The following is a 72,089-nucleotide window of genomic DNA, read 5'->3' as shown; positions in this document are numbered from 1 at the left end:
AGACCAGCCAAGTAATGTTGAAGGGAAGAAGGAAATGTTTTTCCTCCCCAATAATATGTTCTTATGAAATATTACAGGAAAAGAATAATATCTTAAAGGCCTTCCAAAGAGAAAAATAATTATCAGCAAAGGAGCAGAACCTGATTTGTATTAGATTTTATTATAGCTATACTGTACAAGAAGTCAATAAAGCAAATTTCCAAAGTAGCAAATGAAAATAATTTTGAATCTGATTTAAATTTGAATCTAAACAACTAAAATACCCACCAATAACAGGATGATCAGATGAGACACATTATAGTCATATTACATGCTATTATTCAGCAGTTAAATATAATGCCATCTCTAAGACATTTTATTAGTGAAAAAGCAAGTTACAGAAATATATATGTATATTTATATATATATAAATATATATAAATATATATATATATAAATATAAATAAATATATATATATACAGAAACAGAATCAGTAAGAAATATATAATAAGAGATTTATTGCAAGGACTTGGCTTATGCAATTATCAGGGCTGGCTAGGCAAGCCGGAAAATCATAGGGCAGGCCATCAGGAAGGGAACTGTCTGCAACTGTCAGGCACAAACTGAAACTGCTTCCTCTAGACAGAATTTCTTCTTCAGGGAAGATGCAGGTCTTCTGTTCTCATGACCTTTCAAATAACTGAATCAGGTCCACCCAGATTATCTAGGATAATCTTCCTTCCTTAAAATCAACTGGTTATGGACTTTAATCACATCTACAAAACACCCTCAAAGCAACACCTAGGTAAGTGTTGATGGAATAACTTGGAACTATATAGCCTAGCCAAATTAATACATAGAACTGACTATCACAATCACATATATATGAATGTGTATTTACATTCGTATTATTATATAGATGCACTGTTACACTGTGTGTGTGTGTGTGTGTGTGTGTAGATAGAGAGTTCAGGAAGGATGCACACCAAACCGATAACAATAAAACAGAGTGAAAACTGGCAAGTTGAAAAGGGGAATGGTGTAGGGAAAAGAGGAGATTCACTTTTTACTCTTTATAGTTCTAGTGGGGAGGGTATTGATAATGAGGGAGACATGTGTATAGGGGCAGGAGGCATATGAGAAATTGCTGTACATTCTGTTTAATTTTTCTGTGGACCCAAAATTACTCTAAAAAATAAATTCTATTCTTTCTAAGATTTTATTTTTAATCAATCTCTATACCCACATTGGGCTCAAACTTACAGCCCTGAGATCAAGAGTCACATGCTCCACCGACTGAGCCAGCCAGATGCCCCTCTACTTTTTTTTTTTAAATGGCAGATTACCTACAAAAAACAAAAAAACAAAAAAAAACAACCAGCAATCAGCTTAGTAGCAGAGATCTCATCAGCAAAAATAAATGCCAAAAGGTAGTGGGAAAATATCTCTTATGTACCTAAAGAACTCATAACCTAGAATTCTATACATAATAAAGTATCATTCAAGAAGAAAGAAAATTCAACATGTATTCAATTATGAAAAAATAAGAGTTTACTCCTCACTGATATTTGTGAAGAAATGTCACTACTGAAGAATATACATCAGCCATAAAACTAAAATTCAAAGAAGGAAGGAAGGAAATTCACATTTGAAAAACACAGTTAAACTAAATGAAGTACTGAGTGTGAAAAAAATAACCACAATAATTTCCATGGATGTATTTAGAAAAATCAGAATTAAAATTCTAGATAATAATACGAGGAAAGCTGATGGCAAGGTGTTTCAACTTGAAATAAAAAATTATTTGGGGCAACTGGTTGACTCAGTCTGTTAAGCATCTGACTCTGGGTTTTGGCTCAGGTCATGATCTTGCAATTTGTGAGATCAACCCACTTTGGGCTCTGTGTTGACAGAGAGGAGCCTGCTTGGGATTCTCTCTCTCCCTCCCTGTCTGCCCCTCCCTAACTCATGCTCACTCGTGTTCTCTCTCTCTCTCTCTCTCTCTCTCTCTCTGTCTCTCTCTCTCTCTCAAAATAAATACACTTTAAAAATTATAAATATTTTTGTTGCTTTTGGAAGAGAACAGAATTAATAACCTTAGAACTCGATGGAGAAATGTAAAACTAAGTTACATGTTAAAAATTGAAGAGCATCTTTTAAAGGAAACCATGAGAATTAAGAAAAACAAAAGGAGCAAAGAATAAAAGTAGAAAAAGCAAGTGGGGATAAAAGCCTGGTAAACAGATAATGTAAGGGGCACCTGGGTGGCTCAGTCAGTTAAGCCTCCGACTTCGATTCAGGTCATGATCTCGCGGTTTGTGGGTTGGAGCCCTGCATCGGGCTCTGAGCTGACAGCGCAGAGCCTGGAGCCTGCTTCGGATTCTGTGTCTTCGGATTCTGTGTCTTCTCTCTCTGTCCCTCCTCCACTTGTGCTCTGTCTCTCTCTATCAAAAATAAATGTATATAAAATTTTTTTAAAAAAACAGATGACATAAAATAGGATAAGTTCTAAGGAAATTAATAAACTTTTGAAAATTTATCTTTAGAACACTATCAAAACCTATAGAGTCATTAATCAAGTACTTAAGTGAAAACTCATAGTTTCAAATGCATTTATTATAAAACAAAAAGCAGTCAACTTAAGAAGTCAGAAAAAGAATTTAAAAAGCTGGAAGAAGGAAATAAAGGCAATGGAGGAATTAAATAAACAATGATCAAAGAATTTTAAAATAGAGTTAAACTGAAAAATCAAAACCTGCTTCTCTTAAAAGAGTGGCAAATAGAAAAAAGCTTCAAAAGCCTTCCTAAGGAAAAAAGAGAGTAGGCACAAATTAATATTAGGAATGGAAAAGGGCCATAAGTACAGATAAAGAACAGATTTTTTTAATTTAAAAAAACACATGAAAATGTTATGACATTTTAAAAATTAATAATATAAACATATTTTTAGAAAAATTTTCAAGTTGGCTGAAGAAGAAATTTAAAACCTGATTCACCTGATAGTATCAATAAAATTGAACTGGTTGTTAAACATGTCAATCTCTTAAAGGCACTAGGACCCAGATAAGTCACAGGAGAGATTCAGCAATCTTTCATGAAACAGGTTATTTTTGGTTGGTTGTGAAGAGGGAGTAGGAAGACCCTAAGCTTGCCTCCCCCCATGGATACAACTAGACAATACTCACAGCAGGGCAACTAACCCGGATAATGACCTGAAGACTGGCAGAAAAACTCCACAACTACAGGTAGAGAAGAGGCCACACTGAAGAAGGTTGGAAGAGTGAAGACATGGTCTAGGAGCAAAACAGACCAAAGCCATCCTTGGTGGAGAGGAAGCTGGTGGTGCAGAGAAGGGTGTAAAACAGACTCTCACACTGGGGAGCCAACCGACGAGGAGGACAAATCCCCATAACATTGCCTTTGAAAGAGAGAGGGGCCGAATTTCATGAGTTCTTACAACCAGGAGGGTCTTAAAACCTGGAATTTTAAAAATTAGCAGGCTCCTGGCTTGGGCTCAGGGAGAGACAACACAATAAACAGCCCATGCAGATACAGCATAGAACCAGCAGTTTGAAAAACGTAGGGTGCAGACAGGAGGAAGAGTGATTTGCTCATATCAGAGTGTGGCCCAGAGAGACAAGGATCATGGAAAGACCCCTCCAAGAACAAAGGAGCAGGCAGGTGCCATTTCCCTCCCCTGCCCCCAGCATAAACAACAGCCATCTGTGGGGAACAGTGCTATGCATATACTACATAACTTGTCTGCACCAAGCCCCCAACCCCTCAGTTCTCCAGATCTTCCCTTCCCAGTCATGCAGGGCCCCTCCCCTAGAAGACCGGCCCAAACCCTGTCTACCCCATCTCTGGACCCACAGGTTTTGCAGGGCCTCGGTTCCTGCAGCAGCAGGGGCACGTCTCATTTTGCAAGGAGACAACTGCACACCTTGTTAAAAATGCATCCCACTCCTGCTGGGGACCAAATACTGCCCACAATAGGCAAAGACAGACTTTGCAGACAACTGGACTGAAGAAAAAAAGAGGCCAAGACCCAACAGAAGAGCACATAGGCAACACACATAGGAGGCATTCCCTGAAGCCCCAGGCCCTAGGGAAGAAGGGACACTGCACTGCAGGGCACTTCAGTACCTCTTCTTCATAAAGCTATTATTGTTAAGAGTAAGAGAAGTCACTGATTTTCCTAACACAGAAGAACAGACACAATGAGGAGGAAAAAAATGAGAAGGCAAAGAAATATCTCCCAAATGAAAGGACAGAACAAAACCACAGTAAGATATCTAAGCAAACCAGATATAAATAATATGTCTGATAGAGAATTTAATGATTGTAAAGATATTCCCTGGACTTGAGAAAAAAGCATAGGACATCAGTAAGACCCCTTAACACAGAGATAAACAGCCAATCAGAAGGCAAGAACACAATAAATGAAAATAAAAATACACTTGGTAGAATAAATAGCAGGGTAGGTGAAGCAGAGGAATTAATTAATGACCTAGAAGGCAGAAGTAATGGAAAGTAACGAGCGAAGGAGAGGAAAGAAAATTATGCAAATTGAGGACAGTCTTAGGGAAGTCAGCGATTCCATTAAGCATAAAAACATTTGCATTATAGTGTTCTCAGAAGAGGAAAAGGGGGCAGAATTTTACTTGAAGAAATGATAGCTGAAAACTTCCCTAATCTGGGTAAGGAAATAGATATCCAGATTCAGAAGGCATAAAGATCCTCCCCACAAATTCAACCCAAGGATGTCCACACCAAGACACATAGTAATTAAAATGTCAACAATCTGGGTCACCTGGGTGGTTCAGTCAGTTAAGCATCTAACTTCAGCTCAGGTCATAATCTCATGGTTTGTGAGTTCAAGCCCCATATTGGGCTCTGTGTTGACAGCTCAGAGCCTGGAGCCTGCTTCAGATTCTGTATCTCCCTCTCTCTGCCCCTCCCCCACCCATGCTCGCTCGCTCGCTCTCTCTCTCTCTCTCTCTCTCTCTGTGAAAAATAAGTAAACTTAAAAAAAATTAAACATAAATAATCAGTAAAAAAATTTTAATAAAAAATCCTAAAACAGAATGAAATTTCCCCATATGCAACAATGCGGATACATGGATGAAGCTAGAGTGTATTATGCTAAGCAAATCAAATCAGAGAAAAACAAATATTGTATGATATCACTCATATGTGGAAGTTAAGAAACAAAAACGCTGAACATAGGGGAAGGGGGTGGGGAAAGAGGCAAACCATAAGAGACTCTCAACTATAGAGAAAAAATTGAAGGTTGATGGAGGGAGGTGGGTGGCAGATAGGCTAAATGGGTGATGGGTATTAAGGAGGGCACCTGTGATGAGTACTGGATATTGTATGTAAGTGATGAATCACTAAATTCTACCCCTGGGGGGAAAAAAAAGAATGGGTTTAAACTTTAGTGACCATCAACTTAATATAGACTGCTATATACAGAAGATGTTATATACAAACCAAGAATCAAAACCCAGTAATAGATATGCAAATAAAGAGAAAGGAATCCAAATATATCACTAAAGAAAGCCAACAAACCATGAAAGAGAGCAAGAGAAGAAAAGATCGGAGAAAATCTATGGAAACAACCACAAAACACTTAACAAAATGGCAATCAATACATATCCATCAATAATTACATTGAATGTAAATGGACTAAATGGTCCAATCAAACGACATAGGGTGACAGAGAACCATCTATATGCTGCCTACAAGAGACTCATTTCAGACCAAAGGGCATCTGCAGATCCAAAGTGAGGGGATGGAGAAACATTTGTCATGCAAACGGAGGTCAAAAGAAAGCTGGAGTAGTAATACTTACATCAGACAAAATTGACTTTAAAATAAAAACTGTAACAAGAGACAAAAACACTGTATAATAAAGGGGACAATCCAACAAGAGGATATAACAATTGTAAGTATTTATGCATTCAAATACATACATCAGCTAATAAAAAACATAAAGGAAATAATTGATAGTAATACAGTAATTGTAAGGAACTTTAACACCCCCCACTTACATCGATGGACGGATAATCCAAACAGAAAATCAACAAGGAAACAGTGGCTTTGAATGACACACTGGACCAGATGGATTTAACAGACATATTCAGAACATTCCATCCTAAAACAGCAGAATACACATACTTTTCAAGTGCACACAGAACATTCTCCAGTATAGAACACATATTAGGCCACAAAACAAGCCTCAACAAATTCAAAAATATCAGGCATCTTTTCTGACTACAACGCTATAAAACTAGAAATCAACCACAAGAAAAAATCCGGAAAGAGCACAAATACATGGAGGTTAAATAACATGCTACTAAATAAGAAATGGGTCTACCAAGAAATCAAAGAGGAAATAAAACATGACATAGAAACAAATGAAAATCAAAATGCAATGGTCCGATATCTTTGGAATACAGCAAAAATGGCTTTAAAAGGGAAGTTTACAGCAATATAGGTCTATATCAAGAAGCAAGAAATATCTCAAATAAACAGCCTAAACTTGCACCTAAAGGGGCTACAAAAAGAAGAACAAACAAAACCCAAAGCCAGGTAAAGGAAGGGAATAATAAAGATTAGAGCAGAAATAAATATTAAAGTGGTGCCTCGCTGGCTGAGTCAGAAAAGTGTGTGACTCTTGATCTTAGGGTTGTGAGTTCAAGCCCCAAGATGGGTATAGAGATTACTTAAAATATAAAATCTTTAAAAAAAATTTTTTTAAGAAATAAATGATAAAGAAACTAAAAAAAAAAAAAACAGAAGTGATCAATGAAACCAGGAGCTGTTTTTTTTTAAAGATCAACAAAATCGATATACCTCTAGCCAGACTCATAAAAAAAGAATAAAATAAAATTTTAAAAAAGTGAGGACCCAAATAAACAAAATCATTAATGAAAGAGGAGAAGTAACAACCAACACCACAGGAATATAAATAATTGTAACAAAATATTATGAAAACCTATATGCCAACAAATTGGACAACCTAGAAGAAATGGATAAATTCCTAAAAACATATAAATTACTAAAACTGAAACAAGAAGAAATAGATAATTTGAACAGACCAATTACCAGCAATGAAACTGAATCAGTAATCAAAAAAAAAAAAAAAATCCCCCAAAACAAAAGTCCAGGACCAGACAGCTTCAGAGGTGAATTCTATCAAACATGTAAAGAAGGTCAATACCTATTCTTCTCAAACTATTCCAAAAAATAGAAAAGGAAGGAAAACTTCCAAATTCATTTTGATGAGGCCAGTATCACTCTGATACAAAACAAGATAAAGACACTACAGAAAAAGAGAACTACAGGCCAGTATCTCTCATGAATATGGATGTAAAAACCCTCAACAAAATATTAGCAAACCAAATACAACAATACATTTAAATAAATCATACACCATGATCAAAGAGATTTTATTCCCAGGATAAAAGGAACAATCAATGTGGTATGTCAGATCAGCAAGAGAAAAGATAAAAACCATATGATCATTTCAATAGATGCAGAAAAAACATTCAAAAAAGTATAGTATCCATTCATGATAAAAATCTTTTGCAAAGCAAGTCTACAGGGAACATACCTTAACATAATAAAGCCCTGATCTGAAATCTCCACAGCCAAAATCATACTCAATGGTCAAACACTGAAAGCTTTTCTCCTAAGGTCAGGAACAAGACAAGGAAGTCCACTCTCACTACTTCTATTCAAAATAGTACTGGAAGTTCGAGCATAGCAATTAGACAACACAGAGAAATAAAAGGCATCCCAACTGGTAAGGAAGAAGTAAAACTCTCACTATTTATAGATGACATGGTAATATATATAGAAAACCCTAAAGACTACACGAAAAAACTTACTAAAACTGATAAATGAATTCAGTAAATTTGCAGGATTCAAAATCAATGTACAGAAATCCATTGCATTCCTATACACTAATAATGGAGCGGGAGAAAGTGAAATTAAGAAACAATCCCAGGGGCGCCTGGGTAGCTCAGTCAGTTGAGCGTCCGACTTCAGCTCAGGTCATGATCTCACAGTCCGTGTGCTGACAGCTCAGAGCCTGGAGCCTGCTTCGGACTCTGTGTCTCCCTCTCTCTCTGCCCCTAACCCACTCACATCCTGTCTCTGTCTCTCTAAAAAGTAAATAAACATTTTAAAAATTTTTTTAAAAATAAACAATCCCATTTACATTTGTACCAAAAATAATACCTAAGAATAAACCTAACCAAACAGGTGAAAAGCCTGTATTCTGAAAACTATAAAACACCGATGAAAGAAATTCAAGATGACACAAAGAAATGGAAAGACATTCCATGCTTATGTGTTGGAAGAAAAAAAATATTGTTAAAATGTCTAAACTACCTGAAGAAATCTACAGATTTAATGCAATCCCTATCAAAATACCAATAGCATTTTTCACAGAACTACATCAAACAATCCTAAAATTTGTAAGGAACCACAAAGACCCCAAATAGTCAAAGCAATCTTGAAAAAGAAAAACAAGACTAGAGGTATCACAATTCCAGATTTACAGTTATATTCCAAAGTGGTAGTAATTAAAAAGTATGGTTCTGTCATATAAAGAGACATGGAGATCAATGGAGTAGAATAGAAAATTCAAAAATAAATCCACAATTATATGGTCAATCAATCTTCGACAAAGGAGGAATGACTAGATAATGGGGAAAAGACAGTATCTTCAATAAATAGTGCTGGGGAAACTGGACACCTACATACAAAAAAATGAAACTGGACTATTTAATACACAAAAATAAACCCAAAATGGATTAAAGATCTAAATGTGATGAAAAAAATGCTCAACATCATTCATTATCAGGAAAATACAAACCAAACCCACAATGAGATACTACCTCACACCTGTCAGAATGACTAACATTAACAACTCAGGCAACAACAGAGGCTGGCGAGGATGCAGAGAGAGAAGATTTCTTTTGCACTGCACACAAATGCAAACTGGTGCAGCCGCTCTGGAAAACAGTATGGAGGTTCCTCAAAAAATTAAAAATAGAACTACCCTACGACCCAGCAGTTGCACTACTATGTATTTATTCAAGGGATACAGGTATGCTGTTTCAAAGGGGCACATGCACCCCAATGTTTATAGCAGCACTATCGACAATAGCCAAAGTACGGAAAGAGCCCAAATGTCCATCAACAGATGAGTGGATAAAGGAGATGTGGTATATATATGTACAACGGAGTATTACTCGTCAATCAAAAAGAGTAAAATCTTGCCATTTGCAACAATGTGGATGGAACTAGAAGGTATTATGCTAAGTGAAATTAGTCAGCTGGAGAAAGACAAAAATCATATGACTTCACTCATATGAGGACTTTAAGAGACAAAACAGATGAACACAAGGGAAGGGAAGCAAAAGTAATATAAAAACAGGGAGGAGGACAATACAGAAGAGACTCTTAAATATGGAGAACAAATAGAGGGTTACTGGAGGGGTTGTGGGGGGGGGGATGTGCTAAAAGGGTAAGGGGCATTAAGGAATCTACTCCTGAAATCATTGTTGCACTGTATGCTAACTAACTTGGATGTAAATTAAAAAAAAAAAAAAAAGCTTTCCAGAATACTTAAAATACCTCTAATGGTTCTAATAAATTAAACCTAGAAATAAAATTAAATATAAATAAATAAATAAATAAATAAATAAATAAATAAAACCTACATACGAGACCCAAAATCATAAAAATCCTTGGAAAGATCTGAAAGGCAGTACTTTCTCTGACATTAGCTGTAGCAACATTTTTCTAGGTATGTCTCCTGAGGCAAGGAAACTAAAAGTAAAAATAAACTACTGGGACTACATCAACATAAAAAAGTTTCTGCACGATGAAGGAAACAATCAACAAAACTAAAAGGCAACCTATGGAATGAGAGAAGATATTTGCAAATGACATATCTGATAAAGGGTTAGTATCCAAAATGTATAAGGAACTGATACAACTCAATACCCCAAAAATGAATAATCCAACTTAAAAATGGACAGAAGACATGAACAGACATTTCTCCAAAGAAGGCATCCAGATGGCCAACAGGCACAGGAAAAGATGCCAATATCACTCATTATCAGGAAAATGCAAATCAAAACCACAATGAGATATCACACCACACACCTGTCAGAATGGCTAAAATCCCAAACACAAGTAACAACAAGTGTTGGTGATGATGTGGAGAAAAAGGAACACTCTTGTATGGCTGGTGAGAATGCAAACTGGTGCAGCCACTGTGCAAAACAGTATGGAGCTTCCTCAACAAACTAAAAATAGAACTACCATATGATCCAGTAATTGTACTGCTGGGTATTTACCCCAAAAATATAAAACACTAATTCAAAGGGATGCATGCATCCAAATGTCTATTGTAGCATTATTTACAATAGCCAAACTATGGACGCAGCCCAAGTGTCCATCAATAGATTAATAGATAAAGAAGATGTGGTGTGTGTGTGTGAAATATTATTCAGTTATAAAAAAATGAAATCTTGCCATTTGCAATGACATAGATGAAGCTAGAGAGTATAATGCTAAGCAAAATAAGTAAGTCAGAGAAAGATAAATACCATATGATTTAATTCATATGTGGAATTTTAGACACAAAATAAACCAGCAAAGGAAAAAAAGAGAGAGAGAAACCAAGAAACAGACTCTTAACTAGAGAGAACAAACTAATGGTTACTAAAGGGGAGGTGGCTGGATGAGGGATGGCAGGAATGGGTGATGGGAATCAAAGAGTACACTTATCATGATGGGAAAATATAATAAAATAAAGAAAAGGAGAAAAAAGAAAAGATCATTTCTATCTTACATAAACTCTTGCAGAGAAGAGAAAAAGAAAGCTACCCTTATAAGGCTGGTATAACATTGTTATCCAGATCAGACAATATAAGAAAATTATAGGCCAATCTCACCTATAAACATGAATGCAACCATGCTATATATAAACTTTAGTTAATTGAATCCACATTATATTCTTTTTTTTTTTTTACAGAGCAACCATTCACTCTATTCATTACTGAAAAATCTTTTTACCATGTGGCTTAATTACACTTTACTTAAAGCAACTTTAATTAATTATGAGAAACCATTTTACACATATGTGAAATATCTACACAATCCTCATCAACTAGAACACTGGGTGACATAGACAATTAGATGTTAATGTTGAAAAGAAGGTAAAATATTCGCAGGAGACAAAGCCATTTTAAGGAAGAGAGTATTTTATATTTCATAATTATTTGCAGCATCCAGGAAAGCGAGGCTTCTTTTTTTCCGTAAGTATGTATGGGCCTCTTCCTTTGCTTGGCAATATTCTCGATATTCTTCCTGACTGAGGTTTACTCTGGCTTCTTGGGCAAGCTGACCTTCTGCCACAGATCTAATTACTTCTTTCACTAACTCACTCTAGCAGGAGAGAATTCAGATGAAAAAGTTCTGTATTTGGTGTATGTATGCTTTACTGCTTCTTATTTCAAGCCTGATTGTATTAGAATGGCAACATGTCTGTGCCAATAGTCTTACTATTATGAATCCACATTATATTCTGACACTTAGGGTTTTAAAGCATTTTTTAGGATTAAAGAATAATAATACTATTTGCCACATACATAAAGGAAGGAGAGACTCCACATGATCTTCCCAATAGATTAACACACATGATTTGATAAAAAAAAAAAAAATTAACTCATTGGGGCACCTGGGTGGCTCAGTCGGTTGAGAGTCTAACTTCAGCTCAGGTCATGATCTCACAGCTCGTGGGTTCGAGCCCCACGTTGGGCTCTGTGCTGACAGCTCAGAGCCTGGAGCGTGCTTCGGATTCTGTGTCTCCTCCCTCTCTCTCTGCCCCTAACCCACTCGCATTCTGTCTCTCTGTCTCTCTCAAAAATAAATAAACATTAAAAAAGTTTTTAAAAAATTTTAACTCATTCATGATAAAAATTTAAAAAACCCACTTGATAGCAAACTCTCCTTACCTTCATAAAGGTATAAAACTAAAACAAACAAATAAAAAATCCCACTCGGGGTGCCTGGGTGGCTCAGTCGGTTAAGCGTCTGACTTCAGCTCAGGTCATGATCTCATGGTTCGTGGGTTTAAGCCCCACATAGGGCTCTTTGCTGACAGCTCAGAATCTGGAGCCTGCTTTGGATTCTGTGTCCCCCCACCCCACCTCTGCTTCTCACCCACAAACGCTTTGTCTCTCTCTCTCTCAAAAGTAAACAAAAAAAATTTTTTTAATCTAACAGAGGAAACTAGAGTAATGTTCCCAGAGGGAGCAAAAGCCCAGGAGATAACTGAGTAACTGCAGGTGCTCTTGGAGATATTCCCTTTAAGGACAGGAAAGCTAGTCAAAGTGGTTACAGAAAAACTGAATAGACTTTTAAGTCAAGAACTTGGGCAATTAGAATAGATGCCTTCACGTATTATTAAGTCAGTGTCCAGGTAAAGATTTTTGTATCTTCTGAGCCCTAGGGAACCAAGAGTTTCTAGAGTTAAATCTCAGAAGACAAGCACAGAAAAAGGAGAAACACTAAAATGAATGAGGGAGGACCAAAGTGATTGACCCTGGTCCCTAAGTCCATGTGGGGTAATGGGAGAGAATGAATTCATCCAATGGAGGTGAAGGTGGACCTCACCTCCATTAGGTGAACAGTTGGTGGTTTGATAATTCAATAACTCCTTGGCTTCATATTTCTGCCTGTGGGAGCCTTCCCAAAATAAAAATAGAGTCTGTCAGGGAAAAAGCCAATGTCTGAGCCCTAAATCAAGGGGAAGTAATAAAGAGAGAGCAGTCAGTCCCACCAAACAGGGCTGCTTACAGGTTTTTGAGAAGGAAAGGAATCACTGTGAGGGTCAGGATAGGATTTATAAAACTAAGGGAACCTTCCTGAAAAGAGTAGAAGAAATGTAGCCTGGAAGAGTGGGTAGTTTTGCCATGATCTCCACCACAGAAATCGGTGTGACAGAGGAAAGATTTCCATCCCATTCACGTGAAGTAAGTTCTTAGAGTATAGAAAATCCAAAAGCTGAAAAGGGTTAGTTTTTTGCGAGAAAGAACATGGCAGTAGGATTGGTCCTCACTAGGCCCAAGGGGTAAAGACTTCAGTAGTCTTTACTGAGTATCAGAATAATAGATTCTGTTCAGAAATCTGTTGAGGATGATTCTACAACTGAAACGGATGTGGGGGCCTCAGGGTAAAGCATCCCTAGGACGTAGGTTCTAGGGCCTACACAGATTCTGCTCAAATAGGACTAGACAGAATCCACACTCAATCCAGGAGTACATGGTCTACACAGGCAATGGAAATTCAGCAGTATTGGATATTTTTCAAGGCATTATGGCATGCTAGTTAAAAGTATGGACTTTGAGGCATTGTGCCTGGGTTCCTATCCCAGCTCTACCTCTTACTACCTGTGTGATTTGGGGCAAGTTACTTAGCTTCTCTCTGTCACATTTTCCACTTCTCAAAGGGAGAAGATAGTACTTCGCTCGTGGAGTTCTTAGGATTAAATTATTTAATACGTGTGAAATTATTTAAAACACGTTGAAATTCAATAAGGGCTATTATTATTAGAAATATTTTCATCATTGAATGGGACTTAAAAAATGTTTTTAATGTTTACTTATGTTTATTTAATGTTTTTTTTTATGTTTATCATGACCTGAGCTAAAGTCAGATGCTTAACCAGCTGAGCCACCCAGGCACCCCACCTGTTAGATTGTTTTTAAGACTCTAGTCACTCTCTCCAGCCAATTAGTTACTAAATTATTTCCCACCTTTTAAAGTCCTACTCCATAAGCTGTCCAGTCTGGTTGTTGTTGCTGTTTTATCCTTTCCATATGTTGAGCCTGGAGAAGTGACATTCAAGATCTCCTTTTTCCTCTTCTGTTTAATGTGTTCTCCCAAATTCCAACACTTCCATTAAGGAAATCTCTATTTTTCTTTTCTCAAGCATTTTCCAACTTGTCTTCTGTTGTTTCCTGAGCCATCTCTTTAGGTATTGCTATACTACAGAAAAGGAGAAATTCACCTTATAATATAAAAAGGAATTTAGGGGCACCTGAATGGCTCAGTCCAGTGAGCATCTAACTCTTGATTTCTGCTCAGGTCATGATCCCAGGGTCGTGGGATTGAGCTCCACATCAGGCTCCACACTGAGCAAAGAGACTGCTTAAGATTCTCTCTCTCTCTCTCTCTCTCTCTCTCTCTCTCTCTCTCTCTCTCTTCCTCTGCCCCCTCCCCTGTGCTTTCTCTCTCTCTAAAATAAAATTAAAATTTTGTTAGAAACTTAATGAAAGCCAATGATAAAGTAACTACTTCAAAGAGTTTTACCATCAGCATTATGAACCCCAAGTCCATAAAAACCTGAGCTTTCTTGCTTCCAAGCCAATCCCAATGTACAAGAACTTATCAACCTTCAGGTGTGCCACAGTTGCTAATGTCCCATTAGACCAAGTAAGTCACACAGCCAAACCCAGAGTCAATGTGGGAGGGAACCATGACAAATCATAAATTCTGGAAGCCATGATTCATTGGAGACCATCAATATAAGAGCCTACCACCCTACCATAATATGTACATGCATCTTAACAATATGTTTCTTCTGCAACACTATATTCATGGTCAGTTCTTTCTGCTGCCCTTTCTTCAGTTTCTTTCTTAGTTACTCGTGTTTCAGTTTTAGAGCTTCTTCTCAATGACCAATCAATTTATTAAATCTTTACATTTCAGTTTAGAAAAGGAAAACTGAGTGACTCTATAATGCTCTGTGACAGATTATTATACAAGTTAGGAGAAACAGCTATACTGTGTTAATTTTAACAAGGAAAAAAGGAAATGGGAAAAAGCTTAATATAGGGCAGGGGAAAAGATGCAAAAAGATACCTCATGTCTCAGTGAGAACGCAGGCATCTGAGCAGACCCTATGGGATCTACAGAATACATTTCAGCCATGATGTCTGCCATATTTAAATTAGATAATTTCTAGAGCTATGGAAAGATAAACAGGACCACCTAAGTTATGACTAACATTTGAGTGTCCTCTGAGTACCTCTGAGTAGGCAGTGATGAATGAGACAGAGCTTCTCTGAGGAGCTCATGGTCAAGTGTAGGAAACAGATTATCATGTAACTAAAATACACAGTTAAAACAGAAACATCTTATAAATATTAATGGGCAAATTTTTTTAATAAAAAAATAAAATTCCCTTTATTAATATCAAACTCAGTTTGGCTAATGTGAGAGAATAGGTATTAGAAAAGGAGAAGGGGTGGTTGGGCACCGGGGTGGGGGCGGGAAGCAAAAGAGAAGGGAAGAGAAGAGAAAAAAAATGGAGCACAGGGGCTGCTTGAGAAGGACTGGGGAACAGAAGGAAATGGAATCTACATGATGATAGAAGATAAAAGGAATGCTTTGTCTGCTTCATTTTATCTAGACTGAAGGTGGATAAGAAATAGACTAGATAAAATTTTAAGTTCTAAACTATATTCTTGAATTCCCAATTCCCGTCCCCTCCTCATACAAAAGGCATTTTCTGAAGTATGGAGAATCCTATCCTGACACAGTAGACACCATTCTCAAATTGAAGGCCAGAGGGTCTTCCTGAATTGAAAGGAAGAGCCTTTAGAGTCTTCCTTAATTAGAAGCCATGTCACTTCTAGGCCATGTTACAGCTTTGCCTGGAGAAGTGTAGAGTTCTGAAACCAATCTTTCAGAGCCTTTCAGGCTTTTATAACTCAAAAACAGGCGATGAGCTCATTTTGGAAATGCTACACTCCTTTTATGAAATGATACAGAAAAACTGGTGGAAAATAACTAATAGTGGTATTTTTGATTGACATTCTAGACCCGCACAAACATTAGTAATCTAGATAACGAGATTAATAAAATAATCTGGGATCAATAATCTATAATGAAGAAACTAGATAAAATCAAATCCCAGGGTACATATTTTTACTATAGAATTTATTTGCACTTCACAGTGCCTGATTTAGGAGCAATTGTAGAAATTTACTTGTGTTTTGAGATGAAAAACACACCTTGATGTTGTGCTAGAGAAATACTTTATAAAGATGGGCAGGAAGAGGCCCTGTGTTTGGATGTGTACATTATAGAGTACTTGTGAACACCTTCACCCTACCATTTCCTCTTAAATGTTTAGAACAGCTGAGCCATTCTCACCAGAATGTAGACATGGTTCAACAAATGGAATTCTCAGATCAGTTCCTCTATCTACAGACATTAAATGTGATACAGAAGCCACTAGGTTTATAGCACACCAGCGATGAACTCAAGATGTAGCTATAATTAGGACTTGGAAACACAGATGAAAGAGAGAAGGAATCTTCAGTTTCCTTTACCATAACTTTTAAAATAGAAAACGGGTGCCATCTTGTGGTTATTTTAATAAGGTCGCTCAAACAATGACTTTCTGGAGACGCAACTTAACAAAATCTCCTATTTCTTTCTCCTTGAAAATACTGTTAAACATATCTTTCTTAAACTCTTGGACTTCGTACTCTTACAATCTGGAGATTTCATTAAAATGCTAGACCTACCCACATAAAAACACAATCACAATAATATTAGGTGACTACCAACCATGAAAAACATGGCAAGCAATTTTCATAAGTCTTAAGAACCGCTCAAGACCTGCTTCTCGGTTGCGTGAATGTTAAAAGGTAGGTAAAGGTTTTCGTAAAAATGGTGACATGAGGGGTGCCTGGATGGCGCAGTCGGTTAAGCTTCCGGCTTCAGCCAGGTCACGATCTCGCGGTCCGTGAGTTCGAGCCCCGCGTCAGGCTCTGGGCTGATGGCTCGGAGCCTGGAGCCTGTTTCTGATTCTGTGTCTCCCTCTCTCTGCCGCTCCCCCGTTCATGCTCTGTCTCTCTCTGTCCCAAAAATAAATAAACGTTGAAAAAAAAATTTTTTTAATAAAAAAAAAAATGGTGACATGAACACAGGGGTCCCTCCATCCTGGGAACTGTGGGTGGAATAGACCCAAGATAAATACCCACTTTTCAGCCCACTTATTTACTTCTAACTTTTTACAAGAAGAATATATGTTACGTTTGTAGTTAACAAAAAGAATCATTAAACCAGGTGTACGAGGTTCACCTTACCCGAGAACTGTGTTACTGGATGCTCCCCGAAAAGGTAACACCACATTTGTGTGTGTGTGTGTGTGTGTGTGTGTGTGTGTGTGTGTGTAAGTCTTGTAGAAGAGGCACGCATCTTACCGTTAAGTAGTGTTTGTGTACTAACTAACTTCCTGGGAGCATCCGGCATGCCACAGACAAATTTGGGGCTAGTTGGGCTATGAGTCAAAACACGTGCTTCCCAACGAACCTTCAGGATCCGGGCGCTAGCAGCCGGAACTCAAACAGACTTCCGTAGAATTTCTCCAGGAAACCAGAGATGGGCGCTTGGTCCAGTGGCTGCTTTCTAATCTGCTGTCTCGTTTGAGACCCTGGCGTTTCCTTCCCGGAAATGAGCCTTAGTCCCTGGGAGGTGGCGCCAGAGGCCCGGCAGGAGGCGGAGGCAGAGGCGCCTGCGCCGTGGAGCCGGAGCCCGCAGCGGAGGAGCCGGGGCCCAGGTCAGAGGCGAAGCGGCAACCCGAGGCAAGGCTGGGCTCAGAGCCGCTGTCGGCCTCCAAGCAGGAGTCAAGAGTAGTTCTTGGGTGAAGACAGGAACCCGAGATGACCTGGGCTTTAGGGCAGTTGCCAGAGCCCTCTGGGGCGCCCCATTCACATCCGGTGCCAGTGAGGGGGGATTCCTCGCTGCCTGCATATCCGTCGGAAAACCGGATGTCTGAGAGACCCCCTTGCCACACCGACTGTCTGGAGGCGCCCCTCTCCTGCCTCTTCCGAAGGCTGGGATGCGAAGTGGGCGCGCACCCCTGGATCTTCCTGCTGGTGCCCATGGTGCTGATGGCCGCTCTGGGCACCGGTTTGATTTACCTGACAAGGATGTAGAAGAAAACTTCGAGGAGCAGTACACCCCAATAGGGAGCCCGGCCAAGGCCGAGAGGCGCTTTGTGCAGAAACACTTCACCGCCAACGACTCTTATGGCTTCTCCATCTCTAGGAAGAGCACCGAGGTCAATTTCGCTTGTATTTTAGCGGTCTCCAACACGACCTCCCTGCTAGAACCAGCAATCTTATCAGAAGTTAGGAAAGTGGATGACGTGATCCAGGATCTGTATGCGATGGGGGAAAACGGAACCCAGATCCACTACAATCAGGTGTGTGCCAAGCACCAGGGTCTCTGCGTGCCTTCCAACCCACTCCTGTATGCCTGGCAGATGAACAGGGACCTCGACCTGAGAAATGTCACGTTCCCAATCTACAACCACACCAGTCAGCCCATCTACCTGGCTGACACCATTGGAGGAACCTTCTTAGGCGAGAGGATGGGAATGAACCAGTTACTCCTGGAAGCCAAAGCCGTGAGGTTGCTCTACTACCTGAAAACTGAGGATCGAGAGGACAACGAGCGTAGTAAGAAATGGTTGATCCATTTCCTGAACCAATTTAGCAACATTGAAAAGCGTCTGGCCTTAAAGAGGATCCAGGTATCTGGTGGCTGAGTTTTATAGGGAGGGTTTATAGGCTGAGTTTTATAGATCGGGAGAAGGTGGGAGGGGTAAGAACACGTTTTCCAAGTAGTAGCACTCCTGGATTATTTGATGGAGTCCTTGACTTGCAGCTGGGAGTGCTCTACTCTGTTTGGCACTTAATCCAACTTCCTTAATCTTACACACCAAAGGATGCCACACAGCATAAATCCTTAATAATATTCTGGTGGAAAACACAAATCCTACATCCTTAAGGTAGGTCTGCTCAGTGCAGACATTGATCATCAGGTTTTCCAGTCAAATTACTTTAAAATCCTTACTCTCAAAGTCTTTGCTATTTTGGGGAACCCCCTGAAATGTGTTTGGAGTTCATTTGAATAAAAGCAACAAACTTTTAAGAAGTTCCACGGTATTATTGAAAAGAGAATTAGCTCACCATTTACCAAGTAAGTTATATAGCCTAGTGCCAGGCACATGCTAGCTATTCTGTAACTAATAGTTGTGAATAAGCCTGGTCAAAGTGAGACAACTATTGGAAAAATACCAGATCCTTCTGAAATATCGATGAAATTAAAATAGTAAAAGACAACGACCTACTAAAATTTTAGAAACAGCCACAATTTCTGTAATTATGAATGGTTTCACAATCTTAGGTAGATCTCAGATTTTGTGTATTCAGGAGGTTTAAACCTTGGGTTTCTGAAAGAAACTTTAGAAAGCGTGCCACAGATTTGTGGGAAGAAGCACACCTATGTTAATCTTCTTTATTCTAAAATCACGATTCACATATTTTGATCTTTTACTAAATCTTAACATGTTTCAATCAGTAAGCTATAGTGTTTCAGTAGGGTTTGTGACTCACACAAATATTGGAATGAAAAGTTATTTACTTGAGTAAATTTTTGTGGCAGATGGTCTACTTTACATCAATTTCTAGACAACTGGAATTTGAAGCAACTTTGATGACAGTGATCCCTTTGTTTCACTTGGCATACCTTCTAATCATATTATTTGCAATCATATCATGCTACAGGTAAAATGGTTTCATTGTTTCTTAACTCTTTTTAATAGATATTTTTGGGTGGCAAAATACATATAATTGATATAAAATATGCCATTCTAATCATTTTAAGTGTATATTTCAGTGGCATTAATTACATTCACACTGTTGTGCAACCATCACAACTATCTGGGGTTTTTTTTTCATTTTTATGTTTTTACGTTTATTTATTTTTGATAGAGAGACAGAGTACAAGTGGGGGAGGGGCAGAGAGAGAAGGAGACAGAATTGGAAGCAGGCTCCAGGCTCTGAGCTGTCAGCACAGAGCCCGCCGCGGGGCTCGAACCCACAAACTGGGAAATCATGACCTGAGCCGAAGTCGGACGCTTTATGAGCTACCCAGGCGCCCCACAATTGTCTGTTTCTAAATCTTTCCATCCCCCCAAACAGAAACTGTATAACCCTTAGGCAGTAACTCTTCATGGCCTCCCCCCAGTCCCGGCTAACCTTCATCTACTTTCTATCTCTATGAATTTGCTTATTCTAGGGATTTCATATAAGTGGAATCACACAATATTTGTACTTTTGCGACTGGCTTATTTCACTTGGCATAATGTTTTCAAGGTTCCTCTATATCCTAGCACGTATCAAAACTTCATTCATTTTTATGACTGGTATTTCACCGTATACATACAGCACTGTTTGTTTATACACTTAACTGTTGATGAGCACTTGGAATGTTTCCACTTTTTGGCTTTTGTGAATAATGCTGCAACGAACATTGATGTACAAATAGTTTCTTGAGCTCCTGTTTTCGATTATTTTCAGTATATACCTGGGAATTGAATTGGTGGGTGGTGTGATAATTCTATGGTCAGTTCTTTTTTTAAAAAATTTTTTTTAACGTGTATTTATTTTTGAGACAGAGACAGAGCGTGAACAGGGGAGGGGCAGAGAGAGAGGGAGACACAGAATCTGAATCAGGCTCCAGGCTCTGAGCTGTCAGCACAGAGCCCGACGTGGAGCTTGAACTCACAGACCGTGAGATCATGACCTGAGCCGAAGTCGGCTGCTTAACCGACTGAGCCACCCAGGCGCCCCTATGGTCAGTTCTTTGAAGAACTGCCAAATCCTACCAGCAATGTATAAAGGTTCCAATTTCTCCACATCCTCACCAACACTTGTTTTTTGTTTTATTGATAATAGTCAACTTAATAGTGACAAAGTGTGGTTTGATTTACATTTCCCTAATTACTAATGATCTTAAGTATCTTTTCATGTGTTTATTGGCCATATGTACATCTTTGGAGAAATGTCTATGCAAGTCCTTTGCCCATTTTTTAATTTGGTTGTCTTTTTGTTTTTGAGTCCTATTGTTGGTGAGTACTTTGTATATTTGGTTTTAAGTTTATTTTTTTTATTTCGAGAGAGAAAAAATATGAATGGGGGAGGGTCAGAAAGAGAGGAGAGAAAGAGAATCCCAATCAGGCTCCACACTGCTAGCACAGAGCCTGATGTGGGGCGTGAACCCACAAACCATGAGATCATGACCTGAGCTGAAGTCGGATACTCAACTGACTGAACCACTCAGACACCTCAGTATTTTGTATGTTTTAAATATTAAACCTTTATCAGATATATGATTTGTAAATATTTTCTCCCACTCTGTGTATTGTCTCTTCACTTTCTTGATAATGTCTTTAACGCACAAGAGTTTTTAATTTTGATGAAATCCACTTTATCTTATTTTTTTCTTTTGCTATATACTTATATGCAAGAATCCATTGACAAGTTCAATGTCATGCACATTTGCCCTGTGTTTCCTTCTAAGAGTTTTATGGTTTTAGCCCTCATATTTAGGTTGTTGATCAATTTTTAGTTCACTTTTGTATATGTAGTGTGAGTAGGGGTTTAACTTCATTCTTGTGCATGGAAATCCATGTGAAAATCCATGTTTCCATGTTGATTGCTGGAAATCTAGTTTTCCAAGTCCTATGTGATGAACAGACTATTCTTTCCCAGTCGATTGGACTTGGCATCCTTGTAAAAAATCAATTGGTTGTAGATGTATGGGTTTATTTCTGGACTCTAAATTATATGCCATGAGCCTACATGTCTGTTGATGTGCCAGTACCACACTGTTTTGATTCCTGTAGCTTTGTTATGAGTTTTGAAATCTGGAAATCCTCAAATTTTTATCATCTTTCTCATGATTATTTTGGATATCTAGGACTCCTTGCAATTCCATATGAGTTTGAGGGTTGACTTTTCCATTTCTGGGGTGGGGGGAAGGTCATTGAAATTTTGATAAAGATTGTGTTGAATCTGTATGTTGCTTTAAGTGAGATTAACATTTTAACAATACTGTCTTCCTCCCCATGAACTGACGTTGTATTTCCATTAATTTAGGTCTTCTTTAGTTTCTTTCACTAAATTTTTGTAGCTTTCTGTCTTTCACCTCCTTGGTTAAATTTCTTTCTAAATATTTTATTCTTTTAGACACTAAATGGAATTGCTTTTTTCATTTCATTTTTGGATCGTTCATTGCATGTATATAGAAACACAACTGGTATTTGTGTGTTGATCTTGTATCCTGCACCTTTGCTCAATTTGTTTATTAACTCTATTAGTTTTATTGTGGTTTCTTTGGAATTTTCATGTATAGAATCATGTAATCTGTGAAAAGGGATAGTTATACTTCTTCATTTCCATTTTGAATTCCTTTTATTTCCATTTCTTATTTAATTCCTCTGGATAGCACTTCCACTTCAATGTCAAGTGTCATTGGCGAAAGTGGGCATCTTTATCTTGTTCCTGATTTTGAAGGGAAATCTTTCAGTCTTTCACTTTTGATTATATTGTTAGATATTCAGAATAATGGTCCCTATCATTTTGAGGAAGTTCCTTTCTATTCCTTGTTTTTGAGGGTTTTTTTTTAATCATAATTGGGTGTTGGATTTTGTCAAATGCCTTTTTTGCATCTATTGAGATGATCATGTAGTTTTATCCTTTGTTCTATTAGTGTGATATGTTACTTGATGATTTTTCCCATGTTGAACCACTCTTGCATTTCTGGGATAAATCCTAGTTGGTAATGAGTATAATCTTTTTAATGTGCTATTGAATTGGGTTTGCAGAATTTTATTAAGGACATTTGAATCTACATTCATAATATATTGATCTATGGTTTTCTTCTTGTAATCTTTGTCTGGGATTGGTATCAGTGTATGTTGTTCTCATAGAATGAGTTAGGGAGTGTTTCTTCCTTTTCAACTTTTTGGAAGGACTTGAGAAGGATTGGTGTTACTTCTTCTTTACATGTTTAGTAAAATTTACCAGTGAAGCCATCTGGTCTTAGACTTTTCTTTTGGGGTGGTTTTGATTACTGATTCAGTCTTTTTACTTATTCAATGTCTGTTGAGATTTTCTATTTCATCTTGTGTCAGTTTAGGTCACTTATGTGTTTCTAGAAATTTGTGCATTTCAAACAGTTTGTTGGCATAAGTTGTTTATAGTATTCTTTATTTTTTAATGTTTATTTATTTTTGAGAGAGAGTGCACGAGAGGGAGAGAGGTGGCAGGGGGATGGGGGCAGAGGATCCAAAGTGGGCTCTGCACTGACAACAGTGAGCCCCACGCGGGGCTCAAAACCATCAACCATGAGATCATGACCTGAGACGAAGTAGGAGCTCAACCAACTGAGCCACCCAGACAACCCTATAGTGTTCTTTTATAATCCTTTCTATTTCTCTAAGGTTAGTAGTAATGTCTTCAATTTCATATCTGATTTAGTTATTTCTATCTTCTTTTTTCTTTGTCACTCTAGATAAAAGTTTATCAAGTTGTTGATCTTTTTAAATAACCAATTTTTGGCTTTGTTGGTTCCCTCCATTGTTTTTCTAGTCTCAATTGTATATATCTCTATTCTAATCTTTTCATTTCCTTCCTTGTTAGCTTTGGTTTTGTTTTGTTTTATTTTGTTTCTATTTCTGCGAGATGTCTAGTACCATAAGGTGATTGAAGACCTTTGTTTTCTTTTTAATGTAGTATAAATTTACCTATGAGCACTGGTGTTGTTACATCCTGTAAGTTATGTTTTGCTGTGTGTTTATTTTCATTTGTTGCTGAGTATTTTCTAATTTCCTTTGTGATTTATTCTTTGACCCATTGGTTATTTGATAGTGAGTTGCTTAATTTCCATACATTTTGAATTATCCAGTTTTCCCTCTATTATTGATTTGTAGCTTCATTCCATTGTTGGTTGAAAAGATACATTGGGTAAGTTCAATATTTTTACATTTTCAGACTTGTTTTGTGACCTAACATATTATCTATTCCAGAGAATGTTTCATGTTCACTTGAGAATAATGTATATTCTTCTATTATTGGGTTGAGTGTTGTATATATCTCTGTAAGGTCTAATTTATTTAGTGTTGTCCATTTCTTCTGTTTCCTTATAGATTATTGGCCTAGATGTTTTATGCATTATTGAAAGTGGCATATTGAATTCTCCATCTATTTCTGTCTACAAGTCTGTTAATATTTGTTTCATTTTTGGGTCTCTATTGGCAGTGAATATATGTTTGTAGATGAATCTTCTTGATGAATTGTTCTTTTTATCAATTTAAAATGCCCTTCTTTGTCTCTTTTAACAGTTTTTAAAATAAAATCTATTTCATCTTATAGAAGTATATTCAATCCTGCCCTCCTTTGGTTATATTTATATGGAATATCTTTCTCCATCCTTTAGCTTTCAATCTATTTATGTCTTTGGGTCTATAATGAGTCTCTTGTAGACAGCATATAGTTGAATCATGTTATTTTATCCATTCTGTCAATTTCTACCCTTTTATTCAAGAGTTTAATCCATTTACATTTAAAATAACTGCTGACAAGGAAGGACTTCTGCTATTTTGCTATTTGTATTCTGTGTATCATACAGTTTTTTCATCCCTTACTTCATCCATTATGCCTTCTTCTATGTTTAGTTTCCATTTTTCTAATGAGTTGTTTGATTCTCTTCTCATTTCCTTTTGCAATGATTTTGTGAGATTTTCTTTATGGTTACCATGGAGATTCATATAATTCTAAGTTTAAAACAATCTACATTAAACTGATACCAACTTAACTTCAAAAACACACAAATATGCTGCTTCTATACACCTCTGTCCCCCACTCTTTATGTTGTTGTTGTCACAAATTATATCTTTATACACTCTATGCCCGATAACAGATTTATAATTATTTTTATGTTCTAAATTCTGTAGGTAATAAAATGTAGGATTATAAACCAAAAATATAATTATACTTGCTGTTATATTTGACCAAGACCTATGTTTCCTCATATGGCTTAGCATTACTTTTTATTGTTCTTTCTATTCAGCCTGAAGGATTCCTTTTACCATTTCATTTAGGGCAGGTCTAATTAACAAGCCTGCTTAGCTCTTGTTTATCTGGAATGTCTTAATTTCTCCTTCATCTTTGAAGGACAGTTTTGATGAATACAGAATTTTCTGTTGATGTTTTTTTTTTCTTTAAGCACTATAAATATCCCACTGTCTCCTTGCCTCCATGGTTTCTAATAAACAATCAGCTTTTATACTTATTAAGGGTCCCTTATATTTGGTGAGTTGCTCCTCTCTCAGTGCTTCCAAGACTCTCTTTGCCTTTGGCTTTCAATGATTTGATTACAATGTTCTCAGTCTGGGTCTTTTTGAGTTCATCCTATTTGAACTTCATTAAGCTTCTTGGATTTGCAGCTTCATATCTTCTACCAAATTTGGGAAGTTTTCAGCCATTATTTCTTTAAATATTCTTCCTGCATCCTTTTTTTTTTTATTTTTTTTTAACGTTTATTTATTTTTGAGACAGAGACAGAGCATGAACGGGGGAGGGTCAGAGAGAGGGAGACACAGAATCCAAAACAGGCTCCAGGCTCTGAGCTGTCAGCACAGAGCCCGACGCAGGGCTCGAACTCACGGACCGTGAGATCATGACCTGAGCCGAAGTCGGCCACTCAACCAACTGAGCCACCCAGGCACCCCCTGCCTCCTTTTCTCTCTCTCCTGGAACTTCCATAATATGTATGTTGATCTACTGGCTGGTAGACCCACAGATCTCTGAGGTTCTTCTCACTTTTCTTCATCCTTTTTTCTTTCTGTCCCTTAGACTCCATACATTTCAATTGTCCTATTTTCAGTTCACTGATTCTTCTGCCTATTAGACCTACTGTTGAATGCCTCTAGTGTTTTTGGGTTTGTTTTCTGTCATTTCAGTTACTGTAGTTTTCAGTTCCAGAATTTCTGTTTGGTTCCTTTAAAAAATTTCTACCTCTTTATATTATTATTTTGCTCATACATTGTTTTTCTTATTTCCTTGTCAGAGCTCTTCTTTAGCTCTGTAAGCATATTTAGAAAAGTGTTTATAGTCTTTGTCTAGTAAGTCCTAGCTTTGTCTTTCCTCAAGGATGATTTCTGTCTATTTATTTTGTTTCACACATATTTTGAACCACACTCTCTTCTATCTTTATATACCTTGTGATTTGTTGTTGGCGGTGGTGGTGGTGGTGGTGGTTGTGTAGAAAACTGGACATTTGGCTAACTGGAAATCAGATTCCACCTTCCCCAGGGTTTTCTGTTGTTTTCCTATGTGTTTATTTAAGATTAGTGGTCCATTTTCTTTGTGATTTTCCGAAACTATTATTGAAAGACTGTAATTTTTGTTTTTTGTGGTCACTGAAGTTTCTGTACCTTAGCTAGTGTTTTGACATAGATTTCCTTGGATGCCAGGAGCTCTCCCAGTGTTTGCAAAATGGTTCTGTGCCTGGAACCTCCAACACTTACCAAGACTTACACTGTACCTAGGGATCAGCCCTAGGTGAAAGCTTAGGGTCTTCTTTGGTCTTTTCTGAGCATACATCTTGCCCTGGGTAATTTTCTAAATTCCCCAGTATAACTGAGTGCTTTTTAATATCCTAAATTCCCAGAGAAATGCTCCTCATCTTTTTCCATAGGCAGTCTTTTGTATTTTTGAGCTATAATCTTTTGCTCTATGCACATGAGGTTTGTTAATTCAACTTGTGGTGTTTCCAGCTTTCTCAACCTGAGTTTTGAGTTAGACAAAACAGAGGAGTGCCTTGCATCAGTCCTTCAGGTAGCCCCCAAATAGGTTAGAACAGACATATAAAATATTTTAGGAATAATCTCTGCTCTGCTTCCTCCAAAAACAGGGAAATGGCTCCATCATGGTAACATGAGCTGTTACCACTTTAAGATCCCTGCTGTCTTAGGGACAGTTTGGGACTGGGGCCACTTTAACACATCTGCCACATTATGATCACTGCCACTTTAAGACTACTATCACACTGGAGAGGGAGACAGGGCATGTAAAATCACTATAAAACATTCCTACTATTTTGAAGTACTCCCCTGATTTTCTTTCATTTAGCACTTGCTTAGTTGCTGTAAGCTTTTGACTGCTTTCCAGAGTTCACAGAATTCTGAAAATATATGCCCGTTTTTCTATATTTCTTTGTCGGGATGAGACTTGGGAAATTCCTACTCCATGTTTTGCTGACATCCAGCACTAAACTCTTATTTTTTAAACTTTCTTTTCTCCCCACCCCCCATTAGCAATAGTGTGCAATCAGATGGAATAGTAAAAACAAATAAATAAATTACGGCCAGTTTTGTTTGATTTGGCATATGTTTTTTACTTTACATATTGTGCCAATTGTGACTAATTGTTCCATTTGGAAGCAGATATGCTGATAGAATTAAATAAGTCCATATTTCTGTATAAATTTGAACTAGTACTTTTAACTATATAAAAAATTAATCTCTAATTTAATTGACTTGGGTGTCCCCATTGTTCGGATGTGGGGTTTACCTTGTTAAGCACTTAAAAATTGTTATCTAGGCATTAGGTTAGTTTGGGCTCTTGTAATCAGAAAGCTAAAATATTGAAAATATCAGCAAATACCAGTATTTAGTTTTAGAAGTAACCCCATAGAATATATTAATTGAGTGATTCTCACAGCAGAGTTCCAGAGAGGACTCTACACCTACTTATTCTGAAGCCACCTATTGAATCAAGTCTCTGGGGTTTCAGTCTGAAAATCTATATTTCAAAAATGTCTTTAGTTGATTCTCCTGTATAGGTGGGTTTGGGAGCAAATGATATAATTCAACTCTCTAGATTTTAAGGTAGAGAAAAATAAGGCCCCAATAGGTAGAGGGAGTTAACCATGATGGGTATCTCGTTAGAGTTAATAAACTACCTCACAACTTTGTTATTTTGGAAAGAAAGACCACATTTCCTAGTAAACAAACAAAATAAAAAAACTAAGAAGGAAGGGTGAGAAGGAGGGAGGGAGAAAATAGGGGAGGAAGGATGGGAAGGAAAAAAGACCAAATTCAGGCTTGTTAAAGTCATTAGAGTATAAAAATAATGTTAACCTAGTGTGGAATCTCCAAGGTACCAACAATTGGCTTGACAAAACTTTCCTACTAGGTAGTTGGTTCTGAATATACAAATTTATATCAATTCTTGCTTATCTTTACTAATAATTATGGACAGTAGTACAGAAAATCTTATACTGAAGGCAATTAGAAAATGATTTTTTTAGTCTTTATTTAATTTGAAAGAGAGAGCATGGTTGAGTGAGCAGAAGAGAGGCAGAGAGAGAGGGAGAGAAGGAATCCCAAGCAGGCTCTTCGCTGTCAGAGCAGAGCCCGACACAGGGCTTGAACTCACAAACCAGGAGATCATGACCTGAGCCGAAACCAAGAGTCAGATGCTTAACTGACTGAGCCAGCCAGACACCCTTAGAAAATGATTTATATTTATTTGTCTTTGAAGACTTTATGTTTATGTAACCAGAATATGAAACACATAGGACTCATGAGGTATAAACATAATGCAACTTTATTTTTGTCTCCCTTTGTTCCCTTTAAGTTTTGTAGGTAAGAGCAAGTTCTTCCTCTGCCCCATGAAAACTCAGACAGGCCATGTGACTTTTGTGGTCATTAGTAGGTAGGACAAAATCCTCCAGTCAGAGTTCAAATGTCCATGTCCATGTCCATGTCCATGTAATAAACAAAATTGGTAACTTGATTTAAAGTTAAGGTGCCCTCCAGCACCCTTTGCTAGAGCATGCTGCATGGGATAGCCCTTAATGGAGAGAAAGGAGCTTACCAGTTCTCTTCTTCTTTTTTTTTTCCTGAGTATAATTTATTGTCAAGTTAGCTAACATACAGTATAGTCCTGGCTTCTGGAATAGATTCCCATGATTCATCACTTAACATACAACACCCAGTGCTCATCCCAACAAGTGCCCTCCTCAATGCCCATTACCCATTTTCCCCTCACCTCACCCCCCCCTCACTTCACCCCCCAGAGAAATCAAGCCTCAGTTCTCTGTATTTAAGAGTCTCTTATGGTTTGCCTCCCTCTCTGTTTGAAATGATTTTTTACCCTTCCCTTCCCTCATGGACTTCTGTTAAGTTTCTCAGATTCCACATATGAGTGAAAACATATATCTGTCTTTCTCTGACTGACTTATTTCTCTTAGCATAATACCCTCCAGTTCTATCCACATTGTTGCAAATGGCAAGATTTCATTCTTTCTCATTGCCAAGTAGTATTCCATTGTATATATAAACCACATCTTCTTTTTTAAATGTTTTAAATTTAATTTATTTTTTAAAATTTACATCCAAGTTAGCATATAGTGCAACAATGATTTCAGAAGTAGATTCTTTAATGCCCTTACCCATTTAGCCCATCCCCCCTCCCACAACTCCTCCTACAACAGTAATCCTCTGTTTGTTCTCCATATTTAAGAGTCTCTTATGTTTTGTCCCTCTCCCTGTTTTTGTATTATTTTTGCTTCCCTTCCCTTATGTTCATCTGTTTTGTATCAAAGTCCTCATATGAGTGAAGTCACATGATATTTGTCTTTCTCTGACTAATTTTGCTTAGCATAATACCCTCTAGTTCCATCCACGTAGTTGCAAATGGCAATATTTCATTCTTTCTCATTTCCAAGTAGTATTCCATTGTATATATAAACCACATCTTCTTTATCCATTCATCAGTTGATGGACATTTGGGCTCTTTCTGTATTTTGGCTATTGTTGATAGCACTGCTATAAACATTGGGGTTCATGTGCCCCTATGAATCAGCACTCCTGTATCCTTTGGATAAATTCCTATAGTGCTACTTCTGGGTCATAGGGTAATTCTGTTTTTAATTTTTTGAGGAACCTCCACATTGTTTTCCAGAGCAGCTGCACCAATTGTGCATTCCCACCCACAGTGCAAGAGGGTTCCCATTTTGCCACATCCTTGCCAACATCTGTTGTTTCCTGAGTTGTTAATTTTAGCCACTCTGGTGTGAGGTGGTATCTCACTGTGGTTTTGACTTGTATTTCCCTGATGATGAGTGACGTTGAGTATCTTTTCATGTGTCTGTTGGCCACCTGGATGCCTTCTTTGGTCTAATCATGTCTTCTGGCTATTTCTTCACTGGATTATTTCAGGTGTTGAGTTGGTAAGTTCTTTATAGATTTTGGATAATAAGCCTTTATGTTATATGTCATTTGCAAATATCTTCCCCCATTCTGTTGGTTCGCCAGCCCTCTTCTATCCCTTCTCTTCCTGCTTCCCATCTTGCTAAGTTAGTTGGAGCATGTCCAAGGAGAAAAAGAAAAGGAAGAGGGGAATCCTTAAGGCACAGCTGCTGCCACAATGCTTCAATACGTGCCTTCTCTAGGCTTTAAAATAAAACCAATTCTCCTTTGAGTGTGTTTGTAAATTCCTAGGACATCTCCCACTCCTACCTCTCTGTTAGCACTGAGAATCTCTTATCTCTGGTCTGGGCAACAGCCTCCTAGACAGTCCCTAAAACATTGCCCATGCTGCCCGACTCATTTACACTTACATATGAAGGTTATCCTTGCACATATGCATTTACCTCACATAGAACCCTTATTTGCACCTATTTTAGGGTTCCGTATTTATTGTCTGATTGTGAAGTCATATGAACAAACTTTTTCAAGTATATGCTCTAGCTTGAACCTCATTCTACAGCAAGTAGTGGTATATTGATCTTCTTGACTCCTTCAAAATTGTCTCATATTTTGGACATGACAACATTTACACCAAATATTAGATCTGTTTCTGAAACAAGCTTGAAAATCTTTCCCTTCTCAAATACACTGTAAACTGTTGTTTACTTATGAGAAACATCATTACCTTTGGAGGAAGATGTGGATCTCTTACCAAACATATAGATTGTTGTCTAAGTATAATAAGTTCTAATTTAGCCCTTCCCTGTCAGGTAAATAAAAAATTCAGAAGGTTGGCCATCTTGCTGCCTGCACTGGAGTCATATGGGGAAGGTTTTAGATATAAAGATTCTGCAGCTTCCCTACCAACCTACTGAATCAGGATCTGCATAGCCAGGTTCCAGGAGATCTAAAGTTCTAAGACTTCCCTAGGTCATTCTGATAAACTGCTTAAAACAAAATCCTTCTCAGGGGTACCTGGGTGGCTCTGTCAGCTAAGCGTCTTGACTCTAGGCTTCGGCTCAGGTCATGATCTCGTGGTTCATGGGTTTGAGCCCCGCTTCGGGTTCTGCGCTGACAGTGTGGAGCCTGCTTGCCATTCTCTCTCTCTCTGTCTCTCTCTGTCAGCCTCTCTCTCTCAAGAGAAATGAACTTTAAAAAAAAATCTTTCAGGGCGCCTGGGTGGCGCAGTCGGTTAGGCGTCCGACTTCAGCTCAGGTCACGATCTTGCGGTCCGTGAGTTTGAGCCCCGTGTCAGGCTCTGGACTGATGGCTCAGAGCCTGGAGCCTGTTTCCGATTCTGTGTCTCCCTCTCTCTCTGCCCCTCCCCATTCATGCTCTGTCTCTCTCTGTCCCAAAAATAAATAAACGTTAAAAAAAAATTTTTTTTTAAATAAAAAAAAAAAATCTTTCTTGGAGACCGGAATATCTGCAAGTGTATTCACCAAACTCCTACAGTGTTCCATCTTCAAATCTTTCCTTCCATTGTGTATTGCACATTAAAGATCATTTAGACAAAGTCAACTCAGCACGTAGTCAAAATAAAGTCACTATAGGCAATAATATACTTCACTCCCTCCCTTACATCTGAAAATTTTATACCAAAAAATCCAGAGACTTGAAAGATGGAATGTCATATGTAACTCATTCATCTTTCTGATTTCAAAGTTCATCTTTGTTACTTTCTTATTTCAAACTGCTATAAACCAACATTGTTGTTTTAAGAAAGTATTAATTATAATCAAATTTTATTCTAACAAGGAATTTTACTCTTGGTCTTGAATTTTGCACATGTGGTTGGTTTGGGGCCCTGAGTTTAACTCATAGCACTGGTGTGTTGAAAAAAATAAAACCATGGTGTAGAAATTTTTTGCAGAATAAGAAAGTTTAGCTATTTTACTGTTGTCTGGCCTAAAGGTCATGGTCATGTTGCTATATTAGAATCAGTGCTTCTGTTTCCATAGTTGGCTCTCCTAGTCTTCAATCCAAACTTAGTTTCTCTCTCCTCCTAAAAATATCTAGAGACAAGTATAAGTCATTGTTTTGAAGCAGTTAACAAAAAAGCAAAATATAAAACCAGGGGTGGTTGTCAATATTTTCAAATGTAATATTGTGGTTATTGGGTAGGTAAAGTGCTGAATCCATACTTTAAAATGCTGCCTATATATTCCCATTTTTGTTGGTCCAGCAAAGAAAAAGGCACAGGCTGTGTTATTAAAAATGGACTAGAGGGGCACCTGGGTGGCTCAGTTGGTTAAGTGTCTGACTTTGGCTCAGGTCATGATCTCATTGTTCATGGGTTCAAGCCCCACATCAGGCACTGCACTGGTAGTGTGGAGCCTGCTTGGTAGTCTCCATCTCTCTCTCTGCCTCTCCCCCACTTGTGCTCTCTCTCTCTCAAAAATAAATAAGTAAACTTAACATTTTTTAAACATGTATTTTTGAGAGAGAGAGAGAGAGAGTGTGAGAGAGTGAACAGGGGAGGGGCAGAGAGAGGGGAGACAACAAATCCAAAGCAGCTCCCAGCTCCAAACCATCAGCACAGAGCTGAACATGGGGCTCAAACCCACAAACCGTGAGATCATGACCTGAGCCAAAGTCAGTTGTTTGACTGAGCCACCCAGGCGCCCCATAAATAAACTTTTTTTTAAAAATGGACTACATTTCTTTTTTTAAAAAATTTTTTAATGTTTATTTATTTTTGAGACAGAGAGAGACAGAGCATGAATGGGGGAGGGTCAGAGAGAGAGGGAGACACAGAATCTGAAACAGGCTCCAGGCTCTGAGCTGTCAGCACAGAGCCCGACGCGGAGCTCGAACTCACGGACCGCGAGATCATGACCTGAGCCGAAGTCGGCTGCTTAACCGACTGAGCCACCCAGGCGCCCCAAAAATGGACTACATTTCTAATTCTTTTGTAATTAGTAGCAACTTTCCTAGAGCCTGCTTCACCAGTAGACAAGAATCCTGAAAACATTTTAGGAGAAGACTTTCATACATTTTGTTAATCACAATACATATTGAACTGGTTTTGAAATTCAAGAGCTGTTTAGAATTGCATCTGTGGCTACTTGGAGTCAAGGGTGGGTGAAAAGAGCACTGAATATGGATACTTTCTCTGCTAGAGCTTGCCCTCCCTTTGCTGTTGTATTCCATTTATACCCTTTGAAGATCAGGGTGTAATTAACCATCTGAAGAATTTGGTATATCTTTATGGCTCTGAACTGGTGGTGAGTGAATTTGTGCTTGCCCAGCTGCAGAAGAATTGCTCAGAAGTTTGGTAAAAGTACTGATTCACAGCTTTTCTGTTCCCTCCGCCCTTTTTCCCACTTGGTCTGGGACAGTGTCTGGGAATTAAAGGTCTTCAGCAGACAGGTATGGGAATTATTGCCCAAGAGCTTTCTGAACAGATGTCCAAGTCGAGAATGTTATAAACTGATGGAATTTCAGTGTGGAAGCTACCACCACAAATTCCATGATTTCTCCCTCCAAATGTACAGGTGTGACTGTGTACGAAACAAAATGTGGGCTGCAACCTTTGGAGTGATTTCTGCTGCCTTGGCAGTGGTGAACGGCTTTGGCCTGATGTTGTACTTTGGGGTGCCATTGGTGATCATAGTTGCAAATTCACCATTTCTTATTCTAGGTGAGTAAAACCAAATGTGAAGCTACACATTGTGTATGTGGGGGTATGGGGTAGATAAGGGAAGGAATTTATGTTAGATTAAGCAAACTAATTATATTCAGGTGGCTCCACAGATCCAAAATGAGGTGACAGGAGAGAAGAAAATCAACTTGAAGTATGTGTGTTTAGAGGCAGAAAAATCTAGTACCCCAAATGGAAAAACAGAGACAAGAGACATGAATAGGCAGTTCACACATACACACACACACACACACACACACACACACACACACATCCAAAATCCAAACTATAAATCACTGGAAGTAGAGGGAAAAAATAATTTGACTTCTCAATTAATGAATGGATGCAAATTAAACCAAAAGTGAGATACCTTGTCTTCTTATTAAATTAATAAATATTAGCAAGATTGAAGATATGAGGAAGGTTGTATATAAATGAATACTCATTCTGCTGGGAGAAAATTACAAATTGTTACACACTTTTTTAAATTCAATTTTGCAGCAAATCAAAAGATTTAAACATCAAACAGCAAATATCTTTGGCTTAGCAATTCCATTTTTAGAAATTTGTCTTAACAATTAGACAAGTGCTCAAAGAGCAGAACGAGTATGTTCATTTCAGCATTATTTAGAACAGAAAAGTTTTGAAAACCTAATTCAATATCAACATGGGATTGGTCAACTCAAACACAGCATACTAGTACTTTTGAATCATATTCAGTCTTCAAAAGGAGGTAGATATATAATGTTAAATGGAAAATGCTGACTATGAAACCAGGTGTTTGAAATAGAGAGATACAGTTATATGTGCATATTTGTATAGAGCAAATTCTGGATGGATATACATAAAAATGCAGGGTGGAATTACTATTGTTTATACTTTTTCTCTGCATTTTCATGTACTTCCAGAATTTATTTTACAATAAGCATGAAAAACAAAGGTGTTTATATTATATTTTATTTTTTTAATTTAAAGAGATACCAATTATTTATTTTTTGTTAAATTTATTGTCAAATTGGTTTCCATACAACACCCCGTGCTCATTCCAACAGGTGCTCTCCTCAATGCCCATCACCCGCTTTCCCCTCTCCCCACCCCCCATCAACCTTCAGTTTGTTCTCAGTATTTAAGAGTCTCTTATGGTTTGCCTCCCTCCCTCTCTGTAACTTTTTTCCCCTCCCCCCTCCCCCGTCATCTTCTCTGAAATTACTCAGGATCCACATAGGAGTGAAAACATATGGTATCTGTCCTTCTCTGTCTGACTTACTTCACTTAGCATAATACCCTCCAGTTCCATCCACGCTGCTGCAAACGGCCAGATTTCATTCGTTCTCATTGCCAAGTAGTATTCCACTGTATATATAAACCACATCTTCTTTATACATTCTATATTTTAGAAAGTAAGGAACTTGGAAGGAATAGTATTTGGTTTCCATGGGGACACTGTGGAAAAACTGTTTGCTGGATGTCAACTTATTTACTCTAACTCTTCAGGACCCACCTACCTAGTACACACCCATGCTCAGTCACTCAGTATTCCCCACAGCCATGAATAACTATAGTTAAAGTGTACATAACTGATTTAATATAAACCAGCACTGAATAGTCCGTGTGTACATAGGAGTGTGTGTGTGTGTGTGTGTGTGATTTAAGCAACTCAAGAAGTGTTCAAGGACAATTTCTGAATAAGTTTCTATAAATCACAAAACTAGTTTTTCAATACCTAATACATATCAAGAGTTCATTCTTGGTCCCTAGTACTTCTGATTCTTCCCTTTTGTGCTGCTGAGCCCAAGTGAAATCCTCAAAGCTGGTAAGCCATGGGATGTCAGGATGCAGTTTATGACAGAATGTTTAGACTTGTGTCAATACAGATTCTTCTGTCTTCTTGATCATACCCGTAAAACATCAGAGGCAAAGTTGCAATTCCCAGTACCCTCCCATGTAATCCATGCACAAGATCCCCCCAAATTGAAATTAGATCAGCATTTTATTGCAGTTAATTTCCTTATTTATTTTATTGAGTTTGCATCAATATACATGGAAACAAAGGTATACATGAGTGAAAGTAGTGTCAACTCTAGTAGAAATCTTGAGAGAGGTGAAAACATTGCTGGTTATATGCTAACTGTACAATAGATAAGTCCAGTTTATATTTTAAGCAACAGAATGTTGGCTTCGTGTGTTTGTGCATTCATTAAGATGGTTTATGAGAGAAAATGGTCTTTCAAGTCATCCAGTAGAATCAAAGATACAATGCTAATCCTGCTTCGACTAACACCTACAATAGGTTTCCTGACTCATTACAACACCCTAGATGAAGAGTAGGAGTAGAGTATCCTGTGCTATGTACAAATAATAAGAGTATGAATAAAGCACACAGTTATTACAGAGGAAGGAGTGACTTCTGTTGTGGATTCAGAAGCAACCAGAGAAAGTGACAGAGAAAGTAATAGTATCCAAGCACAGATCAGGCAAGATAAATAAGACCTAAGAGATGGAAAAAGAAGATGCTTTGAGTTTATGTGTTTAATTTTTCATAGATATTGATATATTAATATTAAATATTAAAGTTAATATTTAATATTCTTTGTTTTTTTAACAGGTGTTGGGGTTGATGATATGTTTATAATGATTTCTGCCTGGTAGAAGACCAGCCTCATGGATAATATCAAACAGCGGCTGTCCAGTGTCTATTCCAAAGTGGCAGTGTCCATTACAATCACCACTATCGCCAATGTCCTGGCCTTCTATACAGGGATGATGACCTCTTTCAGGTCCGTACAATACTTTTGCATTTATACCGGAACAACCCTGTTCTTTTGTTATTTTTATAACATCACCTGTTTTGGAGCGTTTATGGCCCTGGATGGTAAAAGAGAAGTAGTCTGTCTACGCTGGTTGAAAAAGCCAGAAACTCCTGACCAAAAGTGTTCCTCATTTAAAAAGTCCTGCTGTGTCCCATGTGATTCTCTCCCAGATGAACAAGAAACTGATGTCCATCCAATGAATCTGTTCTTCAGAGACTATTTTGGCCCTTTTCTCACAAGCACTGAGTCCAAGTTTTTTGTAGTGCTTCTATACATTTTGTACATCATTAGTAGTATATATGGGTGTTTCCAAGTGCAGGAAGTGTTAGACCTTCGAAATTTGGCAAGTGACGATTCCTACGTCACACCATTTTTTAATGTAGAAGAACATTTTTCAGATTATGGCCCCAGGGTTATGGTTATTGTTACTGAAACTCTTGACTACTGGGATAAAGATGCTAGGCAAAAACTGGAAAAATGTCTGGTAGATTTGGAAAACAGGGACTATGTAGAAAAAAATGTTACAGAGTTTTGGTTACAAGAGTATGTGCAATATATGGAAAATAGCGGGCAAGATGTAAATGATAAGAATACTTTTATAAACAGTTTGCCCAGTTTTTTAACAAATTTTCCACTTTTTATGTATGATATTAATATTTCATCTTCACATGAAATCATTGCTTCCTGGGGCTTCATTCAGACCATCGGCGTTTCTTCTTCAACCAATAAGATGATGTTATTCCAGTTACGAAGCATAGCCGAAAAGTGTGAAATTCCCCTAATGGTGTACAATCAGCATTCATATATTTTGATCAGTACACTGCAATATTAGAAAACACTGTTCGAAATGTCATTGTTGCATCCTCAACATGAACATAGGTTCATTGTTTCCTTATTGCTAATTCCTCACCCACTGTGTTCCTTGTGGGTAACTTTTGCTATTGCTTCTGTGATTGTGGGAGTAACAGGGTTCATGGCATTCTGGAATGTCAATCTTGATTCCATATCCATGATTAATCTTGTCATTTGTATAGGGTTTTCTTTCGATTTTTCTGCACACATTTCTTACACATTTGTTTCCAGTTCTAAGCCCTCAGTAAACCAAAAAATAATTGAGGCATTGTATCTGCTAGGCTACCCAGTGTTACAAAGTGCAGTTTCAACAGTAATAGGGGTGTGTGTTTTATCTGCAGCTAACATCTTCAGGACATTTTTTAAGATTATGTTTCTTGTTATGGTATTTGGAGGTGCTCATGGCCTAATTTTTATTCTAGTATTCTTAACCTTTTTTTGAAGGTTTGTTTGAATATCCACTAACAAATCAAAGACCAATTATAGAATTCCTGCTTGCCACAATCCAATCTGGTAAAAACACACTATTTGAAATAGTCAATAAACTAAAAACAAAGGCATGTTTCCTTGGCTTGGAAATCCCATTTAAAAATGTTATTTAAAATATCCTAAGAAAAACTAATTAGTCTTACATTAAAATGTCTTTACTAGGGGCGCCTGGGTGGCTCAGTCAGTTAAGCATCTGACTTCGGCTCAGGTCATGATCTCGCAGTCCATGAGTTCGAGCCCCGCATCAGGCTCTGTGCTGACAGCTTTTGTTTCATTGTTAGAAGTTTATGCCTGGAGTTCAAGTATTTTATATACTATAATATAAATGGAATATTAATTTCATTATACTTCCTATATCATTATTATGTAAAAGTACAACTTATTATTAATCCTCCCAGTCTGGGGCTTTGTATGCCTTTTCTTTTTTTTTAATTTTTTTTTTTTAACGTTTATTTATTTTTGAGACAGAGAGAGACAGAGCATGAACGGGGGAGGGTCAAAAAAAAGAGAGGGAGACACAGAATCTGAAAGAGGCTCCAAGCTCTGAGCCATCAGCGCAGAGCCTGACGCGGGGCTTGAACTCATGAACCACGAGATCATGACCTGAGCTGAAGTCAGACGCTTAACTGACTGAGCCACCCAGGCGCCCCTGTATGCCTTTTCTTAATGTTGTATTTTGACAAACTGAAGTTTTTGAAGTTTTGAAATCAAATTTACTTTTTTTTTTTTTTTTGGCTAGTGTTTTCTGTGTCCTCCCTAAGAAGTCATTGCCTATTCTAAGATCACAAAAAAATCCATCCATGTTTTCTTCTCAAGGCTAACAGTTTAATTTTACATTTGGGTCTATGATCCATAGATCTATATTTGTTGAGAAGTGTGGATAAAAGTTCATTATGTTCCCATAATAATTATCCATCCAGTTGTCCCAGCATCATTAGTAAAAAGACTACATTTTCAGCATAGGATTAATTTGGGACCTCTGTCAAAGAATCAATTGACAGTTTGTGTGTGGCTCTGTTTCTGTGCATTGATCTGTTTGTTCTAAAGCCAATGCCACAGTGCCTTGATTACGGAAGCTATATATTAACTCTTGAAGTCAGGTTGTATAATTTATCCAGCATTTTTCTTCTTTTCCAAATTGCTTTGGCTATTCTAGGTTCTTCCCCTTTAGATACTCATTTTAGAATCACTTGTCAATTTACCAGAAAGCCTTCTGGGTTCATGATTGGGTTATGGTGAATCCACAGATCAATTTAGGGAAAATAGGCATCTTAGCCATTTGGAGTATTCTAATCTGTGAACATGGTTTATCTCTCCATTTATTTATGTCTTCTTTAATTTCTCTCAGGAATATCTTACAGATTTAGGTAGATTTACTTCCAAATATTTTTATCTTTATGGCATTGTAAATAAATTTAAATTCCTTTTCCATTTTGCTTTTACTACTACATAAAAATACAATAGATTTTGGTATACCTACCTTATATGTGTAACCTCATTAGGTTCATTTATTAGTTTGTGTGGATCTTTGTAGTTTCTGTAGTAGTTTTTATCTGTGCAATTATGTAAAGGTCACAGAAAGGCCATTTTATTTCTTCCAATATAATCTTTATCTCTTACTTGGCTTACTGCTTAAAACATCCAGTAAAATGTGGGAAAACATTCTAAAGGCCACATCTCACTGCCTTGTTCCCAACTCTACAGGAAATGTTCAATATTTCATCATTAAATATGATGATTACCTGGAGATATTTCATAGTTATTTCTATCAGTTTGAGGAAGGTCCTTTCTAGTCCTAGTTTGCTGAGATGTTTTACCATGAATGGGTATTGAATTTTGTCAAATAATTTTTGTCCATCTATGAAGACTATCATGTCATTTTTTTATTTTAATCTGTGAAGGTGGCAATTTATGTTGAATGACGTTTTAATATTACACCATTTTGCATTCCTAAGATGACTTACATTTGGTCATGGCATATTATTATTTTCATATGTTGCTGTCTTTGTTTTGTTCATATTTTGTCAGTGATATTTGTTCCTATGATCATGAGGGATATCGGTCTACCATTCCCTTTTCTTGTAATGTCTTCCTCAGGTTTTGATATTAGGGTTATGCTGCCTTCAGGAAATGAGATGGAAAATATTCCTCTTCTATTTTCTGAAATATATGACATATGGTTGATACAATTTCTTACTTAAATGTTTGGTAGAATTCACCAGTGAAATCATCTGGGCACAGAGTTTTCCTAGAAATGTTTCCTATTTAAAATTTACTTTTTTGGGGGTGGCTGGCTGGCTTAGTCAGTTGAGTGTCCAACTTCGGCTCAGGTCATGATCTCTCAGTTCGTGAGCTCGAGCCCTGCATGGGCTTGCTGCTGTCAGCATGGAGTCTCCTTTGGATCTTCTGTCCCTGTCTCTCTCTGTCCCTCCCCCACTCCTACTCACTCTCTCTCTCTCAAAAATAAAACATTTTAAAAAGTTAAAAAAAAAAAAAAAAGATTCTTAGTTTAATCATCCAGTCAGCGTCTTTTCTAGGTTTCATGATACCCCATGGAACAGTGCCTCTCAACTTTTTGCCACCACAGAGCAGGGATTTTCTTTTCACCGGTCTCCAGTAATATTCTTCTCACTTACCTTATGGCCTCTGTGGCAACCTCCTTGAGGGCCACAGGGTTGTTAATAGCAATTCCAAGGCCTTTTGCCTTTCACTAGAAGTCTCCTTAACACGTTCTACCTTATGAGGCGACTGGGTGGCTCAGTCAGTTAAGTGTCCAATTCTTGATTTCAGCTCAGGTCATGATCTTATGGTTTGTGGGTTAAAGCCCCACATTGGGCTCTGTGGTGACAGTGCAGAACCTGCTTGGGATTCTCTCTCCCTCCCTCTCTCTCTCTGTCCCTCCTCCCCTGCTCACTTTCTCTCTCAAAACAAATAAACTTAAAAAAATTTTTTTGTAATATTAATGAAAGTTTTTTTTAAAAAGATGTTCTAGTTTTTCCCTACTTGCTCAGTCCCAAAGTTACCTCTACATTTTTGGGGTTCTGTTATACTAGCAGTACCAATGTCTATACTAGTCCTCTATTATCCCCTAACAAATTACCCCCAAACTTAGTGGCATAAAATATAATCACATTTATTGTCTTTCATATTTTCTGTGGTTAAGGAATTGGGGAATGGCTTTGATTAGATGTACTTTCTTGCAGTTCTCATGAGATTTAGTCAGAGGTCATCTGGGGACACGTATATCTGAAGGCTTGACTGGAAATTCAAGGTGGCTAACTCATGTGGCTGGCAAGTTGGGTTGCCTATTTGGGAGAGGCCTCAGTTCCTCTACATGTGGGCCTCATCACAGGGCTGCTTGTGATGTAGCAGCTGGCTTCTCCCAGAACAAGTGATCCAATTATCCTAGCCTAGAATGTCATACAAGAGCACCTCTAATGCACCCTACTGGTCATAACAACTAATTCTAACTCAATGTGCAAGGAGACTAAAGAGTATGAATATCAGGAGGTGATGATACTTGAGAGCCATCATTGATTCTGGCTACTATTTACTATTTGTTGATTTTTACCATAGCTATGGGTCATATTTTACTTCTTTGCATGCCTAGTAATTTTTTATTGGATGCCGGACCTTGGGAGAGTATATTTGTTGAGTACTAGATTTTTTGGCTTCCTTTAAATAGTACTGGACTTTGATCTGACAGGAAGTAATTTATATACCAGGTTGATCCTTTCAAGACTTGTTTTTAAGCCTTGTTATGGCAAGTCTAGAGTAGTCTTTAGTCCAGGGATAATTTTGCCATAGTATTAGGCAAAACTCTCTGGAATTCCTACTGAAAGCCCCAAGGGGTCAATGGGGACTCTGCAGTCTGGCCGGTCAAAACTTAAACATCCCCCAGCTCTGAATGAGCTCTGGCAACTTTTTGGCATATATTTCTCTAATTCTGTTTTGCTCATGGAGTTTTATCCCATGCATGTGTGATTAAGTATTTAATAAAGGACTCCAGACAGGCTTTGCCTGACGGCATGGAAGTTCCTCCTCCAAATCTATGACTGAGTATTCAAAGACAAACTGAAGGGAGCCCTGTGCACATTTCTGAAGCACTTTATTTCCATAGTTTCCTCCTCTCTGGCACTCAGCTTCACATCTTCCGGCCACCTCATTCCCCCTTAATTCGGCTTGGTCTTCTCAGCTTAGAGAAAATGCTGTGCTTCTCCTAGTTTCTCCTTCCTGAGCTGCAGTCTGGGAAATGTCCCCAAGAAGGTCAGAATGGTTCTATGGTTCACCTCCTAGTTCTTTTTTTCCAGGGATCACAGTTCTCCACTATTTGTTGCCCAGTTTCTGAAAATAGTGGCTCAACACATTTTGTCCCATCATTTAGAATAAGAAGACCATCTTTCTCTCAATTATCTCATTGGAGCTGGAAATAGAAGCCTCCTATTCTTTTTCCTATTTATGTCATTCATTTTGCTATCTAAGTTTCCAGTTTGGGCTCACTCTAGTTCGTCTCCTTGAAGTAAGCTTTGAAGTAATTTGGGACTTCAACATATCTGGGAAATCCCTTTTCTCTCTCTTCATAAATTAATAGCAATGTAATATTTAAAAAAAATCTTATAATCCCCTTGATTGGCTCTTACACCTTCTAAAATAATAACAGAAAGACTCTGCTTTAACAATAGGTTTCCAAGGAAATTGCAAGAGAGACTGATGTATATACTATGCCAATTGCCTGGCAAGTTCAGAAAAGTTCTTCCATACAACATTTTTGTCTTCAAATTTCAAAGAATAAGTTACCACTGTAAATAATATCCTTTTATGCTGCAAATCTGCAAAATAGTATGACTCTCACCCTCTATTCTTGCCTCCCCCATCCTACTTTTTCCTTTTCTTTTTGGAGAAAGATCTTGGGGGTGATATAGGTATAACTTTGTTAGGTAGTGTTCGTCAAAGTTCATGGTCATACCGTCTAAAGTTAAAGAATTTGTTCACCATATAAAAAACTACAGGAGCACTTGACTGGCACTTTACTTTACCATGCTTGGTAAAACATATGATTAGTTGACTCAGATTGTGAGTTCAAGTCCCACATTGGGTGCAGAGGTTACTTAAAAATTAAAAAAAAAAAATAGGGGCGCCTGAGTGGCTCAGTTGGTTGAGCGTTCGACTTTAGCTTAGGTCATGATTTCACAGTTCATGGGTTTGAGCCCCTCATTGAGCTCTGTGCTGACAGTTCAGAGCCTGGAGCCTGCTTCAGATTCTGTGTATCTCTCTCTCTTTGTTCCTCTGCCACTCATGCTGTCTCTCTCTCTCTCTCTCTCTCTCTCTCTCTCTCTCTCTCTCTCAAAAGTACATAAACATTTAAAAAATTTTTAAAAAAATTTTAAGTATCAGCTGAGAGTATCTAAAAAGAGAGAGAATAAATCACAACACAACTATACTTACAATGAAGAACATATAAGCATTTATAATTATTTTGATTTGATATTCAATTCATAACTGATATCTGTTATTGTTTTATATATGTGTGTGTGTATATATATACACATACATACTTTGAAAATACCATGCAATAAAAGACTTATTATCTGATGCTGTGCAGAGCTGATATTCCTGGCAATTGTAGGTTTAAAATGATTTTACTGTTTTTCTAATATCAATAGAGAATCTCAGCATTCTTTTCCTCTTTTGCACAAATAATTGAAAAGAATATATGATGTTCTATGAAAATAAAAAGGCTTTAAGAATTCTAAAGTTCAAGATTTTCTCGAGGGCATCTGACCTGAATCACACACTGGAATTACTGTAGGTCTCATCATCTTCACACTTCCTGGATGATGCCTTGAGACACAATCCTTCGGCCCAGAATTTCTTCAAGAGGCAGGGCACGGATTGGCAAAAGGAGTCAGAATCCAGGAAGAGCCATTAATACCACATTTCTTGTTAGCCATTTTGGTCCTGATAGGAAGAACAGTCTCACAGATCACCTTACGAAAAGAGGGAGGGTAGAAAAGAGGTAGATGTTAACACTTCTTTCTTTTTGACAACAGTAATAATAAGCCTCCGTTCTGGTGTTAAAAGTGTGCCATCAGTTCTCTCACTTCACAAGTACTTTTTGAGCATTTGCATTGTGGCACACACTCCTCTGGGCACAGACTGTAAAGCAAGGTACGAAATAAATCAGAAGTCGCTAGCCCCGTGGAATTTACGTACTAGTGGCTGAGGAAGAAAACATACAAGACAGTAAGTTAGGAGGTGATCATCATCATGGAGAAACCTCACAGCAATTACCATGAAGTCCAGCAAAATAACGTGAGACCTCATCACTAAATAAGAATTTGTATGTACTTGCACCCACAAGTTAGTGTCCACGCATGCATACACATGTGTTGGTGGGCGGGGCAGGAAATTGCCACAGTGGTACATAACCAAACTAGGCTGATTCTTATAAGTGTATTAACATACATTAACCTGGAAAGTAAATTTAGGTAAAGGAAGTGCAGTACTCCTACATAGTATCAATCATGATTATTGTTTTATTCCTTTTTCTAAGGTGGCTTGGGATCAGCGTCAACTTTCTGGATATCAACAAGGAAATTGATTTTGAATTATAAAGTATGTACTTTATTTTAGCAGAATTTATTAGATTTAAGAGTTCACTCTAAGGTTTTTAGTAAGTAGAAAAACAATCAAATAGAACTGACATTCCAGGGGGACTCCATAATAAAAAGCCCACACCTCATTATCTTGCCATAACAAAATTCTTCACTCGCTGGACACTCCAGCCAAGCCCTCAAGATCTTCAACACACTCTGGTATGTAGAATACTCTTGTAAATGCAGGAATTGTTACATTTGTTTTATGGACGGCTACCTTTTTGAAAGTAGAAGAGAAAAGGGAATTCCATAATGTGACACAACAAAATCCAACCAAAGGTACATTTTTCTGAAGTCCAGTGCAATATCTGTCCCCTAAACTTTTGTGGCAAATCAGCATGTCAGACACAACAAAGCATGTGGAGGTAGACTGACTTCAGAGATATACAAAATCCAGTATCTAGCAAGACAGAAATATAGCGAAAAAGCACTGACGTATGCTTTCAGGCAAAATAGGAGATTATGTTTTGTACAGACATGTCAAGTGTCCAGGGCCTTTCTTAAGGGATTCAGAATGGTACGATTTTTTTTTTCATCCTCTGTTCTAATGTTGGTCCAACAAAATAAAACACACACTTAAAATTTCAGGTCGGCGGAGCCCATATGACGGTCAGTTTATTCAAATAATAACTGTCATCAAGAAAATGATGAGGAAAATCATTAAGGTCATGATGTTAAAAGATCTTGAAAAAAATTAATAAAATGAAATAAATAAGTTTTCTTCCTCCAAAATAAAAACTATATTCCAGGTGTTAAACTGCTATGGAAATCATAAAAGAAATGTTAATAGGAAAAACACACAACTCATCAATAAAAACCTAAAGCCAACAAAATCTTGAGCCAAGAATCAATTGCAAGCCATGATAGAGCTATTGAGGTTTTTTTTAGGTCATTTATTGAAGAAACAGATATTTGGCATAGAGCTGGTCGAGCCTAAAACACCCTTAGTAGGTATGCGTAGTTTTTGAATAGATGTTACCAAGAGAGGTAGCAGCCATTACTTTCTCTCTCTGTCTTTCAGTCACACACACACACACAGACACGGGATTGCAAACCAGATTCCCAAATATATTAATCCTTTAAGGTTTTACTTTCCATTTTTCTCTTTGTATTGAGCTATTTTCCCCACGATTATTTTCTCAATAGGTAATCTCTGAGCTAGACAACTAATGAAATCATACAAATATACACCTACATAGACAAACACAGACTTTTTTCTCAGTTTTTGTCTTCTGCACATACTGCTTATATCTCTAAAGCAGTCTTTTACAATGTTATTTATATAACAGGCCACCAGTTATCGTTCCCTCTAAAAGCGCACCTGTATCTTTCATCAACTCTAATGGAAATTCTGTGAGCACACTACTGCTTCTGGGTTCAAGAGTCAAAGAGGGGACAAGGTTTTATGAATTTTTCAGACTGCTGACCAAGAAATATAGTTCATTTCCTCCATTATCAATACTATTTCAAATGAAGGTCATAATATTTCTGGAACGGAAATTTGGTACCTTTAAAAATAAACAACAACTTCCTTTTATTTCAATACTCTCTCTGGTGCTTAAAAGGAAATACATTATTGATGCCTTTTGCCAACAATTTGTTAGTAATAAAATGAATAAAAAGCTAGTGCGTCACCCAGTTCCTTCACCAGTAATGAATAAATCTAATCTATAATTTCAATACCCTTCGTAATAACATTTACAGATTTTCCACACAACTGATGGCTTCTCTCATCCTCACACAGACAAATATGTGCAAGACAGGCCACTGTCCCCACAGCTCTTATTTTCTTGCTGAAACGTGGTGAAATGCAGACAGTTTCAGGTGACTTCAGGAATGTTGAGAAATACTTTGTCCGTTCCCTGAGAAAAGGCTTCATTATTTCTCATACGAATTCTGCTTCCAGTTGATTCACTTCTGTAATAGCGTTTTGAGACCAAAAACTTTTCAGCAGATTGTTTTTCTGGGGTAAATCTCTCCTTATCACATGCTGTGTTTTCCTCACTTTGTCCTCATTGCCGTTCATTAGAAGGCATAGGTGATTTTGAAAGTCTCGAATCAACAATGGCTACTTGCCTCAGTTTGGCCAAGCCATCCTCATCTGACCAAAGGAAGAATCTTCAAATCACTGATGGTTGGCAGCATAAAAGCATGCGTATGTAAGATCCAAGCTCAACTTAGGATATGTTGTACTGTATATTACTTTACATTCATCTGGGATCTGTTGTGCTGGGAAAGCAGTTGCCTTTCTACTCTTACAAATGAAGTTTAGAGATCCCAGATTTGCATGTACCTGTTCAGAAATGCAAAGATGATAGCCCTGTCTGTGCCTTTTGAAAAGAGCAGAGGTAGTCATCCTACATAAGGGTGATCGTAAGGGCTGTCCTCCCTTTATCACCCCCTCTCCTGGCCATTTCCAGCCATGGATCTCAACAGACCAATGCCACTGTAGACAGAGACAGTGCCCATCACTAAGAGAAGAAATTGTTTTATCTACTGTGACACCTCGTTTTATTTCCTAAAGATCAGAGACCAGCTCTGCTTTGGGCCTGACTCTGCAACAAATCCCCAAAGCAAAATGGCAAAACCCAAAGTGTAGGATCATGCTATGTCTATTCACAATTATGAGACACAGATCTTGACATACTTGTGTCAAGGTACGAGTCTCCCCAAGTCAGGGTTATTTATTTCAACCTATAGATGTGACATCTTGTGGTTTTTTAAATGCCAATGGACATAGCCTTTTAAATACAAATTATTATACTGAAAGTAATATCGTGAAGAAGTGAGGAATCACGTGAATAACAAAGTTTCTAAGGCAGGAGCCTGACCTCTAAGGTACAATTTGAGCCTAATTTAGACTTAGAAACCCACAGACCTGAGTTTGAGAAACACTGCATTTAAAATGCAAAGTTGTCCTTTAGATGACCATTTAGCACAAAGTTGGTCATGAAGACAAAAGAAAATGCTGGCACTGAAATTGGAGAGGGCAGTGGGGTAGAGGGTTGTGTCTGGTCTTTCTTTTCTCCTCTCCTCTGCTCCTCCCCCACCCCCGTCCTGCTGCTGGCTCCAAGAAGGGGCAAAATCACATTGTCAGCTTTCCCTTGGATCTCATTGGTGGGGTGTTTGTATCCCCCCAATGCAGATACTCTTCCAGCTGGCTTCTTTTAAAATCCCTTTTGTGGTTCACTCCACACAAACTCCTACTGAGGTCCCCTGCCCTCCAGGGAGGGACCTGTCTAGCACACTCAAGCATAGCTCCTCTGTTCAATAGCCACTGATCCATGAAATCGCATATCCTTCCTTCCCAAATGGTATGTTTTTCTGCTGCCCTTCCTCTTTACCGTTTTAACAGATAACTCCTGGCAAAGTCCTGCCTTTAGAATTCTTTTTTCTTCTGCTATAGAAATTCTTAAGACAAAAGTCATGCGCTGGTCTCTCCACCAAGAGAAGAAGAGGCCGCTCACATACTCATATACACTCATATGTACGTATTCCCAAGGCATGTCAAAGAAGACTTGAGAAATCTTTATGCTCTTTAGACTGTTGGAAATGACAGTCACTGAACTTTGTGGATGCAGTAAAGATTCAATCACCTACTGTTCTCAGCTGAAATTCTGTGAGAACAGGAAAAGCCCCACTCCTATTTTGTTTTACGTGTCTGTAAGTGATTGTTAAACAAAAACAAGACCTGGATTCTCCATGCATAAAGCATTCACTGATATAGAGGAAAAACCATTGGACAAGCAAGAAAATCACAGCTCACATACTGTCTCCATTTCTCTCCAGCTGTGCACTTGGATAAAGGAGCTTTACCTCGGTACACTTCCAGTTACTTTGCTGTAAAATGAAAACCATACATACACATACACCTAGAATATCTGGAACAGAACATCCAGACTTTTTAGAACAATTCCTCCCTTATCATTAAATCCAGTGCTAAGAATTATAACATTTTCTGAGAAAGCAATCACTAAATGATCACCTCCTTAAATGCAGGGACCCTGTCTTGTTTACATTTCTATAACAAGTGCTCAAATGTTAATCAAATGGATATATTTTTGAATAAACTCAAAATGGAAGAAATCTTTAAGATGGCAAGGATGTGAGTGACACCCAAATAGGTCTATGTCCTAATCCCCAGAACTTGCCCATATGTTTGTTATGTTATGTACAAAAAGGGAATTAAGGTGGCAGATGGAATTAAGATTGTTAATCAGATGACCTTAAAATGGGGACAGTAACCTGGATTATCCAAGTGGGCCCAGTGTAACTTCCAAGTTCTCTTTTTTTCCTTCATTTTTTTCTAAAGTTCGTTTCTTTATTTTGAGAGAGAGGGAGGGAGAGAGTGCACACACAACTAGCGGGCATGCTGTGGGGGAGGGGGTTAGGGGCAGGGAGGGACAGAGAGAGAGGCAGAGAGAGAATTCCAAGCAAGCTCTGCACTGCCAGCGCAGAGCCCGATGTGGGTCTCGACCCCTCACACCGTGAGATCCTGACCTGAGCCACAATCAAGAGTCAGATGCTTAACCAAATGAACTGCCCAGGCTCCCCACCAATGTCATCTCCAAGTTCTTAACAGTGGAGAGACCATGACAGGCTGGGACATGTTTCAGCATTTGGCATTCCACAATTTTTCTTTCATCTGTAAGTGAAATTGATGAAAATGGTTGATTTTCACTTTTATTCCTGAAGCCCGGCACTATTAGATTCTGTTCCATGATGGGGACAGTTTGTACATATATGCACGCAGCAGTAGAAGGAAACTGAAGCGCAAGCTGCTTTGCCAAGTTCTTGGCTTCACATATACAAACGTGATCGTATGTGTGTGCGTGTCCAGCAAAATGTGTGTCTACCCAGTCAACCTGTGAGGAGGACTAGCCTGCGGCCCCGTGTTTCTATCTTTCCTGTCTGCCATACTTGACATGCCTCTCGTCCGCAGACTAGTTCTCACGTCACAAGCTGGCTGCAGCCTTCTCAGGAACACATTCAGACACAACTGCATTCAGAAGGAAAGCAACTGCTTATCCGTGTGCCTCTTATAACGAGTATAGAGCCTTTTCCCCAAGAACCGAAGACTTCCCACATCTCACTGGGCACAAATGCAGTGGCATGCCCACATCCGATTCAATAACTGACCAGCAAAATTGGATCGCAACAACTGGCTTAGATCAATTAGAATTTATTCCCCGGGACGTGGATTGTATGATCTTTTTCAAGTCACATGGGTTAGGACCACACACTGCAATGCAAGGGCTCTACATCAAGAGAAAAGGTAGGAATGGCTTTTAGGTAGGCAAACAAGATTTTTTTTTTTCTGGCAACACTCCTTGAAACTTCAACATGCTTCCCAATGTGTAGGGAAGAAAACCAACTGCTCATAACCATAGCCGATCTTAGATCATGTTAACTATCCCATAATGGTAGCCCATCCCAGGAATAGTGTGAGACTTCATCTGAAAGTGTCTAAATTAACTAATTCCATTTAGTCTGTTTTTTCTTTGGCTATACAGAAAAGAAAGTGGAAGCAACAATCGATACTTGAGAAATTGGGCTATTATATCCACGAACTCCTCTAAAAGAACATTCACAGTAGCCGGCCACACTCCCTTTCGTGTTTGCCCATCAAAATTTCTGCTGGTCACTTCACAATGACACTCAAGACAGCCCAAACTGAACAATAATGACACGCAGCTTTCTTTTAGATAGAAAAAATATGTTGTAAAGTAATATAAGCCATCTTTCATCTAATAAATACTGAGCTCCTTTTATATTCTCTTGTTTGGGACTACAGTAATAATAATTGGCAAAAAACAGACCTAAAGCACGACCTCGTGGAGCTGGAGTCCAGTAGGGAAGACAGGCATTACTGGCTAACAACAGTAATAAAAACAAACGTCAAATTGTCAGTGATAAAGGCCAAGAAAGAGAGATGCAGTGAGGTCCAGGAAGGCAGACTCAAGGAGGTGAAGCTTAACCCTGTACTGTGGGTAGAGAGAAGCCACCTTGGTAAGCTGTGTTGGGGTAGAAGAGTGACCCAGAAAGAAGGAACAGCATGTGAGAAGGCTCTGTGGCAAGAGAGACACTGGCTAGAGAGGTTGTGCAGGGGAATTTCTGAAATGTCTTATCTAAGGAGTGGTATCAGATTTATATTTGAAAGGGTTATTCTGCCAGGGTAAAGGTCAGATGGCACGCAAGAAGGCCACTTTTAAGGCCAAGGTAATACACCACATAAAAAAAAATGGTACTCTCTCAGATTAGGGTAGAAACTGACAGAAGAATTCAAAAGATTTTCAGGAGGTAAAAATTTCAGAATTCAGTGATACATAGGATGAGAGATAAGCTAGCACGTTCAATGATCGGTGGTACCAGTCAGTGAAAAGGGAACGTACAAATAGGACTTGGGGCAGTCAGGGGGGACATCCAAAATACATAAAGATCTCATATAACTCAATAATAAAACAAAACAAGAAATAGTCTGATTTTAAAATGAACAGAGGCACTGAATAGATATTTTTCCAAAGAAGACATACAGATGACCAACGGGTACATGAAAAGAAGTTCAACACCACTTATCACTAGGGCAATGCAAGTCAAAGCCACAGTGAGAAACCTACCATCTCACATCTGTTAGAATGGCTATGAACAAGAAGACAAGAGACAACAAATGTTAGGGAGGATGTGGAGAAAAGGGAACCCCTGGGTACCGTTGGTGGGAATGTACATTGGTGCAGTCGCTGTGGAAAACAGTATGCATTTGTCATTCCGCATTAAAATAACATTAAAAATTAAAAATAGAACTACCATATGACCCAGTAATTCCACTTCTGGGTATTTATCTGAAGAAAACAAGAACAGTAATTTGAAAAGATAGATGCACCCCCTTATTTATTGAAGCATTATTTATAATAGCTGAGATATGGAAACAACCTAAGTATCCATTAATGGATGAGTGGATGAAGAAAATGTAGTATAAAATGGAAAATTATTCAGCCATAAAAAGGAACAAACCTTTCCCTCTGCCATGACAGATGAGACTTGAGGGCACTATGCTAAGTGAAATAAGTCAGAGAAAGACAAATACTGCATGAGCTCACTTATATGTGAAATCTAAAAACTGGTGACTTCAGCAACAAGTGTTGAGAATACTTCTACTGAGGCAGAGGCTAAATGGGAATGGATTGGGCAGTACGTGGAAGGTGATAAAATGGATGCTGTGACTTCAAATCATCTCTGAAGGAGTTTGAGTGTGGAGGAGAGAGATACAGAAGGATAGCTGGAACGGTGTATGAGAACCAAATATAGTTATTTTAATGAGGGAGTCTTTAACATATTTAAAATGCTACCAGGAGGATTCCGTGAGTAGAGACTGAAGTTACAAAATAGAGAAGGAGTTATTAATACCATAAAGAACTGGAGAAAAGAACAGGAAGATGGAATCCAAAATACAAGTGGAGGGATTGGCCACTGACAAGAGAGAAATCGAAGCTTGGAATGGTAAAAGGAGAGGCTGGTGCACTGGGAGGAACAGAGCGTGAGGAACCTGTCAGAGCCATTGAGGTTCAAAGTGCTGGAAAGTGATGACCCATGTGATCTGGAATTATGGGTGGTTGTGGTCAGAGGGTAAAATGCTGTCACTTCTGACTCTGGAGGTGAGGTTAATGGAATACGCTCTATCTCATTTCCTTAAGACCCATAAGGGGATTTACAGGCTAAAAAATTATGTTTAAAAGCCAGGCTTCTTCCTCTGCTTTTTGGTTCATAACCACTCAATCAGAACCTTTCTTTCCACCGTTTTGCTGTCAAAGTAAATGTTAAATATTCTGAGGATGCTGTCCAAAATAGCATAGAAAATGTCAGTGTGAGACTTGCAATAAACCAGATTCGATTCTCTCAGAACTAAAGCGATCTAGTTTTCATAGTAGGTGGAAAAATGTATTATTGGTCTGTTTCCAAGATTTCCACAAGAAAAGCACAGTCATTATGTTAATATAGTGGGTTGAGCTTTTACAAAATAGACTTGGAAAGCCTAAAATATACGAGTATATAATTAATCTTTGCATTATGCTGTTGAGCTCTACAGAAGCTTCCAACACCTGGCACCAGGAATCTTCTACCCAGAACTCTCCTCTTCACGTATTCATTTCCAGATTTGGTGAGAGCCATCCTCCCAGGCACTCACTACAGAACACTCATTATACTTTGTGAGATGGAACTTAATGAAAGTCAACACTAGTAGCTACATCTAGAGCTTTTGTTATCAGCATAATCATGTGACCACACGTCAGTCCAAGGCAGCATCCCCAGGCCCCACTTTGAGCACAAAGATTTTAGACTGAAGATTTCTGTTGAATGCCTCCATTCCAGGCTTCTGAGAAAGTACCATATACAGTGGGTCAAAGGAAATCCAGTCACATTTGGTGACTGGGTGGAAGAGGTACGGAGGGAGAGACAGAGAAAGGGAGAAGGAGAGGGAGAGCTATCGATTTTAGGTTAGGAGGCTCTGAGTCCAGAAATTTTTCTGAATTCAACCTGCCCACCATTAGGCTCACCCATAGAGGTAAACAGCTAAAAGGAACAGGAAATACTGGAGAGTAACAACAGGTCACATATGTAATTCTCTCCATGAGACTTTCCTCCTAAGATGAAGATCTCCAGACTTAGATTTAGTCCTCAACCATAATTACAAGCTGTGCATTTTCACTGCATTTAGTAATGTAGTTCCTACTGCATTGGGAACATGGGCCTGGGGCCATGCTGTAGTCTTGATACTTTCCTAGGAAGATCTAGTGGACACAGGTTACATTTAAAATCTGCCCATAAACCTTTTCTTTTGGTAATTGCACCTTATATGGTCCATATAATTCTTACACAGCTGCCAGTCAAGTGGGCACATAACCCAGATCAATCAATGAGGGTCCTTTATAGGAATACCAGGAGAGAGACTAATGGCTTCTGGTTTGAGGGCTGTGTATATCATGAAAATCTAGTGCTGCTGGGGCAAGCTTTCCTGGAACATGGACAGATGTGGAGGAGGATGAGGACAATACAAAGAAAAACAGAGCCAACAGTGGAGCATCTATATGTAACTGTTTGAAGTCATTCAAGTCCTGAACTTTTAAGTTTCATGAGTTGATAAAATTCCCTTTTGCTTAAGATAGTTTGCACTGGACTTCTATTACTTACAACGAAAAGGGATCAGACTGACGAAGAGGAGGAAAACTCGTGGTAAAGGGAAGGAGAGGAGAGGAAGTTCTCAGAACTAGAGCTAGACAACAACTTTACAACAGCATTTAGAACGGGAAGATAGCTGATTCCCCACTGGGATCCCTTCCTTTGTCTTCCATAGGCCCAGGATGGTATGCTAAACCAGAATATGTTAACAGTCAGGTGGGAGCTGAGATCTCTTCCTTCTCCTTCCTCAAACACCTTCAGTATGCCTCTCACTTACAAATAGCATTGCTAGGAGAGCTTAACTCTAAGCACAGCTGACATTCTTACCCTCCTTCTCATCCTGCCTGTATTCTCAGCCAACTCGTACCCTTGGGTCAGACAGAGAACTCCTGGCCAAGATCACTTTATATCTGACTTCTCCTCACATAACCCAAATTAGGTTACTCAATGCCCGTTCACTTGCAAAATGCCCAGAGACACTCCTTTCCCTCCCACTGCAATTCCAACCATGTATATTCCACCCCTGTAACCAAAGAGGCTTCCATACACCATCATAGCATTTGCCTTGACAGCATTTGTGAATTCTCATTATGCACACACTTAAGTGGATCACAGCATTTGTATACTAAGGAAAATATAATTTAAAAATGACATGGCCCTTGTATATATTTGGGCAACATTATCTCCTCTGTAAACCTTTTGAGTAAATTATAGACCATATCTGATATTATGTATTATTCTCAATTAGATACGTTTGGACACTTTCTCATTAATCTAACCTTACTTAAATAGAACCAATCGCACTTCACTCCCTCTCCTCTCTTTACCAGGACTGGACCATTAAATACCCACAATTGACAGTGATCGCACGTAATCACATTTCACCTATGCAGCCCTTTCTCTTTCTCTGGCACAAGCTATTAGTTCATCCTCTGATCCAGAAAAAAAGGAAAACTCAGAGAACACATACTGTTCTGCCCCAAATTATTTTGAGAGTGTAGTAAATAGCTAATATTGTCCCCAACTACCTCTAAAGAATGAACACAATAACTGAGAAGGTTTAACATGGCCCAGATAAGGAAATACAATTTGACAAGCACCAAAACAATACTTCAGTAGTGACTTTTACATATGGGCTACAGTATTGGCCTTAACCACCACACGCTATAATATTTGAAGATCTATAATTAGGCAGGAAGATTAGGGATTCTTTGTCAGAAGAGGCAGATGTTTCCAGGCTCTGAAAAGCACAAACTGCTGGTCCCATCTCCCTTAAGTTTTAAATCTTTATTATTCCTTCATTCATTTTACCGACATATATTGAGAGCTAACATCAGTCCCAGAGATGGATAAAACACATTCCACATAATAAGTTCACAACATAATAAGTCATACAGGTATGCACAGAAGTATTTAATATTATTGGTCATTTTTTGAATTAAAGCATTAAAAGTCCAGGAGGTAATATCTAGCACTTAAATTATACCAAACACAGAATGGTATTCTGGAAAGGTGAGGTTTTTTTTGGCAGGAGGTAAGCAAGTTTGGGGACACACAGGTATGCAGAAGTCTGATACCTCCACAAAATATATTCAGAAGCATATAGATCTCCTCTGCACCCAGTACTGCTTTTCCTTAGGCTCAGGGCCGTGCAAGACTGTTCGAGAGTAAGATCCTGTCACCGCACCCATTCTTATAACAGCCCCCTATTTCAGTCTGGAGATTACTCCTCCCTCAATCTAGTCCATGTACTCTGGGTGGGTTCTACCACTGCTCCACTGGTGGACCATATGTCTCAGATCCACATTCCCCTACCCATGGAGCTTGGTTCTTGGGTGGGCATATGTGTGATTCCCAGATCTCTCAGTAAAGGGTCTTGTGTTCCCGCTAGGCTTAAATCTTGAACTCATCTGAGTCTAGAACTGATGTAGTCATTTTGCCACGAAGAGGGAGACTCTAAGTCCCAGTGGCCATGACGGGGAAGCTTGCATATAAAGCCAGCCCAGTGCAAGGCAGAGAAGAGGCATGGAGGGGCTGGATGTCAAGCCCTAATGATATTGAGCCCAGAATCCAACTGTCCTGGAAGCCAGGTTATCTGTGGACTTTTCAGTTGAATGAGAAAATTTCATTTCTGCTTTATGTCCTTTGGAACAGTTCTAACACTTGTAAACTAATGTGGAAAACAATTATAACAGACCTGCTTTGTCAGTGCCTTCTCACCATTTTCTGGGCCTTATCCAAAGTCGCCAGGGCTTAGAGTCTAACAAGGATGTCACAACTTCAAGTTGCTTTAAAAGCAACATCATAGAAAATGTGATTGTGGAATGTTTAGCCAAAATCTATTTTGTAGGCATTTTGAGAAATCCCAATTTTATTTATTGGGTAATCTACAAAAGCTAGCAGGAAGCAATTAGATACAATATACTTTGATTATTGGTCTTGGCCATCCAAACTCTTAAATGCATTAGAATTATGGTAACAAAGACAAGACATATAGCCAGATCCTGAAGCATGTAAATAGATTTCTAGTATTTATTGCTTTTTAGTAGCTGGTTTGTAGTCATAGATATGAGTTTGTATGAGAAAATGCTAATAAAATTGACAATATGAGGCTTTAAGTTTGAAACTTACTCTGTAATTTAACATTTGTGAGCAAAATTACTGCAGTGTTCCACCTTATTCATTAGTCACCCCCTCCACATTGAAGCTTTGTTGCAAGCAATGAAAATTACAAATCTTATTCTACCTACAAATTCTTATTTAATGCAGGAACTCTAAGTCTTATAATCTATGAGCCCATATTTGAGGGAAAGTTATAACCAAACATCACCCAACAGCTTGTAATCTTAGAAAAAAATGTAAAAAATGAAAAACAGCAGTGTCAAACTTTAAAAAATGGGAAAATGGTGCCATCTTGTGGTTATAAAGGAGTAAAAATAAAAATTTTATCTTCCTTTTTTCAATATTTTAAACAATCATTGCCAAAATCTGGCCCACCTTAAACAATTTCCCTCAGTGTTCTAAAATACCCGGATAAAGACTCTTTATTCCTCCTTTAGAATATTGTTAATGTGTAGACTTTTCCTTGACAATCAGATTCATTCATTGCTATCTCAGCCAGGAAAATCTAATTTCCTGAAAAAATAGTTCCCATGATTATACTTTGATCTTTGAATCGGAGACAGATCTAAATCCCAAATGCTAAGGTAACGCACTCAGAAAAAAGCTCTAAAACGTTTTTTAGGCATTAACATGGTAATCAGCAAATGTCTTTGAGAGATGCTTCCAAACACAGAAACAGCATGTGATTTGATTTTTAAGAGTCCATGAAAGTGCAGGTTGACTTCCAGAAAACATAGTGCCGTAAGAAGCGTTAAAATACTTCTTCCCAGAAATATTTGGATTGACCAAAGAAATAAGATGAGCATGAGCCAAAATACCCCAAATGCCCCACATCTTATATACCAGACTGAAGGAAAATGCCAAGAGCTGACTCATATGCATCCTTACTTTGAATACAAAATGGTGCCAGGAGCAGCAGAAGCAGACCTTCCTCCACATTATAAATGCAATCCGGTACATCCATGGGCACATCAGTCCATGAAGACTAAAGGAATCTCCTCATAAGTGATAATATTTGGGTGATATGCATTTGTGCTAGCATAAAGGACCTCCTAGTCTAAGTTGATATAGTAATTTAAATAGTTATGCTTAAAATTAATAATATACTTCAATAGGAAAGACATTTGTACTTTATAGGACTAGGAAGTAAATATACAAATTTGCACTACTTGCCTGGTACAATTATTGATGGGAACAGTGAGAATAGAAATAGCAACAGACTCAGAGCACCTGGGTGGTAAGCATCTGGCTCTTGGTGTCAGCGCAGGTCAGGATCTCAAGTTTTGTGGGTTGGGTTCAAGTCCTACAATGGGCTCTGAACTAACAACAGACAGGACAGAGCTTGCTTGGGATTCTCTCTCCCTCTCTGCCCCTCCCCATCTGTTTCTCTCTCTCTCTCTCTCTCTCTCTCCTTCTCTCTCTCTCTCTCTCTCTCTCTCTCTCTCTCTCTCTCAAAAATAAAAAAGTTTACTTAGATGTTAGTTCTTAGGCTCACACACATAATTTAGTTGCACTAAATTCTTGGCCTTGAGACCTGGTTGAAAGTCAACTTGTAAAAACAGTAAATAATTCTTTAAGTAGATAGTAGCTTTGACAGGGATATGATGGCATTTTACACATGGCTTTAAGCATTATCATCAGAACCACCACCACTACCATCATCGTTATCTTTATCATAGCTGCTATCATTCATTCATTTGTTTTAGAATTATCTATGGCATACCTAGTATGTGCCACTTTTCACAATGCTAGGGATATAACAAAGAACAAGATGTACTATATTAATGACACCATGATGTTTCTATTCTGGAGGGCTGAGAAGGATAGAATAAACATTTAAACACATTATATATTCTTAAATAGCTTGATATATTACTATAGATAGATGATTAAATATGACTTGTGATATACCTAAAATGATAGTGCTGTGAAGAAAAAGAAAGGGGAGGGAATGGATAGAAGGGATATGTAATGTTATTTGAGTGAGTGGTCAGGAAGGATCATTTGAGATGAGAACTTGAAGGTAGAGACAGAGTGACCTAGGTTAAGTGTGTTGAGGAGGAACATTCCAAGTAGTTCATTTCATGTGAATTTTATCGTCAGTAAGAGTTTTGTTGGAAGAATTGGTTTTAATTCTTACGTTTAAAAATTACATTATTACTCCATTTGTTCAGAGAAAACAAAAAAAGGCTCAGAAAGATGCATCTTTGCAATCTCACAGCAATTCAGTGGTAGAGGTGGATTCAGCCTATTAGCACAATGTATTTTAGGCATTTTTTTTTTCCAGAGGAAGGGAAATCATATTTGGCTTGCATAATTAGGTGAAATTCCCAAAAGAAGAGACATTAGAGCTGGATGTTGAATGATGGACAGTGCCTATAAGCGGAGGCATGCGAAAGGGATTGGATGGGAAAGAATCAGGATGGAAGGTGATGTGAAGGTTGAAGCATATGAAGCGTCTGTGCCAAATGGTTATGGGGAGCAGTATGGGGTTGTGCTCTTTCTCAAAAGGGATCAAGCTGGCTGAGGAAACTGGAGCTTGGCAAGAGACAAGTGTTATGCTCAATTTTGATTAGCATTTTGGTTATTTGGATAGTACTAGGACACTAAAGGACTTTGTGTAATAAAGTGACAGAAGTAAAACCATGTTTTATAAATATTGCCTCGGTAAGAGAATCTAAGGTGGATGGAAAGGGGAGAATTCTATTAGGAGCTCATTAAGTCTGCAGTTCCTAAACAGACTAGTAGATGCCTTGGGCATTGATGAGTCATCTTAAAGGAGCCACACATTCTTATGTGAATCACTTTATGAACAGAAAAAAAATTTTTATTTTTACTCAAATGTGTTTTACCATTTTAAAAATGGTATATTTAAAAATTTTTTTACTGTTTATTTATTTATACACCCATTTCTTAACAATAAAGTAGGCTTGCAAAAATAAAAAGTTATTAAGAAAATCATAAGGGAGAAAAAATGCATTTACAGTACTAAACTAAAAAAAATCTGGGTATAAGTGGACTTGCACAGTTCAAATATGAATGGAGATTCTAACCAAAATGCAAGAGAGATAGGGGTGTTGGATAACAAGCATTAAGAAGCATAGAAAAGAGGTATAGAGTGAGTCATTAAAAAATAGAGCACCTGGTTGAGTGTCCGACTTTGGTTCAGGTCATAATCTCAGGGTTCATGGGTTAGAGCTGACAGTGTGGACCCTGCTTTGGATTCTCTGCTTCTCTCTCTCACCGCCCCTCCCTTGCTCATTCGTTCTCTTTCTCTCTCTCTCTCTCCCCTCAAAAATAAATAAATAATAAATAAATAAATAAATAAATAAATAAATAAATAAATAATAGAATTGACCTCTGCTGGATTTGGTTCTGAAAGACAAAGCAGTTGATCTGAGAAAGGGAAAAACAAGAACAAAATACCTTTCACACACGTTCTCTTCTTACATTTATTTAGGGTGTAGTTCTTTACATCCAAAGTATTTATGGCAGAATTGGAAGCCAATATCACTATGTGAAAATGTGCTCAATGTTTTAATCTGTGAGTCACAGGAACCCATTTATAATTTACTAAATGTTTGCTATCCTATTTATCTTTGTTTAAAGCAGAGCTGCTCTGAAGCTTGTTGAGTGATCTGTGCACAACTAGTGAACTGGATACCTTTGCATTTTGTTTCATTTGTCTTAAAAAAAAAAACTTATTCAGTCTTGAATAAAGAAGTCTTGGCTGGGAAGGAGGAAGGGAAGCTGGGAGATGGCGTAGGAAGAAAGAAATGAGAGACTCAGTGTTTTATAAACTTCATTGCAAAGAAAATCTGGCGTTCATTTCAAGCCAGTGTGGTGTTTGCTTCGCTTTGGTGAGTTATGCTCACACATTTCTAGTCAACAGGGTAGAACACACATCATCTGAAAAATGAAAAGCTTTATTCGATGTATTGTGAGAGATGCTCAAGTTTATCCTTCCGCGTCCATCTTCCCTCCTTGCCAATATTAGGCCTGCTGCCTAGGGAGAGGATGCTATCAACCATTGATATCGAAGCACTCATTTAATTTAGTTACTGCATCCTGTTGACTTTTATGAGTGGTGGGGGAGCCGTTTAAAAAAGACCTGCTGTGTTGACAGATGTGCCCTGCTCTGCAGCATGGGGCATTTTGAATGATTTCCCATCTCTACTCTCTTCCCCCCACTATCCAGTGAGAAAAGTAGTCCACAGTGCTTGGGAAATATTTGTATCTAAATCTTTATTGTAGGTTCCATTGTAGTAAGAAAAAAAATGTAAGTGGGTGTGTTTATTTCCATAATTATTTTGTAGAGTATTTTGGCTATTGTCCTAGGGTTTATAGTCGATGCATTTTAATGCCATCTACATTTTGGACAGCAGGCATCAGGCTCTGTTGGTTTAGCTCTTAGAGAAATAAGATTCCCCCCCCCAAAAGATAGCCATTTATAATATATAAATGAGCTACTGAAGAGGAAAAGGATCCTAATAAGCTTTCAAACTGTGATTGTGCCATGCAGTGAATCATTCCTTTATGAATACATTTCTTTTGGAGCATGTATAATTATGAAACTTTTTTAATTTTTTCTATCTCGGTAGGAACTGGGAAGTAACAGCCCTTCACAGAGAAACTGGAAGGGAATTGCTATTGTCCTGCTGGTGATTTTAGTTGTATGCTCACTCATCAGTATGTCAGTCATCCTCTTAACCCCAGGTAATCTGTCTTTATTCCTCTCTTATGATGGTATTGTGGATGATAATTTCACATTCAAATGCCTTAAGAGGGTAGCCATATGTGGTATCTTAAGACACGTTAGCACTGGTTGGAATAAAAAAATGCATAACCAGACATTTTGCAAATGGCACAGTAATTTTGTGGCTCAAATATCATGTAAGGTATTTTTGGGAAACTGAAATGTAAAACATACGTTGAGAATGCCAAGGAGATTTTTGGTCTCCATCACTACTTAGAGACTTATGTTTGTCAGTTAATAAATGCGGGGGACATTTGACTTCTATTGTGGGCCGAAGATGAGGGAGTGGAGCCTGGAGGTGCCCATATGTAGGTGATACCTCAACTATAATGATGGCGGTGAGGGAGGACTTGGGAGACAATGAGGGTTTGATGAAAAGAAAATGAGCTAAGCCCCTAAGTGCTTCTTTCTTCTGTTCCTTTCTTTCCTTGTAGTTTTATATTCCCAGTTTCCCCTTGTCTAAAGAACATTGCCAAATTGCCCTTGCAGTGATCTTTAAATTGTGTCCTTTACATTAAAGAGCTTAACACTAATATATAAATTATCAGAAGGCTTAATTCCTCTTTGGGGATTATTTCAGGACCCAGAAGTTTTACTGCTCTTTAGCAGGTGCTGATATTGGAAGACAGAGACAAGCTGCTGACTTCTAAAACTCCCCAAAATGTCTTCCAGGAGCAAATCCATTTGGTATGCTACTACAACCGGCCCGCCTAGCTTCCTCAAAGACCAGACACCCATATATTGCTCCAGATGATAAAAAAAAAATAGTCATTTTCTGGGGGTAGGATTGAACTAGTCCAAAAATCAACTTATAGAATGAAGTTACAGCCTGTTGTTGAATATTATGTATTTACACTTCAGTTCTTGCCCCAGTTGTGTTATTTACAAGCCCTTAAACATATTGGATTTATTTTCTCATGTACAAAATGTGATTAACAGTAACAGCTCTCGGGGCACCTGGGTGGCTTGTCAGTTAAGCGTCAGACTTCAGCTCAGGTCATGATCTCACAGTTTGTGGGTTCGAGCCCCGCATCGGGCTCTGTGCTGACAGCTCAGAGCCTGGAGCCTGCTTTGGATTCTGTGTCTCTCTCTGCGCCTGCCCCACTTGCACTTTGTATCTCTCTCTCTCTCAAAATTAAAAAAAAAAAAAAAAACCCTGATAGATTCCTTTAAAAAGAAAAGAAAAAGATAATTATGCATGTCAATTCTGTATGAATTATTTTTCAGCTATTGTATTTTATTAGAACCTCAAATATCCATGATAAAATATAAGTGCCCACTTTCTTTTCTAAACTACATTGTATAACAATTATTTATATGTCACTGTATGACTTTAAATATTTTGTTATATTTTTTCTTTGAAATATAAATTTTGGAAATATGATAGCCTGGTCTCTAAAAATGGGGGAGAGCAAGGCAGCCTGATCCTTCAGAAGCAAAGTTTCTTTATTTTTTTTTTAAACGTTTATTTATTTTTGAGACAGAGAGAGACAGAGCATGAACGGGGAAGGGCCAGAGAGAGAGGGAGACACAGAATCCGAAGCAGGCTCCAGGCTCTGAGCTGTCAGCACAGAGCCCGACGCGGGGCTCGAACTCACGGACTGTGAGATCATGACCTGAGTCAAAGTCGGATGCTTAACCGACTGAGCCACCCAGGCGCCCCACAAAGTTTCTTTAAAAGAGGGAGTTGCATTCAACTGCTTATCCAACTGGGGGGAAAAAAGAAGAAAGAGTTCAGCACACATTTGCCCCCTGTGTTTGTAGAAGTGAGTATTTTAATATGCAATTATTTGCCAGGGACTTTATCATCCAGTTCTTTGTGTTTGAACAGTAACTTAAGATCTCCCATCCTAGAGTTCACTCACTACGTGTAAGAGGAGACTCTGTCAAAACAAATGAACAAAACAAACAAATAAAAACCTTAACTAAATAGCCTTTTAAACTAAATAATATCCCAATTTATGCCTTTGTTCGTAAAAATCAAAATTTAGTTGGAACAATTTCAGTGAATATTCATTGCTTTGGCCTGTTTTCACCAATATTTCTCTTGTGCTAAGCTTGTTCTGGTAAGTGTAAGGTCTAGTTGAATAAACTCTAGAAAAACTGGCATCCTTAAAATGAGACTTGGGAAACATCGTTATTTATACGGAAGACTCTTCCTTAAATCTGTGCATTACAGTTTGCACTTTACATATGGCATAGAAGATCTGTGATCCTAGATTCACAGCTCACCTTGCTTCTGCTGGGACATCATCTGTAATTATGTAACCTTAGGGGAACAAGGCCAGTAAGAATACTTTTTTACATAGGTTATGATTCAACATTTAGGAATTCTAGTTGCTCCAATTACCTTTTCTCTCTCAATCACATTCATTATCTTTATTCTCTGACCTAAAGCCTGGTGTTAAGAACAATTTTTTTTTTTAATTTTTTTTTCAACGTTTATTTATTTTTAGGACAGAGAGAGACAGAGCATGAACGGGGGAGGGGCAGAGAGAGAGGGGGACACAGAATCGGAAACAGGCTCCAGGCTCCGAGCCATCAGCCCAGAGCCTGACACGGGGCTCGAACTCACGGACCGCGAGATCGTGACCTGGCTGAAGTCGGACGCTTAACCAACTGCGCCACCCAGGCGCCCCAAGAACAATTTTAATTTTATTACAATGTAATTCTTGGGGCGCCTGGCTGACTCAGTCAACAGAACGTGTGATTCTTGATCTCGGGATTGTGAGTTCAAGCCCCATGTTGGGCATGGAGCCTGCTGAGAAAAAAAAATGAAATTCACGTTTGAAACTATCAATTTTAAAGTGAACAATCCAGGTCACCTGGGTGGCTCAGTTGGTGTCTGACTCTTGGTTTCGGCTCAGGTCATGATCTCACAGTTCGTGGGATCAAGCCCCGCGTTGGGCCCTGCACTGACAGCCTGGAGCCTTTCGGGAATCTCTCCTTCTCTCTCTGCCCCATCCCGGCTCACTCTTTCTCTCTCAAAATAAACAAACATTTAAAAAAATAATAAAGTGAATGATCCATTTACTGTGAAAGGCATTTAACACATTCACAGTGTGTGCAACCACTGCTTCTATCAAAGTGCAAAATATTTGTATCAGCCCAAAAGGAAACCTTATGCCTGCTAAACAGTTACTCCCCATTTTCCTCTTCTGTCTCCTGACAGTCACCAATTTGCTCTTGGTCTCTACAGATTTACCTATTGTGAACATTTCATGTAAGTGTGACCAAAAAATAATGTGATGTTTTGACTTAACATAATGTTTTAGAGATTCACCCACATTGTCAGATATTAGTAATTCACTCTTTTTTATGGCTGAATAGTATTTCATTGTACGTGTGAACCACAATTTGTTCATCCGTGCGTCCGCTGATGGAAATTTGGGTTATTTTCGCCTTTTGGCTACTGGGAATAGTGCAGCCATCAACGCATGTGTACATGTATTTTTTGAGTCCTATTTTTCCATTTTTAGGGGTATATAACTAAGAATAGAATTACAGGATCATATGGTAATTCTCTGTTTAATTATTCGAGGGAGGAACTACCAAACTGGATTTGGATCATGATAATTCTAACTTTATAGAGTGAATCAATAAGTGTTCTCTCCTCTTCTGGAAGAAAGAGAAGAGAAACTCTTTGGGAAGAGTTTGAGAAGCATTGATGTTAATTTTTTAAATGTTTTGTAGAATTCACAAGTGAAGCCATCTGCTACCGTATATTATTGGGAAGTTTTTCATTGCTGATTCAATTTCTTTACTTGTTTTAAATCCATACAGAGTTTCTATTTCCTTTTGAGTCAGTCTGGTAGTTTGTGTGTTTCTAGTAATGTGCTCATTTTATCAGGTTATCTGTTGGCATACAATCAATTGTTCACTGTATTCTGTCACAGTCCTTTTCATTTTTGTAAAATTGGTAGTAATGCTCCCAGTTTCCTATCTGACATTATTTGCATGTTATTTTTTTTTTTGTCATACAAATGTTTGTCAGTTTTGTTCATCTTTTTTTATTTTGTTGGTTCTCTCCATTGTTTTGCGTTTTGTTTTTTGTTTTTGTGGGGGGTTTTTTTTGCCACTTCTTTATGTGTAAAGTTAGGTCACTGATTTAAATTTCTCTTTTAATGGAGATGTTTATAGCTATAAATATCCTTTTGAGAAGTGTTTTCACTGCATCCCATTAAGTATTGGTATATTGCATTCTCATTTTCATTTGTTCCAAAGTATTTCCTAATTTCCCTTGTGATTTCTTCCTTAAATATTTCTTCTCAAGAGTGTGTTAATTTCCTTATATAGGCTATTTTTCCAGTTTTCTTTCTGCTATAGATTTCTAGTTTAATTCTACTGCACTCCGAGAAGACACTTTGAATGATTTCAATACTTTTAAACTTATTGAGACTTGTTTTGTGGTCTAAAATATGGCATATCTTGGAGAATATTCCATGTACTTGAAAATAATGTATTGAAAGAATGTATGTTTATATATATATGTTATATATATATAATGTATGTTATATATATATATTATGTAACACACACATAGATATAAAATATCTCCTAATTAATAGTGTTGTTCAAGTCCTGTATTTTCTTATTAATCTTCAGTCTAAACATTGTATACATTCTTGAAAGTGTGCTATTGAAATCTCTAATTACCTTTGAAGACCTATTTCTTCATTCATTTCTGCTGACATTTGATTCATATAATTTGCGATTCTGTTATTTGGTTCAGGTATCATAATTCTTGTTATAACTTTTGGGTACAACAGTTTCCAATATATAACGTCTTTATTTGCCTCAACAATTTTTGACTTAGTTTATTTTTTGTGATAATAGCAGGGTCACCTCTGTTCTCTTTCGTTTACTGTTTCTATGGAATATATCCATCCATTCACCCTCAACCTATTTGCATCTTTGGATCTAAAAGAAGTATAAAAATTTTTTTTTATTCAATTCTGCTGTTCTCTGCCTTTTGTGTAGAGAATTTAATTCATTTACATTTAAAGCAATTGCAGTAAAGGAATTACTTCTCCCATTTTACCATTTATTTTCTTTTTTTTTATATGAAATTTATTGACAAATTGGTTTCCATACAACACCCAGTGCTCATCCCAAAAGGTGCCCTCCTCAATACCCATCACCCACCCTCTCCTCCCTCCGACCCCCCATCAACCCTCAGTTTGTTCTCAGTTTTTAACAGTCTCTTATGTTTTGGCTCTCTCCCACTCTAACCTGTTTTTTTTTTTTTCCTTCCCCTCCCCCATGGGTTCCTGTTAAGTTTCTCAGGATCCACATAAGAGTGAAACCATATGGTATCTGTCTTTCTCTGTATGGCTTATTTCACTTAGCATCACACTCTCCAGTTCCATCCACGTTGCTACAAAAGGCCATATTTCATTTTTTCTCATTGCCACGTAATATTCCATTGTGTATATAAACCACAATTTCTTTATCCATTCATCAGTTGATGGACATTTAGGCTCTTTCCATAATTTGGCTATTGTTGAGAGTGCTGCTATGAACATTGGGGTACAAGTGGCCCTATGCATCAGTACTCCTGTATCCCTTGGATAAATTCCTAGCAGTGCTATTGCTGGGTCGTAGGGTAGGTCTATTTTTAATTTTCTGAGGAACCTCCACACTGCTTTCCAGAGTGGCTGCACCAATTTGCATTCCCACCAACAGTGCAAGAGGGTTCCTGTTTCTCCACATCCTCTCCAGCATCTATAGTCTCCTGATTTGTTCATTTTGGCCACTCTGACTGGCATGATTTACCATTTATTTTCTCCATGTATTTTATCTTTTGTGTTTCTCAGGTCCTCCAATACTGCCTTCTTTTGTCTTTAATTGATTTTTGTGCTTTACTCTTTTGAATTTTTTTTTTTTTTTAGATTTTCTAATGGTTACCTTGGGTATTACTATAAATATGTTAAATTTCTAAGAATTATTTTGAATTGATGCCAACTCAACATCAATAGCTTTCATAAACTCTACTTTTATATGGCTTTGCCCTTATATTGGTTTTGTTGCAGATTACATCTTTTATAAATTGTGCACCCTTTAACGTAGAGTTTTAGTTATTTCTTCATGCATTTGTCTTTTAAATAATAGAAGAAATATAGAGAGACATTCCAAACCAAACATACAATAATTTTGGCTTTTATATTTAACTATGTAGTTACCTTTACTAGAGTTATTTTTTAACCTGACTTCAAGTTACTGCTGTCCTTTTTTACTTCATCCTAAAGGAATCCCTTTAACATTTCCTGGAGGCCAAATATACTTGTTATGATCTCTCAGATTTTGTTAATCTTGGGAGATTTTAGTCTCTCTCACAATTTTGAAGGATAGTTTTGTAGGATATAGAATCTTTGGTTGACAGCTTTTTTCTTTCAGCACTTTCATAATGCTGTTTCATTCCTTTCTGGTGACATAGTTTTTGATAGGAAATCTGCTGTTAAACCCATTGAAGATCCCCTACATGTAATTTGATTCTCTCTTGCTGCTTCCAAGATTGTATATTTGTCCTTAATTTTGGCAATTTGACTAATATGTCTCAGCCTGGATCTCTCTGTGTTTATCCTTTTTGGAGTTTTTTAAACTTCGAGCATATCAATGCATGTATTTTGTCAAGTTTGGCAGATATTTGACCATTATTTCTTCAAGTATTCTTTCTGTTCTTTTTTCCTCTCCCTTCTGGACTCCCTTTGCTCATAGGTTGACATGTTTAATGGAATTCCACATGTCTCTTAGGTTTTATTTTTATATTTCCTTCTTTGTGTTCCTCAGGCTAGATTATTTCAATGAACCTAAATTCCAGTTCACTGATTCTTTATTTTGTTTCCTCATATCTACTATTTGAACCCTCTAGTAAGTTTAATTTCCATTGTGGTACATTTCAGCTTTAGAATGTCTGTGGATTAAAAAGTTCTTTCTCTTGGGGCGCCTGGGTGGCTCAGTCAGTTGGGCATCCGACTTTGGCTCAGATCATGATCTCATGGCTTGTGAGTTTGAGCCCCGTGTCGGGCTCTGTGCTGACAGCTCAGAGCCTGGAGCCTGCTTCAGATTCTGTGTCTCCCTCTCTCTCTGCCCTTCCCCAGCTCATGCTCTCTCTCTCAAAAATAAACATTAAAAAAATTTTTTTAAATTTCTTTCTCTTTAATGATATTCATATATATATACACACATATATACACACACACACACACACACACACACACACACACAAACACACACATTGTTCTCTTGGTTTCATTTAGCTCTTTGTCCATAGTTTCCTTTAGTTCTGTGAGTATTTTTAAGATAATTGATTTAAAGTCTGTCTAATAAGTAACTTGTCTGTGCTTTTCGGGGGCAGTTTCTGTTAATCTCTTCTGTGAGATGACCATAATATCTTGATTATTTTCATGATTTAAATTTTGTATCAAAAACTGTACATTTTGTTTTCAATAATGTGGAGCACTGTTTTTTTAAGTTTATTTTTGAGAGAGAGAGAGACAGAGCATGAGTGGGGGAGGGCAAAGAAAGAGGGAGACACAAATCTGAAGCAGGCTCCAGGCTCTGAGCTGTCAGCATAGAGCCCAACATGGGGCTTGACCCACAACCTGTGAGATCAGGACCTGAACTGAAGTCTGAAGGTTAACCAACTCAGCCACCCAGCCACCCCTGGAACACTAGAGATATGATTCTTTCCACTCTTCAGAGTTATATTTTTGTTATGTTCTGTAGCTATTTTTGTGGTTGTTTAATTGACTTTTCTGATGTATTTTGAAAAGTCAGTATTCTCTATCATACGTGGTCTCTGAGGTTTCTATTCCTTTAGCTTGTGTTCAGCTAGTGTTTTTACAAGGGATTCCTTGAATGCTAGGAGCCAAATACACTCTCCCATTCTTTTCAGATTACTTCTGTAATCTGGGGCAATTATTCAGTACTTATTTATAGCTCTGCATTCGCCTTCATTTCCTATTTGTATTAAGCCTAGAGTTTAGCTGGAGGCAAAAACTTAGGGTCTTCTCAGGTCTTTTTTTGAACATGCATCCTGCTCTGGGCACGCATGTGGTTTTCTGAATTTCCCAGTATATGTAGACACTTCGAATGCCTAATTTCTCAAAAGAAAGCTCTTCCCAGCTTTCCTTCTCAAGACTGAATGCTGTATTTTAGGCCTTAACTGTATCTCTTTTCCCAGGCAGCTGGGTTTGTTCATTTGCCTTATAATGTTTTTGAGAATATCCACTGATTTTCTGTGCTGAGTTTTCTGGGTCAGGTAAGAAAAATAAATACCCCAGGTCAGTCAGTCCTTTAGGTAACCCCAGGCAGGTCAGAGCAGACTAAAAGAGTTTTGAGAAAAGATCTACTCGGCTTCCTCCAGAAGCCAGAAACCAGGGTCCCATACTCTATATTCAGACTGTTAAAGATCACCACTGAGCCGGGGAGGGGATTGGAGTAATGCCAAATAAAAATGCCACAATATTTCTCTACCGTTTTTAAGTTACCTTTTTCTTGATTCAGTATTTGCTAGATTGTTGTGAACCTTTGACTCTTTTCCCGTGTTCTGACATAGCTTATTCTGACAGTTTTGCTTGTTTTTTTGTTTTGTTTTGTTTTAATGTTTTTGTGAGGAAACAGCCTCTTAGAGCTGCCTACTCCTCCATGTTTGCTGATATCACTTTGATGACAAATTCTGCTGGTGCAGTTTTCATGTGCATTGGCCTCTGTCTGATTAACCTGAGTCCCTTAGTATAGTTGAAGCCTTCAAGCATAGGGTTTCCATCTTTACCACCTACACAATTCCCTACACTTATTATACCAGGAAATGTTGACCAGTGACAAATTTATCTGGTTATTCCCTCTTGCATTACATATTAGAGAACATAAGAGAAGTATTTTGTGAAAGTTCATGAAGACAAGATACGATAGAGCACAGTCATTAGGTCTAATGATATCACCAACTTAAAAAGAAAATCCACAACAGTAGAGACCTAGAATATTATTTTACTATAAACTTAGCAGTTTGAAATGTAGGTTAAAATAAATTTAATAAAATCCATAATGAAGTATACACAGTAGAGTTTAGTGTAGGACATTCTAACAGATTATTGTGGAGCCAAAAAATACTTTTTGGGCTTTTGAATTCTGTCAACATTTACTGGATTAGATAATAAAATTTAATTGCTGAGATTTTTTTCTAAAATGTTGGTTAATTCACTTAAAATGGCAATGATAAAACTATACATGTAAATATACATAACATGTTATAAAAATAGCTATGTTTTTCAGAACAAACCAAAAATACAACAGCATTATTTTATATTTTTTGCAAATTTGTTTAATGCCTGGATGAAAGACATCAGGATTTTCTGATGTGCCTTTGTTAATTCTTTTGCAGGAGGTTGTTTTGGTTGACATATATGAAGAATCGGGTCGCTCCCTCTGGTCGGCGTGAGGCTGTCGTCTTTGGAGGGACGTGGAATCCCCTCATCGGTTTTGGAGGGACGTGGAATCCCCTCAAAGGTCTAAGCTTTCAGTTTTGCTTCCATGGAGTTGGAAGACTTTCTAGGGGCCCTCTGTTTGTCTGTTTTTGTGTTTCTCTGTTTTATTCTGTGGACTTACTGGACGGACGTTATGGGACAGACTCAGACTACTCCTCTAAGTATTATGATTGATCACTTTAAGGATGTGAGGGGAAGAGCTAACAACCTCAGTGTGGAAGTCCGAAAGGGTCGGTGGCAGTTTTTTTGTTCTAGCGAGTGGCCAACTTTCAATGTCTGATGGCCACCAGAGGGGACCTTCGACCTCCCTACCATCCACCGAGTCAGGAGTATCATCTCTCGGCCTAAGACGGGCCATCTTGATCAGCTCCCTTACATTATCACTTGGCAGGACCTTGTAGAAGACCCACCCTCTTGGCTTAAGCCCTTCCTAGCCCCGCTCCCTCCGGAGCCAAAACCCATTCTTGCTTTGCAGGGGACAAAGAAGAAGAAAAGTCTTACCCAGCCTTCAGCACCCCTCTACCTTGTCCTACAGGGGGGTACTGAAGAAGAATTAATTTTTCCTCCCCCATATAACCCCTCTAGGATGCCGGAAGAACACCATCCTCCCCCTCTGGGGGAGGCAGACGCTGTTCCGAGAGCAGCGGGAGGCGGAAACGCTCCAGTGGGAAGCCCGCCCTTTACCAGACAAAGGGCTCAGAGGGAGCAATCCGCCTCCGCCGCCGACTCCACTCTTCTGCCCCTGCGAGCCACCGGACCCCCAGATGCGGAGGGGAATCAGCCCCATCACTATTGGCCTTTCGCCACTAGTGACCTCTACAATTGGAAAGCTCAGAATCCTAAGTTTTCCGAGAAACCGGCAGGGCTTATTGATTTATTAGACTCTGTTCTTTTTACCCATCAGCCCACGTGGGACGATTGCCAGCAGCTTTTGCAGGTCCTGTTCACGACTGAAGAAAGAGAAAGAATCCTCAATGGGGCCCGAAAACTAGTTCCGGGCGCAGATGGGAATCCCACCACCAACCGGGCTCAGATAGATGCCTCCTTCCCCTTAACTCAGCCCCAGTGGGATTTCAACATGGCAGAAGGTAAGGAGAGGCTCCGGGTCTACCGCCAGACTCTAATGGGGGGTCTCCGAATGGCTGCTAGGAAGCCAACCAATTTGGCCAAGGTAGGAAATGTGCAACAGGAAAAAGATGAATCTCTGGCTGCCTTTTTAGAACAGATCATGGAGGCATTCCGTGCCTATACCCCCATGGATCCAGAGGCTCCGGAAAGCAAGGCATCTGTTATCATGGCCTTTGTAAACCAATCGGCCATAGACATTAGGAGAAAATTACAGAAAATAGATAGACTAGGGGGAAAAAGTCTGCAGGACTTACTGGTGGTAGCCGAAAAGGTATAT

The 72,089-nt window shown here is 38.3% G+C and overlaps 1 protein-coding gene and 1 long non-coding RNA gene across 2 annotated transcripts; both read left to right on the top strand.

Moving 5' to 3' along the window:
• The first annotated feature begins 17,122 nt into the window (after positions 1-17,122).
• PTCHD3 (patched domain containing 3) lies at positions 17,123-38,059 on the top strand. The gene is given in 7 exon segments (XM_019835808.3): positions 17,123-18,015; positions 18,018-18,620; positions 19,535-19,656; positions 33,692-33,837; positions 36,443-37,441; positions 37,444-37,523; positions 37,525-38,059. Coding segments are annotated over 7 exon segments (2,637 nt in total). The 5' UTR covers positions 17,123-17,745; the 3' UTR covers positions 37,942-38,059.
• A 5,248-nt stretch (positions 38,060-43,307) lies between these two features.
• On the top strand, positions 43,308-70,774 carry LOC123386476. The gene is made up of 3 exons (XR_006600369.1): positions 43,308-44,603; positions 61,042-61,156; positions 70,582-70,774. It is a non-coding gene; the product is annotated as an uncharacterized LOC123386476 (long non-coding RNA).
• The last annotated feature ends 1,315 nt before the right edge of the window (positions 70,775-72,089 follow it).

The sequence above is a fragment of the Felis catus genome, chromosome B4 (assembly GCF_018350175.1).
Source record: "Felis catus isolate Fca126 chromosome B4, F.catus_Fca126_mat1.0, whole genome shotgun sequence".
Classification (NCBI taxonomy): Eukaryota; Metazoa; Chordata; class Mammalia; order Carnivora; family Felidae; genus Felis; species Felis catus.
The sequence above is the reverse complement of the archived record's forward strand: the minus strand, read 5'-3'. Positions and strand labels throughout refer to the sequence as shown.